Source organism: Hippichthys cyanospilos, unplaced genomic scaffold (assembly GCF_059441005.1).
Source record: "Hippichthys cyanospilos isolate Australia breed blue-spotted pipefish unplaced genomic scaffold, RoL_Hcya_1.0 HiC_scaffold_65, whole genome shotgun sequence".
Classification (NCBI taxonomy): Eukaryota; Metazoa; Chordata; class Actinopteri; order Syngnathiformes; family Syngnathidae; genus Hippichthys; species Hippichthys cyanospilos.
Window position 1 is genome coordinate 11593 of NW_028283421.1, and position 69707 is coordinate 81299.

Sequence of the window (69707 nt, forward strand, 5' to 3'; positions counted from 1 at the left end):
CGGCAGGTGGACGAGAGCGGCACAAAAGCGGGGTAGGATTCCACCCGGATTCCAAATCTGCGGTCGGCGAGCCGCTGCCCCGGCCGCAAGTGGGTGTTTCGGGGGTCATGGCGTATCTCCTCGCAGCAAGGAGCGAGAGGGACGGGGGTGGCACCGTCGCGTCCGGGAGGCCGAGCCGGTTCCGATGAACCCGATTTTACGGGTGTGCGATGCTGCGTTCGGGAGATACGGGCGGGGGGACTATTTGCCTTAAAAAAAAAAAAAAGGCTGACAGTTGCGCACGCGCAGGCCCGCGGAGCACTCGCAAGGGGAGAGAAAGTTCGGCAGGGTGTGCTAGTGTGTGTGTGTGTGTGTGTGTGGGGGGGGGGGGGAAACTCGGGACCTTTTGCGTTAAAAAAAAAAAGCCACAATTGCACACACATACATTGAATGAATGTTGCAATCATAATAAAATGCACAACCAAACATCCATGCCTTTAATGAGAACGAGCAGAAGCCAAATAGGGTAAAAGAGGGCGCAAAAACGAGCCTTGCGAGCCCTGGGAGAAGGCTGCTGGATCAGCAGGAAATAGGGAAGTTTTTGAAGATGTCTCGGACGCGACATCTAAGAAGGAAGGTGGCAGGTGGACGAGAGCGGCACAAAAGCGGGGTAGAATTCCACCCGGATTCCAAATCTGCGGTCGGCGAGCCGCTGCGCCGGCCGCAAGTGGGTGTTTCGGGGGTCGTGGCGTATCTCCTCGCAGCAAGGAGCGAGAGGGACGGGGGTGGCAGCGTCGCGTCCGGGAGGCCGAGCCGGTTCCGATGATCCCGGGTTTTACGGGTGTGCGATGCTGCGTTCGGGAGATACGGGCGGGGGGACTTGTTGCCTTGAAAAAAAAAAAAGGCTCCCAGTTGCGCATGCGCAGGAGATGGACACGTCCCAAGGAAGGGCGGCAGGTGGACAAGAGTGGCATAAAAGCGGGGTAGAATTCCACCCGGATTCCAAATCCGCGATCGGCGAGCCGCTGCGCCCGCCGCAAGTGGGCGTTCCGGGTGTCATGGCGTATCTCCTCGCAGGAAGGAGCGAGAGGGACGGGGGTGGCACCGTCGCGTCCGGGACGCCGAGCCGGTTCCGATGATCCCGGGTTTCACGGGTCGGCGATGCTGCGTTCGGGAGATACGGGCGGGGGGACTTGTTGCCTTGAAAAAAAAAAAGGCTGACAGTTGCGCATGCGCAGGAGCGCAGGAGCACTCGCAAGGGAAGAGAAAGTTCGGCAGGGTGTGTGTGTGTGTTGGGGGGGGGAATCGGTTCATGACTGGGTGGGTGGGGGTTACGGTTAGCCTTGGGGGGGGGGGGGAACTCGGCACCTGTTGCGTAAAAAAAAAAGCCACAATTGCTCACACATACATTAAATGAATGTTGCAATCATAATAAAATGCTCAACAAAACATCCATGCCTTTATGAATTGAAATATGAAAATTAAATAAAAGAAGGACAGATAGAATGGAGCGCTCAGACGCACGCTCGCACTGGCCAGGTGCCCCGAAAGGCCGTTTCCAATCATTTCGACGGGGCACTGCCGGGAGGCCGCTGCCATTCAAGGCGTGTCCGCAAGAGGGCGCAAAAACGAGCCTTGCGAGCCCTGGGAGAAGGCTGCTGGATCAGCAGGAAATAGGGAAGTTTTTGAAGATGTCTCGGACGCGACATCTAAGAAGGAAGGTGGCAGGTGGACGAGAGCGGCACAAAAGCGGGGTAGAATTCCACCCGGATTCCAAATCTGCGGTCGGCGAGCCGCTGCGCCGGCCGCAAGTGGGTGTTTCGGGGGTCGTGGCGTATCTCCTCGCAGCAAGGAGCGAGAGGGACGGGGGTGGCACCGTCGCGTCCGGGAGGCCGAGCCGGTTCCGATGAACCCGGGTTTTACGGGTGTGCGATGCTGCGCTCGGGAGATACGGGCGGGGGGACTATTTGCCTTAAAAAAAAAAAAAAGGCTGACAGTTGCGCACGCGCAGGCCCGCGGAGCACTCGCAAGGGGAGAGAAAGTTCGGCAGGGTGTGCTAGTGTGTGTGTGTGTGTGTGTGTGTGTGGGGGGGGGGGGGGGGGGGGAACTCGGGACCTTTTGCGTTAAAAAAAAAAGCCACAATTGCACACACATACATTGAATGAATGTTGCAATCATAATAAAATGCACAACCAAACATCCATGCCTTTAATGAGAACGAGCAGAAGCCAAATAGGGTAAAAGAGGGCGCAAAAACGAGCCTTGCGAGCCCTGGGAGAAGGCTGCTGGATCAGCAGGAAATAGGGAAGTTTTTGAAGATGTCTCGGACGCGACATCTAAGAAGGAAGGTGGCAGGTGGACGAGAGCGGCACAAAAGCGGGGTAGAATTCCACCCGGATTCCAAATCTGCGGTCGGCGAGCCGCTGCGCCGGCCGCAAGTGGGTGTTTCGGGGGTCGTGGCGTATCTCCTCGCAGCAAGGAGCGAGAGGGACGGGGGTGGCAGCGTCGCGTCCGGGAGGCCGAGCCGGTTCCGATGATCCCGGGTTTTACGGGTGTGCGATGCTGCGTTCGGGAGATACGGGCGGGGGGACTTGTTGCCTTGAAAAAAAAAAAAGGCTCCCAGTTGCGCATGCGCAGGAGATGGACACGTCCCAAGGAAGGGCGGCAGGTGGACAAGAGTGGCATAAAAGCGGGGTAGAATTCCACCCGGATTCCAAATCCGCGATCGGCGAGCCGCTGCGCCCGCCGCAAGTGGGCGTTCCGGGTGTCATGGCGTATCTCCTCGCAGGAAGGAGCGAGAGGGACGGGGGTTGCACCGTCGCGTCCGGGACGCCGAGCCGGTTCCGATGATCCCGGGTTTCACGGGTCGGCGATGCTGCGTTCGGGAGATACGGGCGGGGGGACTTGTTGCCTTGAAAAAAAAAAAGGCTGACAGTTGCGCACGCGCAGGAGCGCAGGAGCACTCGCAAGGGAAGAGAAAGTTCGGCAGGGTGTGTGTGTGTGTTGGGGGGGGGAATCGGTTCATGACTGGGTGGGTGGGGGTTACGGTTAGCCTTGGGGGGGGGGGGGAACTCGGCACCTGTTGCGTAAAAAAAAAAGCCACAATTGCTCACACATACATTAAATGAATGTTGCAATCATAATAAAATGCTCAACAAAACATCCATGCCTTTATGAATTGAAATATGAAAATTAAATAAAAGAAGGACAGATAGAATGGAGCGCTCAGACGCACGCTCGCACTGGCCAGGTGCCCCGAAAGGCCGTTTCCAATCATTTCGACGGGGCACTGCCGGGAGGCCGCTGCCATTCAAGGCGTGTCCGCAAGAGGGCGCAAAAACGAGCCTTGCGAGCCCTGGGAGAAGGCTGCTGGATCAGCAGGGAAATAGGGAAGTTTTTGAAGATGTCTCGGACGCGACATCTAAGAAGGAAGGTGGCAGGTGGACGAGAGCGGCACAAAAGCGGGGTAGAATTCCACCCGGATTCCAAATCTGCGGTCGGCGAGCCGCTGCGCCGGCCGCAAGTGGGTGTTTCGGGGGTCGTGGCGTATCTCCTCGCAGCAAGGAGCGAGAGGGACGGGGGTGGCAGCGTCGCGTCCGGGAGGCCGAGCCGGTTCCGATGATCCCGGGTTTTACGGGTGTGCGATGCTGCGTTCGGGAGATACGGGCGGGGGGACTTGTTGCCTTGAAAAAAAAAAAAGGCTCCCAGTTGCGCATGCGCAGGAGATGGACACGTCCCAAGGAAGGGCGGCAGGTGGACAAGAGTGGCATAAAAGCGGGGTAGAATTCCACCCGGATTCCAAATCCGCGATCGGCAAGCCGCTGCGCCCGCCGCAAGTGGGCGTTCCGGGTGTCATGGCGTATCTCCTCGCAGGAAGGAGCGAGAGGGACGGGGGTGGCACCGTCGCGTCCGGGACGCTGAGCCGGTTCCGATGATCCCGGGTTTCACGGGTCGGCGATGCTGCGTTCGGGAGATACGGGCGGGAGATGTTGGCAAATTGGCGTGAGAACTGCCAGTTATTGGCGTGAGAACTGTCAGTTATTGATGTGGGAAAGCCTTTGAAGTTGTCGTGGAAGAGACAGGTCTCAAGGAAGGGCGGCAGGTGGACGAGAGCGGCACAAAAGCGGGGTAGGATTCCACCCGGATTCCAAATCCGCGGTCGGCGAGCCGCTGCGCCCGCCGCAAGTGGGTGTTTCGGGTGTCATGGCGTAACTCCTCGCAGCAAGGAGCGAGAGGGACGGGGGTGGCACCGTCGCGTCCGGGACGCCGAGCCGGTTCCGATGATCCCGGGTTTCACGGGTCGGCGATGCTGCGTTCGGGAGATACGGGCGGGGGGACTTGTTGCCTTGAAAAAAAAAAAGGCTGACAGTTGCGCACGCGCAGGAGCGCAGGAGCACTCGCAAGGGAAGAGAAAGTTCGGCAGGGTGTGTGTGTGTGTTGGGGGGGGGAATCGGTTCATGACTGGGTGGGTGGGGGTTACGGTTAGCCTTGGGGGGGGGGGGGAACTCGGCACCTGTTGCGTAAAAAAAAAAGCCACAATTGCTCACACATACATTAAATGAATGTTGCAATCATAATAAAATGCTCAACAAAACATCCATGCCTTTATGAATTGAAATATGAAAATTAAATAAAAGAAGGACAGATAGAATGGAGCGCTCAGACGCACGCTCGCACTGGCCAGGTGCCCCGAAAGGCCGTTTCCAATCATTTCGACGGGGCACTGCCGGGAGGCCGCTGCCATTCAAGGCGTGTCCGCAAGAGGGCGCAAAAACGAGCCTTGCGAGCCCTGGGAGAAGGCTGCTGGATCAGCAGGAAATAGGGAAGTTTTTGAAGATGTCTCGGACGCGACATCTAAGAAGGAAGGTGGCAGGTGGACGAGAGCGGCACAAAAGCGGGGTAGAATTCCACCCGGATTCCAAATCTGCGGTCGGCGAGCCGCTGCGCCGGCCGCAAGTGGGTGTTTCGGGGGTCGTGGCGTATCTCCTCGCAGCAAGGAGCGAGAGGGACGGGGGTGGCACCGTCGCGTCCGGGAGGCCGAGCCGGTTCCGATGAACCCGGGTTTTACGGGTGTGCGATGCTGCGCTCGGGAGATACGGGCGGGGGGACTATTTGCCTTAAAAAAAAAAAAAAGGCTGACAGTTGCGCACGCGCAGGCCCGCGGAGCACTCGCAAGGGGAGAGAAAGTTCGGCAGGGTGTGCTAGTGTGTGTGTGTGTGTGTGTGTGTGGGGGGGGGGGGGGGGGGGGGGGGGGAACTCGGGACCTTTTGCGTTAAAAAAAAAAGCCACAATTGCACACACATACATTGAATGAATGTTGCAATCATAATAAAATGCACAACCAAACATCCATGCCTTTAATGAGAACGAGCAGAAGCCAAATAGGGTAAAAGAGGGCGCAAAAACGAGCCTTGCGAGCCCTGGGAGAAGGCTGCTGGATCAGCAGGAAATAGGGAAGTTTTTGAAGATGTCTCGGACGCGACATCTAAGAAGGAAGGTGGCAGGTGGACGAGAGCGGCACAAAAGCGGGGTAGAATTCCACCCGGATTCCAAATCTGCGGTCGGCGAGCCGCTGCGCCGGCCGCAAGTGGGTGTTTCGGGGGTCGTGGCGTATCTCCTCGCAGCAAGGAGCGAGGGGGACGGGGGTGGCACCGTCGCGTCCGGGAGGCCGAGCCGGTTCCGATGAACCCGGGTTTTACGGGTGTGCGATGCTGCGCTCGGGAGATACGGGCGGGGGGACTATTTGCCTTAAAAAAAAAAAAAGGCTGACAGTTGCGCATGCGCAGGAGATGGACACGTCCCAAGGAAGGGCGGCAGGTGGACGAGAGCCGCATAAAAGCGGGGTAGGATTCCACCCGGATTCCAAATCTGCGGTCGGCGAGCCGCTGCGCCGGCCGCAAGTGGGTGTTTCGGGGGTCATGGCGTATCTCCTCGCAGCAAGGAGCGAGAGGGACGGGGGTGGCACCGTCGCGTCCGGGAGGCCGAGCCGGTTCCGATGAACCCGATTTTACGGGTGTGCGATGCTGCGTTCGGGAGATACGGGCGGGGGGACTATTTGCCTTAAAAAAAAAAAAAGGCTGACAGTTGCGCACGCGCAGTAGCGGGGCGCAGTAGCGGGACACGTCCCGAGGAAGGGCGGCAGGTGGACGAGAGCGGCACAAAAGCGGGGTAGGATTCCACCCGGATTCCAAATCCGCGGTCGGCGAGCCGCTGCGCCCGCCGCAAGTGGGCGTTCCGGGTGTCATGGGCCCTACACCACATGTGTTTTATTGCACCTCACCATCGGGCTCAAGGCCACTCGCAGCAAAGAAGGTTGAGGTTTGGCACTGGCAAATTTGGTGCCCGGGAGAGCCCGTCTGTCGGACTTTGACCGAATTTGGACACTTATTGGCGAAAAAAAAGAGGAGATTTCGGAGATCGAGGCACAAGTGACGGTCCCTCAGCACTGTGTTGTATACGCGCAGTGTCCGCCAGACGGCGCCAAAGCGAACCTCGCGGCAGGAGGGCCGACGTCTCAGGCGGATATCGTCCGTGACCTCCTCGCAGGAAGGAGCGAGAGGGACGGGGGTGGCACCGGCGCGTCCGGGAGGCCGAGCCGGTTCCGATGAACCCGGGTTTTACGGGTCGGCGATGCTGCGTTCGGGAGATACGGGCGGGGGCACTTGTTGCCTTAAAAAAAAAAAAGAAAAAGGCTCACAGTTGCGCACGCGCAGGAGCGGGAGACGTCCCGAGGAAGGGCGGCAGGTGGTCGAGAGCGGCACAAAAGCGGAGCAGGATCCCACCCGGATTCCAAATCTGCGGTCGGCGCGCCGCTGCGCCGGCCGCAAGTGGGCGTTCCGGGTGTCATGGCGTATCTCCTCGCAGGAAGGAGCGAGAGGGACGGGGCTGGCACCGTCGCGTCCGGGAGGCCGAGCCGGTTCCGATGAACCCGGGTTTTACGGGTCGGCGATGCTGCGTTCGGGAGATACGGGCGGGGGCACTTGTTGCCTTAAAAAAAAAAAAGAAAAAGGCTCACAGTTGCGCACGCGCAGGAGCGGGAGACGTCCCGAGGAAGGGCGGCAGGTGGTCGAGAGCGGCACAAAAGCGGAGCAGGATCCCACCCGGATTCCAAATCTGCGGTCGGCGAGCCGCTGCGCCGGCCGCAAGTGGGCGTTCCGGGTGTCATGGCGTATCTCCTCGCAGGAAGGAGCGAGAGGGACGGGGGTGGCACCGTCGCGTCCGGGAGGCCGAGCCGGTTCCGATGAACCCGGGTTTTACGGGTCGGCGATGCTGCGTTCGGGAGATACGGGCGGGGGGACTTGTTGCCTTAAATAAAAAAGAAAAAGGCTCACAGTTGCGCACGCGCAGGAGCGGGAGACGTCCCGAGGAAGTGCGGCAGGTGGACGAGAGCGGCACAAAAGCGGAGCAGGATCCCACCCGGATTCCAAATCTGCGGCCGGCGAGCCGCTGCGCCCGCCGCAAGTGGGCGTTCCGGGTGTCATGGCGTATCTCCTCGCAGGAAGGAGCGAGAGGGACGGGGGTGGCAGCGTCGCGTCCGGGAGGCCGAGCCGGTTCCGATGAACCCGGGTTTTACGGGTGTGCGATGCTGCGTTCGGGAGATACGGGCGGGGGGACTATTTGCCTTAAAAAAAAAAAAAAAAAAAAAAAAGGCTGACAGTTGCGCACGCGCAGTAGCGGGACACGGGTGTGCGATGCTGCGTTCGGGAGATACGGGCGGGGGGGACTTGTTGGCTTAAAAAAAAAGGCTCACAGTTGCGCACGCGCAGGCCCGCGGAGCACTCGCAAGGGGAGAGAAAGTTCGGCAGGGTGTGCTAGTGTGTGTGTGTGTGTGTGTGGGGGGGGGGGGGGGGGGGGAACTCGGGACCTTTTGCGTTAAAAAAAAAAGCCACAATTGCACACACATACATTGAATGAATGTTGCAATCATAATAAAATGCACAACCAAACATCCATGCCTTTAATGAGAACGAGCAAAAGCCAAATAGGGTAAAAGAGGGCGCAAAAACGAGCCTTGCGAGCCCTGGGAGAAGGCTGCTGGATCAGCAGGAAATAGGGAAGTTTTTGAAGATGTCTCGGACGCGACATCTAAGAAGGAAGGGCGGCAGGTGGACGAGAGCCGCATAAAAGCGGGGTAGGATTCCACCCGGATTCCAAATCTGCGGTCGGCGAGCCGCTGCGCCGGCCGCAAGTGGGTGTTTCGGGGGTCATGGCGTATCTCCTCGCAGCAAGGAGCGAGAGGGACGGGGGTGGCACCGTCGCGTCCGGGAGGCCGAGCCGGTTCCGATGAACCCGATTTTACGGGTGTGCGATGCTGCGTTCGGGAGATACGGGCGGGGGGACTATTTGCCTTAAAAAAAAAAAAAGGCTGACAGTTGCGCACGCGCAGTAGCGGGGCGCAGTAGCGGGACACGTCCCGAGGAAGGGCGGCAGGTGGACGAGAGCGGCACAAAAGCGGGGTAGGATTCCACCCGGATTCCAAATCTGCGGTCGGCGAGCCGCTGCCCCGGCCGCAAGTGGGTGTTTCGGGGGTCGTGGCGTATCTCCTCGCAGCAAGGAGCGAGAGGGACGGGGGTGGCAGCGTCGCGTCCGGGAGGCCGAGCCGGTTCCGATGATCCCGGGTTTTACGGGTGTGCGATGCTGCGTTCGGGAGATACGGGCGGGGGGACTTGTTGCCTTGAAAAAAAAAAAAGGCTCCCAGTTGCGCATGCGCAGGAGATGGACACGTCCCAAGGAAGGGCGGCAGGTGGACAAGAGTGGCATAAAAGCGGGGTAGAATTCCACCCGGATTCCAAATCCGCGATCGGCGAGCCGCTGCGCCCGCCGCAAGTGGGCGTTCCGGGTGTCATGGCGTATCTCCTCGCAGGAAGGAGCGAGAGGGACGGGGGTGGCACCGTCGCGTCCGGGACGCCGAGCCGGTTCCGATGATCCCGGGTTTCACGGGTCGGCGATGCTGCGTTCGGGAGATACGGGCGGGGGGACTATTTGCCTTAAAAAAAAAAAAAGGCTGACAGTTGCGCATGCGCAGGAGATGGACACGTCCCAAGGAAGGGCGGCAGGTGGACGAGAGCGGCATAAAAGCGGGGTAGGATTCCACCCGGATTCCAAATCTGCGGTCGGCGAGCCGCTGCCCCGGCCGCAAGTGGGTGTTTCGGGGGTCATGGCGTATCTCCTCGCAGCAAGGAGCGAGAGGGACGGGGGTGGCACCGTCGCGTCCGGGAGGCCGAGCCGGTTCCGATGAACCCGATTTTACGGGTGTGCGATGCTGCGTTCGGGAGATACGGGCGGGGGGACTATTTGCCTTAAAAAAAAAAAAAAGGCTGACAGTTGCGCACGCGCAGGCCCGCGGAGCACTCGCAAGGGGAGAGAAAGTTCGGCAGGGTGTGCTAGTGTGTGTGTGTGTGTGTGTGGGGGGGGGGGGGGGGGGAAACTCGGGACCTTTTGCGTTAAAAAAAAAAAGCCACAATTGCACACACATACATTGAATGAATGTTGCAATCATAATAAAATGCACAACCAAACATCCATGCCTTTAATGAGAACGAGCAGAAGCCAAATAGGGTAAAAGAGGGCGCAAAAACGAGCCTTGCGAGCCCTGGGAGAAGGCTGCTGGATCAGCAGGAAATAGGGAAGTTTTTGAAGATGTCTCGGACGCGACATCTAAGAAGGAAGGTGGCAGGTGGACGAGAGCGGCACAAAAGCGGGGTAGAATTCCACCCGGATTCCAAATCTGCGGTCGGCGAGCCGCTGCGCCGGCCGCAAGTGGGTGTTTCGGGGGTCGTGGCGTATCTCCTCGCAGCAAGGAGCGAGAGGGACGGGGGTGGCAGCGTCGCGTCCGGGAGGCCGAGCCGGTTCCGATGATCCCGGGTTTTACGGGTGTGCGATGCTGCGTTCGGGAGATACGGGCGGGGGGACTTGTTGCCTTGAAAAAAAAAAAAGGCTCCCAGTTGCGCATGCGCAGGAGATGGACACGTCCCAAGGAAGGGCGGCAGGTGGACAAGAGTGGCATAAAAGCGGGGTAGAATTCCACCCGGATTCCAAATCCGCGATCGGCGAGCCGCTGCGCCCGCCGCAAGTGGGCGTTCCGGGTGTCATGGCGTATCTCCTCGCAGGAAGGAGCGAGAGGGACGGGGGTGGCACCGTCGCGTCCGGGACGCCGAGCCGGTTCCGATGATCCCGGGTTTCACGGGTCGGCGATGCTGCGTTCGGGAGATACGGGCGGGGGGACTTGTTGCCTTGAAAAAAAAAAAGGCTGACAGTTGCGCACGCGCAGGAGCGCAGGAGCACTCGCAAGGGAAGAGAAAGTTCGGCAGGGTGTGTGTGTGTGTTGGGGGGGGGAATCGGTTCATGACTGGGTGGGTGGGGGTTACGGTTAGCCTTGGGGGGGGGGGGGGGAACTCGGCACCTGTTGCGTAAAAAAAAAAGCCACAATTGCTCACACATACATTAAATGAATGTTGCAATCATAATAAAATGCTCAACAAAACATCCATGCCTTTATGAATTGAAATATGAAAATTAAATAAAAGAAGGACAGATAGAATGGAGCGCTCAGACGCACGCTCGCACTGGCCAGGTGCCCCGAAAGGCCGTTTCCAATCATTTCGACGGGGCACTGCCGGGAGGCCGCTGCCATTCAAGGCGTGTCCGCAAGAGGGCGCAAAAACGAGCCTTGCGAGCCCTGGGAGAAGGCTGCTGGATCAGCAGGAAATAGGGAAGTTTTTGAAGATGTCTCGGACGCGACATCTAAGAAGGAAGGTGGCAGGTGGACGAGAGCGGCACAAAAGCGGGGTAGAATTCCACCCGGATTCCAAATCTGCGGTCGGCGAGCCGCTGCGCCGGCCGCAAGTGGGTGTTTCGGGGGTCGTGGCGTATCTCCTCGCAGCAAGGAGCGAGAGGGACGGGGGTGGCAGCGTCGCGTCCGGGAGGCCGAGCCGGTTCCGATGATCCCGGGTTTTACGGGTGTGCGATGCTGCGTTCGGGAGATACGGGCGGGGGGACTTGTTGCCTTGAAAAAAAAAAAAGGCTCCCAGTTGCGCATGCGCAGGAGATGGACACGTCCCAAGGAAGGGCGGCAGGTGGACAAGAGTGGCATAAAAGCGGGGTAGAATTCCACCCGGATTCCAAATCCGCGATCGGCGAGCCGCTGCGCCCGCCGCAAGTGGGCGTTCCGGGTGTCATGGCGTATCTCCTCGCAGGAAGGAGCGAGAGGGACGGGGGTGGCACCGTCGCGTCCGGGACGCCGAGCCGGTTCCGATGATCCCGGGTTTCACGGGTCGGCGATGCTGCGTTCGGGAGATACGGGCGGGGGGACTTGTTGCCTTGAAAAAAAAAAAGGCTGACAGTTGCGCACGCGCAGGAGCGCAGGAGCACTCGCAAGGGAAGAGAAAGTTCGGCAGGGTGTGTGTGTGTGTTGGGGGGGGGAATCGGTTCATGACTGGGTGGGTGGGGGTTACGGTTAGCCTTGGGGGGGGGGGGGGGGGAACTCGGCACCTGTTGCGTAAAAAAAAAAGCCACAATTGCTCACACATACATTAAATGAATGTTGCAATCATAATAAAATGCTCAACAAAACATCCATGCCTTTATGAATTGAAATATGAAAATTAAATAAAAGAAGGACAGATAGAATGGAGCGCTCAGACGCACGCTCGCACTGGCCAGGTGCCCCGAAAGGCCGTTTCCAATCATTTCGACGGGGCACTGCCGGGAGGCCGCTGCCATTCAAGGCGTGTCCGCAAGAGGGCGCAAAAACGAGCCTTGCGAGCCCTGGGAGAAGGCTGCTGGATCAGCAGGAAATAGGGAAGTTTTTGAAGATGTCTCGGACGCGACATCTAAGAAGGAAGGTGGCAGGTGGACGAGAGCGGCACAAAAGCGGGGTAGAATTCCACCCGGATTCCAAATCTGCGGTCGGCGAGCCGCTGCGCCGGCCGCAAGTGGGTGTTTCGGGGGTCGTGGCGTATCTCCTCGCAGCAAGGAGCGAGAGGGACGGGGGTGGCAGCGTCGCGTCCGGGAGGCCGAGCCGGTTCCGATGATCCCGGGTTTTACGGGTGTGCGATGCTGCGTTCGGGAGATACGGGCGGGGGGACTTGTTGCCTTGAAAAAAAAAAAAGGCTCCCAGTTGCGCATGCGCAGGAGATGGACACGTCCCAAGGAAGGGCGGCAGGTGGACAAGAGTGGCATAAAAGCGGGGTAGAATTCCACCCGGATTCCAAATCCGCGATCGGCGAGCCGCTGCGCCCGCCGCAAGTGGGCGTTCCGGGTGTCATGGCGTATCTCCTCGCAGGAAGGAGCGAGAGGGACGGGGGTGGCACCGTCGCGTCCGGGACGCCGAGCCGGTTCCGATGATCCCGGGTTTCACGGGTCGGCGATGCTGCGTTCGGGAGATACGGGCGGGGGGACTATTTGCCTTAAAAAAAAAAAAAGGCTGACAGTTGCGCATGCGCAGGAGATGGACACGTCCCAAGGAAGGGCGGCAGGTGGACGAGAGCGGCATAAAAGCGGGGTAGGATTCCACCCGGATTCCAAATCTGCGGTCGGCGAGCCGCTGCCCCGGCCGCAAGTGGGTGTTTCGGGGGTCATGGCGTATCTCCTCGCAGCAAGGAGCGAGAGGGACGGGGGTGGCACCGTCGCGTCCGGGAGGCCGAGCCGGTTCCGATGAACCCGATTTTACGGGTGTGCGATGCTGCGTTCGGGAGATACGGGCGGGGGGACTATTTGCCTTAAAAAAAAAAAAAAGGCTGACAGTTGCGCACGCGCAGTAGCGGGGCGCAGTAGCGGGACACGTCCCGAGGAAGGGCGGCAGGTGGACGAGAGCGGCACAAAAGCGGGGTAGGATTCCACCCGGATTCCAAATCCGCGGTCGGCGAGCCGCTGCGCCCGCCGCAAGTGGGCGTTCCGGGTGTCATGGGCCCTACACCACATGTGTTTTATTGCACCTCACCATCGGGCTCAAGGCCACTCGCAGCAAAGAAGGTTGAGGTTTGGCACTGGCAAATTTGGTGCCCGGGAGAGCCCGTCTGTCGGACTTTGACCGAATTTGGACACTTATTGGCGAAAAAAAAGAGGAGATTTCGGAGATCGAGGCACAAGTGACGGTCCCTCAGCACTGTGTTGTATACGCGCAGTGTCCGCCAGACGGCGCCAAAGCGAACCTCGCGGCAGGAGGGCCGACGTCTCAGGCGGATATCGTCCGTGACCTCCTCGCAGGAAGGAGCGAGAGGGACGGGGGTGGCACCGGCGCGTCCGGGAGGCCGAGCCGGTTCCGATGAACCCGGGTTTTACGGGTCGGCGATGCTGCGTTCGGGAGATACGGGCGGGGGCACTTGTTGCCTTAAAAAAAAAAAAGAAAAAGGCTCACAGTTGCGCACGCGCAGGAGCGGGAGACGTCCCGAGGAAGGGCGGCAGGTGGTCGAGAGCGGCACAAAAGCGGAGCAGGATCCCACCCGGATTCCAAATCTGCGGTCGGCGAGCCGCTGCGCCGGCCGCAAGTGGGCGTTCCGGGTGTCATGGCGTATCTCCTCGCAGGAAGGAGCGAGAGGGACGGGGGTGGCACCGTCGCGTCCGGGAGGCCGAGCCGGTTCCGATGAACCCGGGTTTTACGGGTCGGCGATGCTGCGTTCGGGAGATACGGGCGGGGGGACTTGTTGCCTTAAATAAAAAAGAAAAAGGCTCACAGTTGCGCACGCGCAGGAGCGGGAGACGTCCCGAGGAAGTGCGGCAGGTGGACGAGAGCGGCACAAAAGCGGAGCAGGATCCCACCCGGATTCCAAATCTGCGGCCGGCGAGCCGCTGCGCCCGCCGCAAGTGGGCGTTCCGGGTGTCATGGCGTATCTCCTCGCAGGAAGGAGCGAGAGGGACGGGGGTGGCAGCGTCGCGTCCGGGAGGCCGAGCCGGTTCCGATGAACCCGGGTTTTACGGGTGTGCGATGCTGCGTTCGGGAGATACGGGCGGGGGGACTATTTGCCTTAAAAAAAAAAAAAAAAAAAAAAAAAAAGGCTGACAGTTGCGCACGCGCAGTAGCGGGGCGCAGTAGCCGGACACGCTAGGCTAAGAGTCTGGGGCTCGAAGCTGTCATTGCAGAGGTGCTATCCAAGTCGCGGCGACATTGCTCGGTGGAGTAGTGCTCCACCCCCCGGCCGAGAGGGCCCGGGTTCGATCCCCCGACTAGTCAAATTGAATCCCTGTGAGTGCCGAAGGAAGAACGGCGCTGTACAAGTGAACGGCCATAATTGTCGTGTCGTCACAATAATTTGGCCTCTAAATTCTGTCGTTACATTTTGCAGGGAATAAAAAAATCCCAATTTCATACATTTACATGTCCTCTCGCTATACGTACAGTTTCGCACATTTTCCATAATAGCTACATGTTCTAGACACTGTAATAAACACAAAAAAATATTTTTAAAGCATTTTACTTTCTTCAATGGGATAAATCCTGTCAAGGCAATTGTAGGGATGATGCTCGATCCCACGGTGAACCTGGAATCAGGTATCAGCTCTTTTTTTTGTCACACGTGTATGCGGACACTTTATATGCTTATATTTACATAAATAAATGTATGTATATATATATATATATATATATATATATATATATATATATATATATATATATATATATATATATATATATATATATATATATATATATATATATATATATATATATATATATATATATATCAATATATGAGTGTGTGCGTGTATATATAACTGTCGTAGCTGTTGTGACGTAGTGTTGGGAACGGCCATGTTTGTCGTGACGTCACAATAATTTGGCCTCTGACATCTTTCGTTAAATATTGTAGGGGGAAATAAAAATCCCAATTTCATACATTTACACGTTCTCTCGCTTTACGTACAGCTTTTTTTTTGCGTCACACGTGTACGTCGGGCACTTTATACGCATAACTGTAGCAGTTCTTGTGACACTGATCCTCAATACAAAAGTACAATAGTACAATACAAAACTTTGCCGGGGCCGCCCCGGCATTACCGAGCTTGTCCGCAAGAGGGCAACAAAGCGAGCCTTTCATTTTTATGTGTATGTATATGTATATATGTATGTATCCATTGACAAATGTGGGCGTGTAGGTACATGTTTTTATTTGGATACAAACGCACACGCATCCCAAAATGACCCACCATCCACCGCTGAAGCATCCGCATCGCAATCCAAACTGGCGGTGTTGCTGTTTGCTTCTCCTGCTCCTCCGTTTGGCTGCGCTTCGCTCACGGCTCACGGCTCACGGCACACGCTGCGCGAATGAACGCCGACGGACCGACAGACGGACAGACAGCACTTGTAATTTGGCAACCTTTGTTTGTGTTCTTTATTGACATGTTACGTGTTGCGCGCGTGCTGCTGTCGTCCCCAACGTCCTCTCTTTTTGCGGGCCTCGTCCGCCCCGCTTGCGAGCCGTGCGGCCGGCCGGAATAGGCGGTGGACGCGGCCCGTCGGCGGCGTTCCAAGACGGCAGGCTGTCCTTCAGGCGGGGGCATCCCTTTTGCCGGACGGCCGATCCTGGTCCCCCGCTCCGCAGCATCAGCATCACTGCGGCGGGCGCGTGGGGCACACGTGGGAGCAAAGGTCAGCGTGCGCCCATGGGGTGGAAAGCGTTGTGCTGTTTGGCGGGCGACGCGGCACTTACCCCTCTGGACGCGAGGAGGCCCTCGCCCGGCCGGCCGACTCGTCAGCGCCGGCGGTCCAGGAAGCCCTCCCAGTGCTCCAGCATGCGGCGGGCCGTCTCCGTCGTCCAGTGCACCCGGTCCGCCCCCGTGCGGAAGTCCCGGGCGGGCAACTGCCGAATGTAGGTGCAATTGCTGCGGATGTAAGTGTTCAGTTCGGTCAGCGTGTGCCGTTCCCTCTCGGGGAGGGCTTGGCAGAAGTTGATGAGCGGCACCGCTATTCTGGCCCGGGGGAAAGAGGCGCGGGCCGCCCTTCGCGCTTGCTGCAGTTGTTCGACCGCCGTGGGGTAGGCGGCCTGGCTCCGGTGGTTGATGCCCGCCGCCAGGATGACCGCTTCCACCCGTTCGGAGGGCGCGCACTTGTGCAGGATGGCCGACAGGTGCCGGAAGGTTGCGCCGGGGAAGCTGTCGATCTGGAGGGCGGCATTTCTGAAGCCCGGGATCCGCGCCAGGTTGGAGTCGCCCACGATGAGCCACTCCCCGAGCGGCTCTACCGTCCAGGCCAGCAGCTTATCGCGGCAGCGGGGGTGGCGGGTCACCGCCCGGAGCCTGTCACCCCCGCCGCCCGGTGCCTCCTCCGGCCTGCCGGCGATCCCCGCGGCGCTCCAAATTCCCTGCGCGTTGAGAGCCCACATTATGGCGTTGCTTTTCAAAAGCGAGGCGGTTTGGCGCGAGGGATTTGCCGGCTGGAGGTGGGGGTTCCTCTCCCCCATTCTCGCACCCCCCGCTGGTGCTGCCAAGGGCCGCGGGTGGAGAGGCTCCGGGCCGCGTCAATTTGGGCGCGCGGCGAGTCGCAACTTACTCGTCTTTGTTGACCGTCCTCCCTCCGGCGGAGCCACGGTGTCGCCGGTGGGCTCATGCGCCGGGACGGCAGCTCATCCCGGGGGGCGTCGCGCGGTCTACCCCAGGTCGGCTCAGCGAATGAGCGCCGGCGTCGATGTCCCCTCGCACCGCGCTCCATTTCGGCGGCGTCGTTCGAAAAAACAAAAATGGAGAGAGAGAGGGAAAAAAAATGGCTTGCTCTCTACGGATGGCCAAGAGCGCTCTGACGCTTAATCGCCGGAGGCTTTTCGGGAGAGCCTTCTTAAACAGCGCCCCTCCTTAAACACCCCCCCGCCCCCCCCCCCCGCTCCCCCATCCCACCCACACATAACGTCGCGTGCCTGGAACGCCCACCACCGCCGCTTAAGTGTTCTCATTTTAGTTTTCTCTCTTTCGTTGACTTGGTTTGTTTGACGTGGAATATATTCCAACCGTCCCGTTGTTATCGCGAAGGTGTTATTGCAGAGGTGCTACACAAGTTCCCGGCGGCATGGCTAGGTGGAACAGTGCTCCCCCCCCCCAGCCAAGAGGGCGTGGGTTCGATCCCCGGACTAGTTAGTGTGAACCCCTGTGAGTGCCGAAGGAAGAACGGCGCTGTACAAGAGAACGGCCATGTTTGTCGTGTCGTCACAATAATTTGGCCTCTGAAATCTGTCGTTACATTTTGCAGGGAATAAAAAATCCCAATTTCATACATTTACATGTCCTCTCGCTATACGTACAGCTTTTTTTTGGTCACACGTGTACGTCGGGCACTTTATATGCATATATTTAGATAAATATATGTAGCCTATATATAAATATATGTGTGTGTATATATATATATATATATATATATATATATATATATATATATATATATATATATATATATATATATATATATATATATATATATATATATATATATATATATATATATATATATATATATATATATATATGAGTGTGTGCGTGCGTCACACGTGTACGTCGGGCACTTTATACGCATAACTGTAGTAGTTCTTGTGACACTGATCCTCAATACAAAAGTACAATAGTACAATACAAAACTTTGCCGGGGCCGCCCCGGCATTACTGAGATTGTCCGCAAGAGGGCAACAAAGCGAGCCTTGCATATTTATGTGTAAGTATATGTATTTATGTATGTATACGTTGACATATGTAGACGTGTAGGTACATGTTTTTTTTTTTGTTTGGCTACAAAGGCACACGCATCACACATACATATATATATATATATATATATATATATATATATATATATATATATATATATATATATATATATATATATATATATATATATATATATATATATATATATATATATATATATGTATTTAACCTTGGAAAAGCCAAATTTAGAAAAACACACTCAAAAAAATTTTCAACCATTCAGATGTTGTAGGAGGCCAATTGGAGAAGAAAATGAAGTGTTTTCAATGTTTTTTTGTTTTTGTAAGTTTTTACAGAAGGGTTGTAGTGGTGCAACTCTGAAAGAGAGGGGGAGCAGAATTTCCTGTAGTGTGAACTCATTCACTGGTCACACAATGGCCAATTTGTGACCTGATTTCAATTTGAACAGGAATTGCCGGATTGCATGTAGCCTCCAACGACGCCTTGCATTGCTGATCGTTAGCGGCTGTTCCAAATTCACAGACAGACAACCCTACTTATCCTATGAAGTGCTTACACATTGCCCTGAGGTAACCTAGTGACTCATTCCACCGGTCACACAATGGCCAATTTGTGACCTGATTATAATTTGAACAGGAATTGCCGGATTGCATGTAGCCTCCAACGACGCCTTGCATTGCTGATCGTTAGCGGCTGTTCCAAATTCACAGACTGAATTGGTGAATTGTGACCATTGCTAGGAAGATTTCCTTATCAACAGCCAAGACAAGGGACATGCACAAACAGAATTTCTTTTTTAGAAAGTCCTTCTTTCTGTGACGATGGGAAAACACAGAAGAAAAAAAAAACAGGAGTGTTGAAGGTAGTTAAGAAACCACACGTTGCTGAGCTAGTGGAGATCTCTACTCTTCGACATGCCATCACAAAACTCATACAACAAAGTCCAAAACAGCAAAGACAAAGCCAACAGGTTCAAAGCATCACAGGATCATAGCAACATATGCCTACTGGGTGAGAGACATGGTCCGAGTGGCCGCCATATTAAAAATCATCCAAAGTAAATGAAAAAGATCAGATATGGCACTATATTTTTGCAAATTAGATTCCCGTTCATAATATATGTAATGCAATGTCACGCTAAGGGATAAATGTAGTTGTGTGTTTAAAGTTATATTGGGAAAATTTTAGTTGAAGTTCCCCTCAAAACAGGGGTGTTTTGGCTACCACATTCACGCAATGTTTTAATGTTGCAACACTCACAAAACAAGCTCTAAATAAACTGCAAGGCACATTTTCCATAATAGCTACATGTTCTAGACACTGTAATAAACACAAAAAAATATTTTTAAAGCATTTTACTTTCTTCAATGGGATAAATCCTGTCAAGGCAATTGTAGGGATGATGCTCGATCCCACGGTGAACCTGGAATCAGGTATCAGCTCTTTTTTTTGTCACACGTGTATGCGGGCACTTTATATGCATATATTTATATAAATAAATGTATATATAAATATGTGTGTGCATATATATATATATATATATATATATATATATATATATATATATATATATATATATATATATATATATATACATTGTAGGGGGGAACAAAAAACCCAACTTCATGCATTTACACGTTCTCTCGCTATACGTACAGCTTTTTTTTGCGTCACACGTGTACGTCGGGCACTTTATACGCATAACTGTCGTAGTTCATGTGACACTGATCCTCTACGGTACAATGCAAAACTTTGCCGGGGCCGCCGCGGCCCTACCGAATTTGTCGGCAAGAGGGCAACAAAGCGAGCCTTGCATATTTATGTATTTATGTATGTATACGTTGACATATGTAGACGTGTAGGTACATGTTTTTTTTTTTTCTTTGGCTACAAACGCACACGCATCACACACACACACATATATATATATATATATATATATATATATATATATATATATATATATATATATATATTATCTTAATACTGTACGTAATACTGCACTCGAGGAAAAAATTAAATATTTCCGCATACATACATACATACATACATACATACATACATGTATATGCAGAAATATTTATTTTTTTCTTCGACTGCAGTATTTCGTCCATTGACGCTCCTGGCACGACAAATCCTCCCTGGTTGAATAGGTACCACTCAGTCGTCTCCCATCATGTAAGAAGAGAATAACTACCACACTGATCACTTTCAAGATTGCTGGAATTGAAAGAAAGACGGTGACGGACTGCTGGGAAAGAACGTGCCGGTTTTTATTGGCAAAAGGCACTAGGTATAGAACGTACACCAAAATGTTCATGCCTTTATTAAAAAAATAAATAAATAAAATAAAAACAAAACCGACGAAAGAAAGAAGGTGATGGTTTGCTGGGAAAGAAAGTATAGTCTTTTATTGGCAAGAGGCAATTATAGAATGTACACCAAAATACGCATGCCTTTATTAAGAAAAAAAAAAAAGACATGTGCTTGTACAGTGGGAAAAAAAGTGTAGATATATATATATATATATATATATATATACATACATTTTTACATATATACACACACAGACTATTTACCATTAGCTATCGAGCCACTCCAGGTCAAGTCCTTCCCCCTTAAAAGATTTCCTTTGAACCCCATAGTCAAAGAGCAGTTCTTCATCCACTGTAATGTCCCTCATTGCCTTGAACAGGATACAGTAGCGTTCCTCGCCGTCAACCGTGAGCAGACATTGGCACGGCTTAAGGTTGGCGCGCTTCCTGGAATGGTTGATGAGGCGCCCGTACGTTTGTTGTCCTGGGTGACATGGGCAAGGGAACGTCTGAGCATCGATGCAGATTGGCTTGCCGCCTCCTTTGAAGAAAAACAAGTATCCAGGTTGGATGTCGGGGTCCTCCATCATCCGCAGTCCTTCCTCATTTGAAATGATTGGGCCGTGGTAGTCGCAAACCACATCGCCTTTAAAAAAGGGCTTCGATGCGACCACACCTGTAGACAAGAGGGGAACTCCACAATGAGATCTAGCCAAATAATGCTGCTCCCGAGGAGAGAGGCGGGGGGGGGGGGGGGGGGGGGGGGGGGGGGGCGCCATCTTACCCAGGTGTTTGTCCCCAAGGAAGTCCTTGATGACGAGACCCTTCCAGCGCTGACCCGAAACCAACGCCGCAATCCGCGAGTCGGTCTCTACCATCAGCCTGGAGGGCGGCTTCCATCCGTTGTGAACGGATTCTGCGTCCGGATGGTTAGACGTCCAGCCCGCCCTCCTGATCTGCCTCGCCACCTGCTCCAGGGTCGGCCTCTTCTGACAAAATTGGGCTGAAAAGAAACGTGAACTTTAAGCTGTTTGCCCCGACAACACGGAAAGATAACAGCATTGCTTCCACGTCCAATGCCATACTTACACAGGATGTAGTCCCGGCGTTGGCATCTTTGACAAGCCCGCCACTTGTCGTAGAACACCTTGTCTTTGGAGAAGCCAGCCCTGACCATGTCCCACTTTCCTGGCGCCTTCCCATCAATGGTCACGGGGAAGCAGCGGATGAAGCGGGCTAATTCAGCTTCCTGTGCAGACGTCCCCGCTTCCTGCGCAGATGTCCCCGCTTCCACGGAGGGTGGCCTGCTTGGCGGCAAGTCACTGTAAAGCAAAGAGGCGATGTGCTTTAAAACGTTGCTCGTGCAGTGCTCTCGCCATGGCGCTGGTCTGGAAAACTCACCCGGCCAGCCGGTCTAGCAAAATGGCCGCCTGGACCACAGAGGCGGGACCCTGCATCCTCTGCTGTCCACCGACTGCAGTGGGGTAGGCCAAATATTGCCTGACCTCCTGCAGCTGCCTCTCGGAAAAGGCAACGGCCGCCTCGTTCTCGACAGCCCGGCGCACCTCCTGGCTAGTGGAAACCTTGACTTTGTGGCTGGGGAAGAAAAGGCGACGGCAATGTCAACGGCGATGCGGGCTTGTTTGCGGCAACGCTCGGATCCACAAGTTCATGTACTCACTATTCGTGCAGCCGGGCGAGGTCAGTTGCCACGCAGCTGACGGGTTTCCCGCAGGCCGTGACGAAGAAGCGGCCATTTTCCTCCGAGGTGCTGGCGGACACACATTGGGGCCTGATCCACTGGTAGTACCGCTGCAGCCACTGTGTAAACACAATGTTCATTACCTGACTGTCAAACAATTAACGGCGGCAGTTGCTGTACCCGTGTCCGTTTGCCTGGACCCCGCTTGCAAATGAGGCTGAAAGAACAAAAGACTTACATCGTCTTCCTCAGGAGTGAGCGCGAAGGTGGCCGTTTGCAAGGTTGGAGTCTTGTGCTCGCTGACCCCAACAAGGACCCTTCCACCCGCGGGTTGGCGATTGACCCACTCGTTTGCCTGAGACAAATAGAAAAACGGAGTCAAACATGCCCACCAAAGCAATGGTATTTAAAAAAAAAAAAAAAAAATCACGTCAGCTCACTCACCATCATTCCTTCCACTGCGCGCGGGCACTGGAAATGCCTCAGCACCAGCACGGCTTCGCAGTAGTACCGGTACATGGTTCTGTCCTTCTCGCTCAGGGCCACATCTTTTCCTAACTGTCTGTGCGTGGCAAGGAACGCCTCCTTGGCCACGCGCAGGATCGCCTGGCACTCCCGCACTGTCTTGGAGCCCCGCGTCACGCTGTTGTATGTGAGGAACAAGCCAGGGATTAATGATTGTCGAATTCATGATAATTAATGCCCCCCCCCACACACACACACACACACACACACGCAGACGCAGACGCGCGCTCGCGCGCACACTGTTTAATGCCACACACCTCTTGTGAATGCAATCAGGGAAACTTACTCGATGCTGCGGTGTCTTTTGCTGGTGGCCTCACGAATCGTCCTGGACAAAGTGGCCAGACAATTCCGGTACGCAGACACATGGCTCCTCTGTTCGTCGGCCTGCGGCGTGTTCTCGGGCGCGTCCTCCCTGTAAAGGAACTCCACAAAGCGCATCATACTCCTGATGTAGTTGGCAACGCTTGGCGCCGCCATGCCTGTGCGCCTCAGACCCGTGAAGTATTCCGCGGTCTCTTTGCTCTTGGTCAAAAAGCTGGTGTCTGGCACAGTCTTGTCCGGTTGCAGGTACTTCAGGAAGCGTGCTACGTTGTCCACCTAGAGGTGATGGGAGAAAACGCAACCAGTGAAACATTCGATGGCGATTCGACTGGAGAAGGCACACATTACTCTGCGGAAGAAGTTTTACCTCCTGCTGGCAATTTTCCAAACGCACGCTGTGTTTCAGGTACTCCTTGAAATTGCAGATGAGAGGACAGTCTTCACCGAATTTCTCATACAGCCCAGCTTCCTGCATGTTCGTCCTCACGCTCGCCCGGCTGCCGCGGCGTCTCCTGTAAAGCGACGGAGCGAGAGCAAGGGGGAAGGAGGAAAAAAATGAAAAGAACACAAATAAATAAATAAATACGACTTGTAACAACGTTTCATACTTTGACTTTTCATTGCTTTCAATGTACTCACTTGCTCCAGGAAGGATCATTGGCCCTGTCGTCATGCTCCTGGCTGGAGGAAGAGGTGGTGGAAAGCTCATCGTCGCCTCTCTTCCTTTTGGACGCCGGGTCACCGGGGGGGGCCGGAGCGGAGACGCCCCCAGTGGCAGCATCCTCACCCTCCGGAAGCATGCCGGAGTCTTCCGGCTCGTTCAAGATGTAGAAGTCCCGGTCCTTTAGCGCCTGCAGCATCCGCATGCGGCTGGGTGAACGGAGAGCTTATCTTGGGGCTTGCGACAGCGCCGGCAGTAGACGTAGGCCCGGTTGGGTAGACGTCCTCGCCTTGGCCTCGCGGGTCTCCACCTCAATTTCCTCCCGCGTGCTGCCTTTCATGCACACACGAGCCAGGTGAACGGAGAGCTTATCTTGGGGCTTGCGACAGCGCCGGCAGTAGACGTAGGCCCGGTTGGGTAGACGTCCTCTAAATTAAATGAACGCAAGTGGGGTTAGACACGGAGGAAGGGAGCAAAGCGAAGCTTAAAAGTGAATCATATCTCGTTTAGGCAGTTGTACAAGTTCAAGCCTCTCTTCTTTTGTTCTAATAAAATGACCCATATCAAGAGGGATGAAAACCCACATCAGTCACTGACTGATGGAAAACATCAGTTTTTCCTCACGTGCACGTTTACCATTTTGCAATAGCTGTTGCTGCCAGTGTGTGCAAAGTTTGAAAGCCCCCCCCCCCCAACGCCAAACAATGCAACCCGTTTAACTAACAGGTATTTTTTTCCCCTTGACTTTAAAAGAAATAGGTGACGCTTACTGCAAGCTTCTCGATGAAGGTGAAGCCATTGTCGGTCCAGGTGAAGATGCGCTTAAAGCTGGAGGTCCTCTGGTCGCAGAGCATGGAACAAAGTGAAGAGTTTACTCTCAGTCGCAAAGTTTAAATACATGGTAGAGCCAAGCCCACTTCATTGGTGTGTGGGGGGTGGGGGGGCGGGGGGGGGGGGGGCGGGGCGGTCGCGTTTGAATTAGCGGGGCGGGACCTGTTGAATGGAAAAACACGGGTAGGTGACCTGTTGCAACGAAGACTACTCTCATATCAATAAGCGCACCAAAACAGACATTCCTTTATTAAATAAGAGCAACAGAATAGCGGATAGTAGATCACACATTACGATACGCTGTTGGCATGTCAACGCTGCCCAGTGCAATTGAAATATTGGCTTATTGATAAAAAAAAAAAAAAAAATAGAATTAGGTATGTAGGTATTGTATCAAAATTGTGAACTGTGGAAGACAGATTCGTCCGGTTGACCGACGATTCGGCAACATGTTGTATTGCAGTGAATTGAGGAGTGTAGTTAGGGGACCCGGTGGTTAGAGGAAGACAAAAATAACTGATTGTTGGAGTGTTTAGTGCAACTGCTCACACGTCTCGTTGAGGAACGGAGTTCATTGTAATAAGAGAAATCTCTATTGAGTGTAGTATATGTGATGCCCACTGAAGCGTCGTCACATTAGTGTGACTGTTTTATTCGGTTTCAGTAGTTTCAAAGTGTGCCCATCATATTCATTCTTCTATGAAGGCCCCAGTCTCAGTGATTTGCTTTTGTATTCGTTCCAAGAGCAATACGTGTTTTGTACACCAGGTGACAGTAATGCTGTTTACCTCTCTCCAAACTTGGCTTTGAGTCATCCTGACGTCGTGCGAGAGGCCCTACACGCATGCGCAGACGATATCCCCTCATATCGCCCCCCGCTACCTGGAGAAAGAAGTCGTGCTCGTTTCCCTGCCTGCATTCGTCTAACATTTCGAAGCTGTTTACTGGTGGGTACTCCTTCACACATCACAAATCACTCTATTCTTACGTCACGTTTGTGTGTATCTTGCTGTCGAATTCGTACGCTAAATAGGCTCGTAGAAAAGGAAAAGTAGGTGTGGCCCCGGTAACATTGGGGCCTTCTACGGCGTTGCATTTGTTCCACGATTGCGAGCGCGGAAGAAAAAGACGAAAAGCAAAAAAGAGACTTAAAAAGAGAACCTATTGAGTGCCCAACGACAAGAGTTTGCGCGAGCGCCGGCGGATATTGAAAACAGAAAAAGAAGTTGCTCGCCCGACATTGTTTTTTGCTCGCTTGCGACACGCCCCCGGCCCCCCGCTGTGCTTCTTGTGACTTCGGCAACATGGCGTCTTCTACGCGAGGAAAAAAAAAAAATCCAAACCAAAACAAAAGAAACCTTTGAAAAATAAAGGCGAAAAAACTGATGCTGCGGGCAGGAATGAAAAAGAGAACCTATTGAGTGCCCAACGACAAGAGTTTGCGCGAGCGCCGGCGGATATTGAAAACAGAAAAAGAAGTTGCTCGCCCGACATTGTTTTTTGCTCGCTTGCGACACTCCCCCGGCCCCCCGCTGTGCTTCTTGTGACTTCGGCAACATGGCGTCTTCTACGCGAGGAAAAAAAAAAAATCCAAACCAAAACAAAAGAAACCTTTGAAAAATAAAGGCGAAAAAACTGATGCTGCGGGCAGGAATGAAAAAGAAAACCTATTGAGTGCCCAACGACAAGAGATTGAGCGAGCGCCGGTGGATTTTGAACACCGTTGAATGAAGTTGCTCGCTCAACATTCCTTTTTGCTCGCTCGCGATACCCCCCCCCCCCCCCCCCCCCCCCCCCGCTCGCGATACCCCCCATCCCTCCCACCCCCGCTCAACCTCGCGTTGGCTCAACACGGAGAGCCCTCGGAGAGCCAGCTCTCATCCAATGCGCTTTTACAAGCTCCCATCGACCGGAATTTTGAGCGAGAAAGTCCTTTTCGATACTGTTTTCGTCTACGCTCAAAATCTGTTTTCACTCTCGCTCAGTTTGATCTTCTCCGCTCCATTCTTTTTTTGTTTGTTTCTTTGTTTTTCCCTCGCGCTCGAAATTGTGGCACAAATATAACGCCATTGTCTGACACAAATATAACGCCATTGTCCTCCACACGATGGCGTTGTTCCGTCATTTAACGCATTTAATGCACCGGTGTAAATATGTTGTATATACTGGTATACTGGTACTGTGCTGTACGAGTCCTTGTGACGCTATTGGCATCTTTATATGAAAAAACAAAAAACAAAACAACAACAACAACAAAATAGCACTTTTGATGCAAGCTGGGGGGGGGGGGGTAGTGTTGCAGACAAGTGATACACCTTACAGAACGTGATATTTTGAAGTCATATGGAATGAGAGCGATGAGGACAGAACGGTTATTGTATTTGAAACGATATTGAATAATTGTGAAGTTTTCATGACCAACGTGAACGTACAACACTCCTAGAACAGGGGTCGGCAACCAAAAATGTTGAAAGAGCCATATCGGGCCCAAAAAACAAATATGTCTGGAGCCGCAAAACAATGAAAAGCCTTATAGCGAAGGCAACACATGCCGCATGTATCCATAATAGCTATATAAGCCCGCTATCAAAATGATTGAGTTAACTACGAATACATAATGAGGCGTCATGATGAAACGTTCCTTTTCCCTACAGTTCATCCAGTCGAAAATGACGCATGACCGATGGCCAGTCAGTTGCGCGATGCCGCCCCAAGTTTATCTTCCTTAAAATATTTAGGAATTACGTTCGGTCGCTTTGATGTAAGTAATAAAGCGGATTTTTGAAGTTTTTATCCACGGGGATTCCAAAAGACGGTGTATGTGTTTGCTGATCTCGATAGATGGGGGAAAAAAAGACAGTGTTGTTGATGCTGGGTAAATACTAACTAAAGGACAATGCAAACAGTATTTACTGATGGGATTTATCCTGAATGTAATTTGTGAACAAAAATAGCCAGCGATTTGGTGAAAGCAGGCATGCACATTTGACTCTCTCCATCTGACTAACATTTCTAACCTGTTTACAGGAATATATACACATCTCTCTCTCTCGCTCTCTCTCTCTCTCTCTCTCTATATATATATATATATATATATATATATAGACATATATTTATATATATATATATATATATATATATATATACGTATATATATATATATATATATACATATATACGTATATATATATATATATACATATATACGTATATATATATACATATATATATATATATATATATATATATATATATACGTATAATATATATATATATATATATATACGTATACTTATATATACTTATATATACATATATACACATATATATATACATATAGCTGCTGTTCCGGTGACTTCCTGGTAAGTGCAAGGTATACAGTTCATCTTGTAGTGTCTGTCACTTTATTTGTTTATTTATTTATTCATTTATTTATTTGCATGTGAGTTGTTGTTGTTTTTTTTTAATTTTGAGTTCTGAAGTTCCATTTCCAAACTGTTCTAAAACTGTTCTTAAAACAATACTTTGAGTGAGTTATTGAGCTCATTCTTGCTGCGACTTGGAAGAGAACTCTTCTCGTTAGAAGCCCGTTCTCTTGTCTTCGTTTCACCGCGTGCAGTAGTAGTCCACATGGCGCTCTCGGAAGCGGCCTCCGCTAACTGCCAGGCCCTGCTGGACTTGGTTGAGCCGTACAAAGGCGACTGGGAGGCCTTTCTCCAGGCCGAGGACCTGGTCCTGGCCATCCACCCCTCCGAAGCGGATGAGCTCGACCAGCTCAAGTTAAGCCACGACGTGGATGGCGTGGTGCTGGAGTTGGCAAACCTCCAGTCCATCATGGCACGCATCCACTACCTTTTGCTGCCCGAGGCGTCGGGGAAGGGGCCGCTTAGGACCTGGCCCATCCTCAAAAAACACGTCAGGCAATTCGATCACTACCAGCAATGGTCCGCCGTTCACGGGATCCTCCTGGCCTACGCGGACGGGGGCTGGTGCCTCCACATGAGCGAGGTGCCTGCGGGAGGGCCCGACTCCCCTCCTTGGCGGTGCGACCCTGCCGCAAGTCTGCTGATGGCCCAGACTCAGCGGAGCTTGTCCGCAGCCTTCTCCGAGGCGCTGCGCGGCATCTGGACCAAAAAATTAGTTTGTCACTGATTTGTGTGTTGAGTTGTGTGTAATGCCAGAGAAAAGATGACTTTATAATAAAATTATTTTTAGGAATAAAGAAGCTTGCATTATCAATTGAAAGCTAAAATGAGAACTAAAGCCCTAAACTCTATTTATGCTTATGTACCTTAACTGTGTTTGTATTCAGTGGGAGGTCGTCCAGCGGACCCTGAACGGCTCTCAGTTTTACACCTATTCCGTTTGCAACGTCGGCGAACGGGAACAATGAATTAATATATTAAACTGCCAGCCCAGTCAAAATGGATCTTAGACGTCTACAGCCGTCAGTGGCAATGAATAAGTTGGGAAAACGTGTAAAGTATTTAATTTACCGAAATACCATTTCCAAAGCCCTTACTGGTCTATTCCTGTGTGACCTCTCCACTACCTTTTGTGTTCTTCTCACAGGTCAGTATCAGGATCCCTGGCAGTATGTGGATGACATCTGGTTGATGTTCAACAATGCCTGGCTGTACAATCGCAAAACATCTCGAGTCTACAAGTGCCGCTCCAAACTGGCAGAGGTCTTTGAACAGGAGATTGACCCAGTCATGCAGAGACTTGGCTACTGTTGTGGAAGAAAAGTAAGACCTGCAAGGAAACCAACATGACATGCACTTTTTCCCATGACATGCAGTTTTACGAGCGATTAGTTTTTAAGTTAACCATACATTAAAAAAGTAGATTTAATCATTTCAGCATTCCATCCGCCTGTAAAGTAGACGGCAATTGAGAAGATCTCGCAATTTTTTTTTTTTTTACATTTGTATGACGTCGATACAAAAACACTATATGCACATGCAGATATAAAAATGGACAGACAAGACCATCCCGTAGTCTATTTAAATGTTCAAAATGCAATGTAATGTTTCAAGTGTTTTGAATGCTTTACGCAAGCCCTTCTCTCATTCTTGAAAATGGAAGCCGTCGGTTTGGAGTTAAAATTGGCCTAGGGCAGGCCGCTGCCTTATCATATTTCTCAATAGACATGTCTATGTTTGGTTTTGCTGACAAATAAACCAGCTGAATGATGCTTGTTTGCAACAAGGGTGAACTTCTGACAATTCATTTGTTCTTATCAATCATTCCTAGCTCAATCTATTACCCCTGGGGGAGTTAATGTCCGTCACTTTGGCACGGAACTGCATCATATTCGAAATGAGTCAAATTGATTTTTGATGCCAGGCATAATCAGTAACAGAAATAACATTGTCCTTTTTTTTTTCTGCCCATCAGCTGGAGTTCTCCCCTCAGACACTGTGCTGCTACGGAAAGCAGCTCTGCACTATTCCCCGAGACGCTGCTTATTTCAGCTACCAAAACAGGTACATCAGTAGATTCTTTTAACTACAGTGCTCCCCTTCCTGTTAGCTGTGTTGGTGAATGTTTTACGCTCATCCTATTTCATGTCCAAATTGCTAATCTGTGCTTCTCCTTGGTTCTCCGTTCTTGTGTTGTCATCTGTGTATATCTAGTCAATTTCCTGGTCCGTGTTACTAGTGTCTCACTTCCTTTGGCTTGTTTTTGTTTTTTTGCCCCGTTTACAATGAACCTATACGTCTATTTCTTCTATCACTGATCTTTTCCCTCCCATCTACCAAAAATACGTGCAGCTTTCGTGCTGATGTCCTCCCGCTGACCTGTGCATTCGCTTTTCTACTTGCTGCCTTGACCATGTTCCGCTCGGGGACTGCCCGCTCATGCGCTGTCCATCATTGGATGTGCTGTGGGGGAAAAAAAACGATGTACTTCACCAAACTTTGGTCTTATTGCGGACAGGTACCACTTCTGTGAAAAGTGTTTCAACGAGATCCAGGGAGAGACTGTGTCCCTGGGTGATGACCCCACTCAGCCACAGATGTAAGTGTTGTTGCGTTCATTAACAAATGCTAACAAAAAATGCGTTTCATGGAAAACTTATTACCACATCATCTATTCTATTAGGTGGATATTGCACATTTTCATATCTGTTTGAATTTAGTCTTGCTACTTGTGTTTACCTACTTATTTTTTTTTTCAGATCCATTAACAAGGAGCAGTTTGAGAAAAAGAAGAATGACACACTGGACCCTGAACTGTACGTTAAGCAGTTTATGGCCGTTTATGGCCATCAATTTTTTTTTTTTCTTCTTACACCCGAGTCTGACCAAACAGTGTATAATGTGTGTCTTACTCTTGATTTCAGGCTCGTTGAATGTTTGGACTGTGGATGCAAAATGCACCAGATTTGTGTCCTGCACAATGACACGATATGGCCATCGGGGTAACGGACTTTTAACATTTTAACTATTTATTTATTGCAGGAAAAATTAAGAAGCCTAGATAACTTCCATTTTCTTTTTGCTTCGGCTCAGTTTCGTATGTGATGGCAGCCACAAGAAGTCTAATAAGACAAGGAGGGAGAACAAGTATTCTGCTAAAAGTAAGTTAACTTAAGGTACTCTTTGAAAAAAAATAAATAAATGTGATGAATATTTTTATGGACCTAATGATGCTCTTCCCTTTCAGGTTTACCTCAGACAAAGTTAGGTTGTTTTCTGGAGACGAGGGTGAACGACTTTTTGAAACGTCAGAGCCACCCGGAGGCTGGGGAGGTCTTCATCTGCATGGTGCATGTCTCGGACAAAGTTGTGGAAGTAAAACCAGGCATGAAGTCTAGGAATGTCAATAGCGGGCCAGAATCATGTTCAAATTTTTACCTGTAAAGGTCATTTGAGTTTACTTTGCGGCTGTGGTTTTATATAGTAGTGTTTCCATGATTGTCTTTTCAGGTTTGTGGATAGTCAAGAGATGTCAGAGTCTTTCCCATACAGGACAAAAGCCCTTTTTGCATTTGAAGACATTGATGGAGCAGATGTTTGCGGGTTAGGGTTAGGGTTAGTGAGGGTATTTGTTGTGACCCAGCCTGATAATTTTCTTGAGAACCCAGCCTGTGGCATTGAACATAGCCTATGAGCGACGTGTATACAGTACTTCCATGAAGACCGTAGGGTGTAGTGTGGCTATAGAAATTGAGGCAAAAACTAAAACTAGTGCTACTATTGTTCTTTCGGTGAGGCGTGAACTGAACCCCCGACAGAACTAGCCTGTTACCGGGTCTTTTACCTTCTGTTTTCTCGACCATGGGAGAGGCTGACGTGACACAAAACCAGGCTGACAAAAAACTCCCGGACGCAGCCCTGATACCCGGTGAGGAGTCGGTGGTTTGGAGCCATGAGGTGGAGGTGTGCCTCTTCCACGCCATGATTGGACACAAGCCTGTTGGAGTGAACCGTCATTTCTATCTTGTATCTTGTGTATTTTATTTCTCATATTTTATATCTCGACTTGAGGATACTGCTGGAAATGTGAATTTCCCTACGGGGATGAATAAAGTATCTATCTATCTATCTATCTATCTATCTATCTATCTATCTATCTATCTATCTATCTATCTATCTATCTATCTTTCCACATGATCTGCATTCCAGACAAGTTTAGTCAAAACATCGGGCGCCAGATCTCCTATGGCAAGCCTTTTGAGCACTTATTCGATATCAAGGAGACCAGCCATTTGCATTTTTCACTAGTTTGGTCTTTGCCGGCACTAGTTGGACGTACATCCAAACTAGTTATTAGCTTTGTCTTACTAGTTGTACAAAAACGCCGACTAGTGGCTAATTTTCAACAAGCAGTGGCACTTTTGTCCAACAAGTGTTGATTGGTTGCCCAACTAGTGAAATCAAGAAACACACTTGTAGTGCCAATTGCCCAGCTAGTTCGCTTTTTGATGCACATGTGGCACACTAGATTGAACTAGTCATTTTCAAAGTACTAGTTAACTAGTAAGACATAAAAGCGTCAACATGTTAACTAGTCAAACACAGTTTGTTCCTACATGTTAACTAATGACCTCTGATTTCCTCCACTAGTTTACTAGTGACAGCCGGAACACCCACTAGTGACACTAGTGACAGACAAATTACTGACAAGTTAACTAGTGTGCTCTCCTACATCCCTTGATATCAAACTAGTGAGTGTCAAATGTTTTACTAGTTAACTACTGACGTGCCAAATATCCACTTGTTATACAAGTGGGACAGTTTGACCTCACTAGTTATACTAGTGAGACCCAAAATGCTCACTAGTACAACCAGTGGATGCCAATACACTCGTTTGTCCACTAGTCAAAGGGTATTTGTAGTTCAACTAGCTAACGAGTGATGCCCAAATGTTCACTAGTAGAACAACTGGACACATTTTGCTCACTAGTTGCACTAGTTACACCAAATGCTAATCAGGGGGCGGGAAAGACAAAAATGATGACAACTCCTATTGGCTCTTAGATAAGTGCTCCACCCAGCAAAGAGTTAACCCTGTAAAGCCTGAAGCTGCGATTCCACAGTTGTTTACTGTCCTGGGCTAAATATCAATAGAATATATTAGATCATGTGTCACTTTACTGGTTTATTTTTTTGTTGTTGATTTTAAATTCTGAAACTCAAGACTATCCAACTTCATTTGTTAAGCACTTTAAGACAACCACAGCTGAACAAAGTGCTATACAGAAAGATAAAAACATCGTAAAAACAGACACAACAGCTCAAAGACATAAAAGTTAAAACTGATAAGACAAAATGTGCGCAGAAGCTCAGAGAGGTAGGGAGGGGCAAGACCGTTCAGGGATTTTAAAGTAAATAAAAGGATTTTAAAATGAATCCTAAAATGTACAGGAGGAAATGCTCATGTTTGCATGTGCCTGTTAAAAGACGTGCTTCGGCGTTCTGGACCATCTGCAGACGGGAGATGGCCGAGGCACTGACCCCCACATAACAGGTATTACAGTAGTATGAACAATAACTACGCAGATCTCTGCCGGAGCAAATACTTTTATGAGTTTCAGAGACTTATTATTTACTGTTCTACTGTATATAAGCCATCCATTAGTGGAAGACCAACATTTTAGTCACACAGGGTTCTTCTTGAGACCCACTCACCTGAATGTCTTTTCTCTTCTGTCTCACAAAACTAAAATAAATGGGCTATTATCAGGCTTCTGCTGTAAACTGTGTTGTAAATGCAGGTCTGGGAGAACTGGAGAATGTTTCGCAGAGCAATGGTGTCAGCGGTGTACTTGTTGACATCCGCACCTTGTCTTTCATTATTTTTACCATGAAAACCAACAAAATAAATACAGTAAAATACAAAAACAGAGCCCTGGCTCCTTACTTTTGAACAGAACCAATTAACGTGCCTACAGGTCTCTACGGTCTTTATTGAAATCTGATTTTTTTTTGACAGCATGTGTGATCTCTGTTAGGTGTTGGAAGAAATTTTAATTGTTGTTTCACCAATTCTTTTCAGACTTTTCATGTCTATACCAATTTAAAATACTTATGTAAAAATATTTAAATACACAAGAACTATATACAACAAATTTAACTACGATTAAACAGTGTATATTAAAAATATTGGAGACAAATCCCTCAAATCATATCGGATATGATGATGACAAATGCTGTGCTTCTCCTCCTGATGTTCTTAAGTAACAGCATTATGTTGCTGAAGATGCCATCTTAAGGTCCAAAGTGAAGCAATTCCTGTGCAGCGGCGTCTTCCAGCAGTTGTCTCCACACTAAAAACGGCGCAACTGTTATTTCTAACGCACTGTCACAGTCACAACAAAGTTGTACTCCATGGATAAGAACTAGGAAATACAATAATTCTAACATACAAAAGCAACAAACAGTAATAAGAATATTATGTTCCAAAAATTGCACTTTTATATTGCCTTTTAACGGCTACGGACGTCAGAGCCAGCGGCAGATTTCATAAAGTTCTGCCAACATGAGGCTTCTCTTGGCGCCTACTGACGACGTCAAAACTGGACACGCAAAACTCTGCAATCTTAAGAGAAAGTTTATTGCCAGAAAAAACAAAACGAGCATTACCTCTGAAAAATAATCGTGAAACTACATGTTTTACGACAATATTCCTTACGAATAAAAACAAAATGAACAACATTCCTGAAAAATAATCGTAAAACGACATTTTGTCCGACAAGATTACTTAGAAATAAAAAACTAAACAAACTAGATATCTGAAAAATAATCGTAAAACCAAATTTTGTACGACAATATTACTTACCAATAAAACAAAACGAGCTTTACTTCTAAAAGGGATTGATATCAAGCTAGTGGGCGTTCTTAAGCTTGATATCAAACTAGTGGGCGTTCTTAGCCTTGATATCAAGCTAGTGAGCGCTTGTAGGCTTGATATCAAGCTAGTGAGCGCTTGTAAGCGCTTAATATCAAGCTAGTGGGTGTTCTTACACTTGATATCAAGCTAGTGAGCGCTTGTAAGAGCTTGATATCTAGCTAGTGGGCGTTCTTAGGCTTGATATCAAACTCGTGGGCGTTCTTAGCCTTGATATCAAGCTAGTGAGCGCTTGTAGGCTCGATATCAAGCTAGTGAGCGCTTGTAAGAGCTTGATATCAAGCTAGTGGGCGTTCTTAGGCTTGATATCAAACTGGTGGGCGTTCTATGCCTTGATATCAAGCTAGTGGGCGTTCTTAGGCTTGATATCAAGCTAGTGGGCGTTCTTAGGCTTGATATCATACTAGTGGGCGTTCTTAGCCTTGATATCAAGCTAGTGAGCACTTGTAGGCTTGATATCAAGCTAGTGGGCATTCTTAGGCTTGATATCAAGCTAGTGGGCATTCTTAGGCTTGATATCAAGCTAGTGAGCGCTTGTAGGCTTGATATCAAGCTAGTGAGCGCTTGTAAGCGCATGATATCAAGTTAGGAACGTGTGCAATGGTTTCTTATTGGCTGTCCATTTCAAAACAGATTACAGTCATCCTACCAATCAAAGCCAAGCCCACAAGTTTGAAATCTTCTCACCCCCCCCTTCTTTCTGAATAAACATGGCGGACAGCGTACTGACTCGTGTCAGGCGAAGGTGCAGAGCAATAGAGAGAGCTTATCATCAAGGTCCTGCTGGTGGAAGTGAAGTACGCGCTCTAAACATTTCCATTGCTAATTTAAGAAGAGTTTGTGACCACATTAGCAGAGAGGCTAATCAAAATTTGATTCAGGCCTCGACAGAGCTCAGGTCTTTCATTAGTGCACACTCGACCAGGAGGGATGCACATGTTGGTTTTCATGTGGCACAACCTTTGCTTCAAGGTAAATTTGCTATAATTCTTATTTCCATTCGTATTTTCTTTTTATTGTAGCTAAATACTTTATGTGTTTGACTAATCAATTGTTGTGCAATTGCATCCAGTCAATTAACTTCAAACATCATTCTTTTCAATATTGTAGTAGTTTTCTTTTAAAAGGATAACGTGTAAGACTTTGTCCGTTTTTAATTAAAAGGATTAAATTATTGTATAAAAATGTTTAAAAACTTGCAAATGTATGTGTTCTTTATGACCACCAGCAGGTTTTAAATACAATCATAGGTCAAGTTATCATTAAAAGATTGACCCTATCCCTTTAAATTAGCTCTAAATACAGTATTTGGACTGTTAGGTAACACAATGGTTCAACACTTTCAAATATACACACACAGAATATTTACAATTAGCCATGCAGGTGACCCCGGACGTCAGAATGTTTCAGCGAGGAATCGCCCAGACGTCCCACATCGTGGCATTCCTCCACCAGCCTACTATACGTCAGGTAATGCAGCAAGCTGGTACCACGTCAGCCAGCCAGCACCCCGACAAGGGTCCTCTCACCTGTCGCCCAGTCCCTTGGCGCACCAGGGATCGAGCCAGCCAACAACGGGCTGGTGCAGGCACTGGTGAGAACGGCTGTGCAGTCCAATTTCGGAGTCCCTGGCCGTCGACCGGGATCTTCCAGCCGGGCGGCCTCATCTACTACCGATGTCCGTCCGGCCTCAGCAGTAGGCCTCCAGCCACCATCATTCAGCCGCCCCTCCGATTCACCATGCCCGCAGGTATGGTCCGAGCATACATCGGAGCGGGTCAGCGGGTGTTGGTGCCGCAGCAGGTTCAGGCCCAGGCACAGACTGCGACGCAGCCACGACCGGCCGTCCCTCGGAAGCGCACTGTGCCTGCCAGCATGCGGATCAGCACTGCCACTCCGGCTCCTGCGGAACTTCAGAACATCCCTATGCCAACGCTACCTCATGGTTTTCACGCTGAGCGTCTCACCCTTGCTCCTGTCTTACCTGGGCCCCTGGTGTCACATACACCGCCCAGGACCGGACTGAGACTCGGTGCCAGACCGGTGAATACCTTGTGGGGTTTTCCGTTATGCCTTTCTGGGTGTTTGGGGGGGAGCTGGGTGGCGGACACTAGGACCATGTCTCTCACCCAGTAGGCATGTTGCTATGATCCTTTGATGCTTTGAACCTGTTGGCTTTGAATTTGCTGTTTTGGACTTTGTGTATCAGTTTTGTGATGGCACGCGAAGAGTAAAGATCACCACCAACAACATCATCAACAAAAAGCTATTTTACACCTATATAACTGTGTTGCCTTTACGGCTAAGTTAACTAAATGTTTGTTTATTGTTCTTGTTTTGTTGGGGAGTAAAGTTAATCCCGACAAATACTTCCGGTTTATGATGACGCACTTCCGGGTTGCGATGCTACTTCCGTTTCCGGTGTGGGTCGCGGGTGAAAGGGAAGATGACCGTGCCCATCGTGCGGCATTGAGTTTATCCGACGCCATCCGGGGTGAATTTATCAGGCAGAAACGCCGTAAGTCTTATTTTTTTATAGTTTACTTATGTAAGAGTCAATGTTTAGATATATTTTGTTGAGTTGTTTTTTGTAAAACGATCGATGCACCTTTTGTTTGTTATTTCAGTTTTCACCACAAATGCAAGGATTCAAAAACTCACAATAAACGAGGCAACGTGAAAGAAGGATTCATTTTGTGGTTTAACTTGGTGTCATCAACAATCAACATTGAAAACACTACAATAACACCTCTTCCTTCCTTTGTTAGCATCAGTTCATCCACTGCCTACATGATTATTTATTTTGTTTTGTTTTAGTCCACCCCGGAACTAGGATTTTAATACCCCGGTTTTTTGGAGACGGGGAACTATTTCATTCTATGTTTATTCATTTTATTCTTTTCGTCGCTTGTAGCCCCGTTGACTGTCAGTCGGGGCTGCGGTTTACTGTCCGCCCTCCGGTGGCTGCGACACTGGTGTTGGTTTGTTGGTTTGGTTGACGTAACATTTGCTGGGATTCTGCTGCGCAGGGTGAGTTGCGTTGTGTTATGAGCTTTCGGTGTTCTTTTGGGTGAATTTCGAAGCCGTTTCCTTGTTGTTGATACTTAGAGCGCTAACGCTTGGTGGCTGGTGACTTTCATGGTGTTCACGACCTGACGTGTGCGTGCTCGCCATAAAGTCGTGCTTTGTTTTTGCCTGTCTGTGAAGTTTCCTCGGCCCTTTGTGTGCCTAGTTACCCGCTTGCAACTGCGTCAGTTAACCGTCTTTACCCTTTTTCAGCCTGTGCCGTGTCGCTTGCGCTTCGCACGCGAAGGTGGTGGCTATTGCCCGGCTCCCGCTGTACTGGCTGCATTACGCACCCGTTGCAGTTTTTACGCCGTGTTCCTCTCGCCGATCGCCGGCGTCTCGCCTACGCTCTCGGCCCAGTGTCTCCGGCTCGCAGCGGTTGCGTTCCGCACCAGCTCTTGCCTTGACAACCTTTGTTGTAAATTTCTCGGTCTTATGGAGGGCCATGTGCTGTGCTCCAGTTGTGGCTGTCGCATATTTTCTGTGTTGTCCAAAGATGTGCTATCCGGTTGTTCCTCATGCGGTTGTTCCTCATAGTCCAACATAGTGCAACATCAAGCTTTTCTTAAGTTAGACTGCTACATAAATGCTGAGGGAAAGACTGAGCCGCAGTGTAACGGTCAGTCCACACGGTCAGCTCAGTGTCCGAAAAGGCACCACAAAAACACCACAGTCAGTTTCCCACGAAGGACGGAGGTCCTGCGCGCCATCTTGCTTCCGAGCACAAAGTCGCACCACCTCGGCCCACTTAAGCCCCTCATCCGCGACTGTCGCAGCTTTTTGGCAGGTGGTGGTTCAGCAGAAACGAGGCCAGGACATTCGTCCGTTCGCCTCCCCAAAGGCATTTGATCCAGCTTCTGGAAGTTTTTACACGTGGAATCTGTCAGTTTCGTAGGCGCGGCCACGCCATTCGGGCGCGGATTACTTTTCACAGCTTAAACGACAAGGAGGGTGCTCGGGCCATCCCTCCCCGACCCCAACCCCCATACGGGTCCTCCACTCTTTTGTAGGGTGGACGAGTCCGCCCATACCGGACTACAGTCCACTCCCCATCCATATCTTTTTGTTATTTATTTTATTATTATTATTATTTTTTAATTATTTTTTTAATTAGACGTCGCCTTGGTTATATAATTAATCACTATTTAGTTAATAATTGTAAATACTAGTAATTAAATTATAATTACTTATTACTTGCTATTTATTTTCTGGTCAATTTCGCCTTTGTTATTTAACTAATCAGTAATCTAAATTAGTCCCCCTTTAAATGAACAATTAATAAAATAAAATTTAAACCCAACTGAATTAGAGATAATATAAAGCAAAAACCCCCCACCCAAGTCTAATTATTTTAATACAATTCTACCCCGTGTGCCGCACTGACTACGTTTCGGCGCTGCCTCGCCTTCCTCAGGTCTGTTCCACGGCACACAACTTTCTACGAGGTCCTTCCACCTCCACAGCCAAACCCCAACTGGCTCCTCCTGGTGGGTGGTGTCCCAATGATTGGTGTTGTCGATTTGTGGTTTTCATTGTGGTCACTTGGCTGTTTGGTGTTGGTGCTGCTGTATGGTGCTTAGAACCTCCCCTGTCATGGGGGGAAGTAACCACATCTCCTCCTCCCCATCCTCCCCGTTGAGGTTCATCAGGGTTACTCGAAGAAGACCCTTCGTCAGAGCTGCTCGCACCTCTGATTCGTCCATCTCCCCAACCACCTCCGGGTTTAGACTCACTCTTGCCCCAGTCTCCCCAACCACCAACCTTCCCTTTTTCAGTTCCCTTAGGAAATAGGGAAGTTTTTGAAGAATCAGATGACATTTTGACGTCGGGGTGGCGCAGGATTCGCAGCAACACTTTGTCGGATATCTGAGCTGGGCTGAACAGGGCCACCTCTGAATACACATAGGAAGTGGAGTGAGCTGCTGTTAGGGTTAGGGTTAGGGGGTGGGGTTTGGTCGCAACTCACACGTCTTTGTTGACCATCCCTTGGCCACGGTGTCGTCGGTTGGCTCATGCGCTGGGACGGCAGCTCATCCCGGGGGGCGTCGCGCGGTCTGCCCCAGGTCGGCTCAGCGAATGGACGCCGGCGCCGGCCTGTCTCGGCTGGAGACCTCGGGTCCGATAGGAGCTCAAACACCCGGCGCGCGTCTTGGCCGTTGGCTCCCCAGGCCGTCCTTCGCCCTCGCCGGGTTTCCCGATGTCCCCTCGCACCGCACCAGCATTATAATTTCTTCTCTTGCTGTTTGTTTTTTATTTTCTTATCTGAAAAGAGTTCACCCTTTAGTGATTTGTGTGTGCTGCTCTTCGCTAAAAGGTTCATTTTCCGGATCAGAGTTAGTGGTGTCAGAGTATCTGTAATGGTCTGGCTCATTGTCGTTGACGTCTGGTGTGACGGATGTGGGTTAGGGTTAGGTTAGGGGGGCACAAAAAAGTCCCCCCGGGGTGGTTCCGCTCCGTTGTGCACTCTCCACACCGGGGGTCACCCACCGCCCGGAAGCCGATCTATCCATTCCCAAAAGTCTTATCTTTTTCGTTATCCCACCTACTCTTTTCCGCATCCTTAACTCCCTTTTCGGTACTCACCAATTTTAGGGTTAGGGTTTTTTTAAAGATCAGAGCGAGATCCGGGTCACCCCGAATCTCGATATGCACTCTCCGCTCCCGGGGGACCGCAGGAATTTCACGCCAATCACCATTACGATCCCCCCGAAGTCAGGGGGTCGCCCTGTGTCCGGCCTTCGGTGTCTTCGTCAGACAGTGGGGTTCCTCCCGATCTTCGTATTAAATAGGAGTGCCGAGAGTTTGTTCGGCTCGGTCTTCTTTTAGTTTTCACCATTTTGTCCGAGATCCAGTCCTGGGACCTTCAGATAGTGTTAGGTTTCTCCGACGGTTGTTTCTTCTTCTCCACCAGTTGTCTTGCGTGTGCGTCGTCATCCTTCTTCTGTTGATGATTGCCGTTTTCTTACCCTCCATTTCTTTTCATCTCCGCATGTTGTCTTTCTCTGACTTCGGGTGTCCAGTTAAGGAATTTTGCCTTTGTGGTCGTTTCTCATCATTTCATCTCCCTTGATATTCCTAAAATTCGGGTTGGGTTTATGGCAACAGTCCGAAGGTTGGGGTCAGGACGGAGGGTGGAAAGTGAGGTCAAGGTAAAGCGAGCCAGCGAAAGGAAAAAAGGAAAGAGAAGAGGAAAAAAAGAAAGGAAAAGAGAGAGGGGGGGGTTGTTGTGTTTTGGGGGTGGAATTGTTTGTAGAGGGGAAAAAAAATTTTAGGGTTAAGTTTAGGGGTAGACTTTGGAATTGGAAAATCAATTTTATATATTTATTTTTGTTTTATTAATTATTTATTTTACAAATTTTATTATTTATATATGTATTTGTTTATTCATTTGTTTACTTATTTATTTATTAATTTAATATTAGATGGAATATTAAAAACAAATCTCTATTGTCAAGGTTGGGATTTAGGTTTGAGTCCAATGGTTGAGTTTAGACAATGGTGGGGGCCGGGATTACTTTCAGATCCTCCCCTATAAGAAGACATGGTTGGGCTTAGGAGAAGGAATGAAACCGGGGTTGGGGATTAATAAAAGCGTCCCACAAAATTATCTTATATTACAAGAAGAAATTGTGAGGTTTAAAAAAACTTGATAAAATCCACTATTCTTTATTTTTTTTTTGTGAGACTGGCACGGGCACAAGCCATTTAAATTCTGTCTCTCCTAAAAACATAGCCCCATAGAGTAAGAAAGAGAGGAGGGGAAAAAAAAAAATTACATTTTTCTAAAGAATTACCATAAAATGGTTAGGCTACCTCCCCTCAGGGATCATTAAAGATCCTCAAGGGGAGGGAGAGAAGAAATAAAAAAAACTTTGAGATAAATCTTAAATGTGTATTTTTCTAAAATTGTCTTTTTTAAAAAATATATTAATTCTTCCAATGTAAAAACATGTTTCTTTTAAGGCAATGAGTGTTTACAAAAAGCACTGTTTTAAAAAAATTCTTTAATATTTCATGTAAAATTCATGATTAAATGTAAAGACCTCCAATATACACAGCACAATTATTTTAAGAAATATATATCCAACTATATGAATTTGACGCTCCCGTATTAAGTCTACGTGATGATAAGTATGTACTCTTTAAGAAAATAGGATTGTGAAATTTTAACACCTGTCTAATAATTTATTCATAAATATTTGTGGAATACATTTTATTAAACAGTGTATCGATTTTATATTGGGATGGTAAAAAATACTCTTAAGAACAGCTAGAAAAAGGGATTAAAGAAAAAAAACACATATACCTCTATATATATACAGTGGGCCCCCGGGTTACGAACTTAATCCGTTCAGCGGCTACGCTCGTATCTCGAATTGCTCGTATAGCGGGCAATCCAAACCCATGTTAATTCGTGAGTGCGTGCAACGCGCGCAGAAGCCTTAGGTAAAATCATCACGCTGTATACATAAATTAATATTAAGTGACATGATCTACTGTACAGTTGCATTAAATAACAAATACAAAGGATAAATGACTTTTACCTTTGGAAAGACGTGACTTGTGCTGAGATAAGCAGAGATGAGCAGAGATGAATGCTCTAAGTCAATACGGTAAATCAGATATGCTATTGGTCTTACAGTGTCAAAGTAACTTTTTCAGTCAGGGTTTTCTCTACTTCCTTCCATCCCAACCAGCTGTGCCATCAAGCTAGATAAAGGCGTTCGGCCAATAGCATATCGGCACTTCTGTGATTGACGTGTGACGCCGGCCAATAGCATCTCCGTGAGTGAGACCGGGTGACCTTAATCGACCAATAGCATATTGGCGTCTCCTTGACTGACTGATAATTATTTGCACTTTATTTTTAAACGGTTGGAATGTATTGACATCTTATTGATTAAAACACATTTAAATCTGTGACGATTTTTTGTCCTGCAATCGGCACACTTAATTTCATGTCAACTGTTTTTCCCGACGTGAATTGAGCACGGTGGAAGAGGAGAGGTGGTTGTGTGTGTTGCATTTACTAGGCAGCACACTTATGGCTTGTTCGAGCGTCAGTTCACCTTTGGTTACAACTCACAAAATTGCAACAATGACGCTGTCCCAATGCATATCGGGAGATCGCCGACTAACCTGACATGCAATCTTGTCTAGCAACCATTATATGGCGCTGTATCATCACCCGTAATAGGGTGCAGAGATTAACCTCTTGAGTTAATACGGCAACGCATATAGGCTATTGGTCTTACAGTGTTACAGTAACTCTTTCAGTCATGGTGCAAATCACGGGGATACTAAAACATCATCCTCTTATTTCTTCCTTTACCGCTGCTAGTAATTTTAGAAGCTATGTCTAACAGATAAAGTTTGCAAAGTCTTCAAAACATTCCGTTTTTCACTCATTTTGTCTACTTCCTTCCATCCTGTCCCATCAAGCTAGATAAAGGCGTTCGGCCAATAGCATATCGGCATTCCTGTGATTGACGTGTGACGCCGGCCAATAGCATCTCCGTGAGTGAGACCGGGTGACCTTAATCGAGCGTCTCCTTGACTGACTGATAATTATTCGCACTTTTTTTTAAACGGTTGGAATGTATTGACAATTAATTAAAAAAAAAACACACATTTAAACCAATGACAATTCTTTGTCCTGCAATCGGCACATTTAATTTCATGTCAGCTGTTTTTCCCTTTAGCTGTACAAACACTACACTTAAATGGTAATATATTTAGACACCGTGAGTGAGACAGTCAGTGTGAGATTGTAAGACCAATAGCGTTCACGTTACCGCCATAAGTATCTATTAATGATTGTAGATGACGCAACTGCTGAATATATTGACGCAGTTAGGCGAGAAAAATTCTACATACTCAATGGCTGGTTTGACGGAATGCTCGCAAGACGAGAGGTTTGCTCGTAAGCGGAGGACAAAATTCTCCCTGATCCACGCTCGTAAGGCGGAATGTTCGCAAATCAGGATGCTCGTAAGCAGGGGGCTGACTATATATATATATATATATATATATACATATATATATATATGTATATATATATGTATACCTATATACCCACCCACATATATTCCATTATAAAAAATTATTAATTATGGTTATTCTCAGTCCCCGCAGATTAAGTCTAGTGTAGTCTAAAATTGTCATATATAAGTGCGGAATAAAAATAAGTGCTGGTAAATACATCATATAAAAAAGTGCTGATAAATACATCATATAAATAAGTGCTAGTGATCACATCAAATATGTATACATGCTATACAAACTCATGCTAATAAAAGTGCCACACATGTTGATGCACAAATTAAAATCCAATCCATAAATACATATAAATACCTGGAAATGCATATAAATACCTAAACATGCATGATGATGACAATTAAGAACAGATAAAACACACCATCTTTGTCGGGGACGTGACACGCGGGGCAACCCGCCAGTAAAAACTCCTCTCGTAGAAGGAGGAAAGTGGGTGGAGGTAAGAGAGGAAAAAAAAAAAAAAAACTTTAATATTTTGTATTTAATCCCATTGGTTCCACTGTTCCCAAACGTTTAATCCATATTCTCTCTGCTTTTAGTCTTTGTATTTGTGACCAGTTTATATTATTCTGTAATCCCATTATTCTCACATTGCTGATATCATGTTCTGTAAAGTGTAAATATAATGTCGTATTTTTATTGCCCCGTTTAATGTAGTAGAGATGTTGCTTTAATCTTGTCATAAGGGTTTGGTAGGTTTCCTCTACATATAATTTAACACATTTATCACAGGAAATTGTGTAGATTAAATTTTTAGAGTCAGATGTTATTATGTCCCAAATTGGTGCTCTTAAACCAGACCATCTATTAATAACATATTTTTTTATACATATATGTATTGATCCCAACGATTTATTTTGACTGATTTTTGGGTGTGTCATTTTGGTATGTACTAAATAATCCTTGAGGTTTTTATTTCTCTTATATGCCTGAATAATTCTAAATTTTCTTAGAGCCTCATTTTCCTCATGGGCCTGATGAAAGCTTCTCCTCAATGCCGTATTCAGGGGCGCTATCTGGTGGGAATCGCCCGTTGTTCTGCTCCGTGGCGTAGATCACCCACAAGCCGTTCTCGTCCACCGCCAGGTCGAAGTCGGATTTTCCGCCCCAGCGGTACGGAGAGGTGTTGTGATAGTTGGCGTTGGCGATGATGGCCTCGCCGCTCTTAATGCGAGTCCGCAGGTTAGAACTTGACGATGTTGCGCGTGCGTTCTTTGTTGAAGGTTTAGGTTTTTGGGAAAGGATCCGAGTTGAGGCCGAAGCCCTACCTCGTAGGGTTAGGGTTAGGGTTTAGGGTTAGGGTTTAGGGTTAGGGTTAGGGTTAGGGTTAGGGTTAGGGTTAGGGTTAGGGTTAGGGTTAGAGTTAGGGTTAGGGTTAGGGTTAGGGTTAGGGTTAGGGTTAGGGAAATAGGGAAGTTTTTGAAGATGTCTCGGACGCGACATCTAAGAAGGAAGGTGGCAGGTGGACGAGAGCGGCACAAAAGCGGGGTAGAATTCCACCCGGATTCCAAATCTGCGGTCGGCGAGCCGCTGCGCCGGCCGCAAGTGGGTGTTTCGGGGGTCGTGGCGTATCTCCTCGCAGCAAGGAGCGAGAGGGACGGGGGTGGCACCGTCGCGTCCGGGAGGCCGAGCCGGTTCCGATGAACCCGGGTTTTACGGGTGTGCGATGCTGCGCTCGGGAGATACGGGCGGGGGGACTATTTGCCTTAAAAAAAAAAAAAAGGCTGACAGTTGCGCATGCGCAGGAGATGGACACGTCCCAAGGAAGGGCGGCAGGTGGACGAGAGCCGCATAAAAGCGGGGTAGAATTCCACCCGGATTCCAAATCCGCGATCGGCGAGCCGCTGCGCCCGCCGCAAGTGGGCGTTCCGGGTGTCATGGCGTATCTCCTCGCAGGAAGGAGCGAGAGGGACGGGGGTGGCACCGTCGCGTCCGGGACGCCGAGCCGGTTCCGATGATCCCGGGTTTCACGGGTCGGCGATGCTGCGTTCGGGAGATACGGGCGGGGGGACTTGTTGCCTTGAAAAAAAAAAAGGCTGACAGTTGCGCACGCGCAGGAGCGCAGGAGCACTCGCAAGGGAAGAGAAAGTTCGGCAGGGTGTGTGTGTGTGTTGGGGGGGGGAATCGGTTCATGACTGGGTGGGTGGGGGTTACGGTTAGCCTTGGGGGGGGGGGGGGGAACTCGGCACCTGTTGCGTAAAAAAAAAAGCCACAATTGCTCACACATACATTAAATGAATGTTGCAATCATAATAAAATGCTCAACAAAACATCCATGCCTTTATGAATTGAAATATGAAAATTAAATAAAAGAAGGACAGATAGAATGGAGCGCTCAGACGCACGCTCGCACTGGCCAGGTGCCCCGAAAGGCCGTTTCCAATCATTTCGACGGGGCACTGCCGGGAGGCCGCTGCCATTCAAGGCGTGTCCGCAAGAGGGCGCAAAAACGAGCCTTGCGAGCCCTGGGAGAAGGCTGCTGGATCAGCAGGAAATAGGGAAGTTTTTGAAGATGTCTCGGACGCGACATCTAAGAAGGAAGGTGGCAGGTGGACGAGAGCGGCACAAAAGCGGGGTAGAATTCCACCCGGATTCCAAATCTGCGGTCGGCGAGCCGCTGCGCCGGCCGCAAGTGGGTGTTTCGGGGGTCGTGGCGTATCTCCTCGCAGCAAGGAGCGAGAGGGACGGGGGTGGCACCGTCGCGTCCGGGAGGCCGAGCCGGTTCCGATGAACCCGGGTTTTACGGGTGTGCGATGCTGCGCTCGGGAGATACGGGCGGGGGGACTATTTGCCTTAAAAAAAAAAAGGCTCCCAGTTGCGCATGCGCAGGAGATGGACACGTCCCAAGGAAGGGCGGCAGGTGGACGAGAGCCGCATAAAAGCGGGGTAGGATTCCACCCGGATTCCAAATCTGCGGTCGGCGAGCCGCTGCGCCGGCCGCAAGTGGGTGTTTCGGGGGTCGTGGCGTATCTCCTCGCAGCAAGGAGCGAGAGGGACGGGGGTGGCACCGTCGCGTCCGGGAGGCCGAGCCGGTTCCGATGAACCCGATTTTACGGGTGTGCGATGCTGCGTTCGGGAGATACGGGCGGGGGGACTATTTGCCTTAAAAAAAAAAAAGGCTGACAGTTGCGCACGCGCAGTAGCGGGGCGCAGTAGCGGGACACGTCCCGAGGAAGGGCGGCAGGTGGACGAGAGCGGCACAAAAGCGGGGTAGGATTCCACCCGGATTCCAAATCCGCGGTCGGCGAGCCGCTGCGCCCGCCGCAAGTGGGCGTTCCGGGTGTCATGGGCCCTACACCACATGTGTTTTATTGCACCTCACCATCGGGCTCAAGGCCACTCGCAGCAAAGAAGGTTGAGGTTTGGCACTGGCAAATTTGGTGCCCGGGAGAGCCCGTCTGTCGGACTTTGACCGAATTTGGACACTTATTGGCGAAAAAAAAGAGGAGATTTCGGAGATCGAGGCACAAGTGACGGTCCCTCAGCACTGTGTTGTATACGCGCAGTGTCCGCCAGACGGCGCCAAAGCGAACCTCGCGGCAGGAGGGCCGACGTCTCAGGCGGATATCGTCCGTGACCTCCTCGCAGGAAGGAGCGAGAGGGACGGGGGTGGCACCGGCGCGTCCGGGAGGCCGAGCCGGTTCCGATGATCCCGGGTTTTACGGGTGTGCGATGCTGCGTTCGGGAGATACGGGCGGGGGGACTTGTTGCCTTGAAAAAAAAAAAAGGCTCCCAGTTGCGCATGCGCAGGAGATGGACACGTCCCAAGGAAGGGCGGCAGGTGGACAAGAGTGGCATAAAAGCGGGGTAGAATTCCACCCGGATTCCAAATCCGCGATCGGCGAGCCGCTGCGCCCGCCGCAAGTGGGCGTTCCGGGTGTCATGGCGTATCTCCTCGCAGGAAGGAGCGAGAGGGACGGGGGTGGCACCGTCGCGTCCGGGACGCCGAGCCGGTTCCGATGATCCCGGGTTTCACGGGTCGGCGATGCTGCGTTCGGGAGATACGGGCGGGAGATGTTGGCAAATTGGCGTGAGAACTGCCAGTTATTGGCGTGAGAACTGTCAGTTATTGATGTGGGAAAGCCTTTGAAGTTGTCGTGGAAGAGACAGGTCTCAAGGAAGGGCGGCAGGTGGACGAGAGCGGCACAAAAGCGGGGTAGGATTCCACCCGGATTCCAAATCCGCGGTCGGCGAGCCGCTGCGCCCGCCGCAAGTGGGTGTTTCGGGTGTCATGGCGTAACTCCTCGCAGCAAGGAGCGAGAGGGACGGGGGTGGCACCGTCGCGTCCGGGACGCCGAGCCGGTTCCGATGATCCCGGGTTTCACGGGTCGGCGATGCTGCGTTCGGGAGATACGGGCGGGGGGACTTGTTGCCTTGAAAAAAAAAAAGGCTGACAGTTGCGCACGCGCAGGAGCGCAGGAGCACTCGCAAGGGAAGAGAAAGTTCGGCAGGGTGTGTGTGTGTGTTGGGGGGGGGAATCGGTTCATGACTGGGTGGGTGGGGGTTACGGTTAGCCTTGGGGGGGGGGGGGGAACTCGGCACCTGTTGCGTAAAAAAAAAAGCCACAATTGCTCACACATACATTAAATGAATGTTGCAATCATAATAAAATGCTCAACAAAACATCCATGCCTTTATGAATTGAAATATGAAAATTAAATAAAAGAAGGACAGATAGAATGGAGCGCTCAGACGCACGCTCGCACTGGCCAGGTGCCCCGAAAGGCCGTTTCCAATCATTTCGACGGGGCACTGCCGGGAGGCCGCTGCCATTCAAGGCGTGTCCGCAAGAGGGCGCAAAAACGAGCCTTGCGAGCCCTGGGAGAAGGCTGCTGGATCAGCAGGAAATAGGGAAGTTTTTGAAGATGTCTCGGACGCGACATCTAAGAAGGAAGGTGGCAGGTGGACGAGAGCGGCACAAAAGCGGGGTAGAATTCCACCCGGATTCCAAATCTGCGGTCGGCGAGCCGCTGCGCCGGCCGCAAGTGGGTGTTTCGGGGGTCGTGGCGTATCTCCTCGCAGCAAGGAGCGAGAGGGACGGGGGTGGCACCGTCGCGTCCGGGAGGCCGAGCCGGTTCCGATGAACCCGGGTTTTACGGGTGTGCGATGCTGCGCTCGGGAGATACGGGCGGGGGGACTATTTGCCTTAAAAAAAAAAAAGGCTGACAGTTGCGCATGCGCAGGAGATGGACACGTCCCAAGGAAGGGCGGCAGGTGGACGAGAGCCGCATAAAAGCGGGGTAGGATTCCACCCGGATTCCAAATCTGCGGTCGGCGAGCCGCTGCGCCGGCCGCAAGTGGGTGTTTCGGGGGTCGTGGCGTATCTCCTCGCAGCAAGGAGCGAGAGGGACGGGGGTGGCAGCGTCGCGTCCGGGAGGCCGAGCCGGTTCCGATGATCCTGGGTTTACGGGTGTGCGATGCTGCGTTCGGGAGATACGGGCGGGGGGACTATTTGCCTTAAAAAAAAAAAAGGCTGACAGTTGCGCATGCGCAGGAGATGGACACGTCCCAAGGAAGGGCGGCAGGTGGACGAGAGCCGCATAAAAGCGGGGTAGGATTCCACCCGGATTCCAAATCTGCGGTCGGCGAGCCGCTGCGCCGGCCGCAAGTGGGTGTTTCGGGGGTCATGGCGTATCTCCTCGCAGCAAGGAGCGAGAGGGACGGGGGTGGCACCGTCGCGTCCGGGAGGCCGAGCCGGTTCCGATGAACCCGATTTTACGGCTGTGCGATGCTGCGTTCGGGAGATACGGGCGGGGGGACTATTTGCCTTAAAAAAAAAAAAAGGCTGACAGTTGCGCACGCGCAGTAGCGGGGCGCAGTAGCGGGACACGTCCCGAGGAAGGGCGGCAGGTGGACGAGAGCGGCACAAAAGCGGGGTAGGATTCCACCCGGATTCCAAATCCGCGGTCGGCGAGCCGCTGCGCCCGCCGCAAGTGGGCGTTCCGGGTGTCATGGGCCCTACACCACATGTGTTTTATTGCACCTCACCATCGGGCTCAAGGCCACTCGCAGCAAAGAAGGTTGAGGTTTGGCACTGGCAAATTTGGTGCCCGGGAGAGCCCGTCTGTCGGACTTTGACCGAATTTGGACACTTATTGGCGAAAAAAAAGAGGAGATTTCGGAGATCGAGGCACAAGTGACGGTCCCTCAGCACTGTGTTGTATACGCGCAGTGTCCGCCAGACGGCGTCAAAGCGAACCTCGCGGCAGGAGGGCCGACGTCTCAGGCGGATATCGTCCGTGACCTCCTCGCAGGAAGGAGCGAGAGGGACGGGGGTGGCACCGGCGCGTCCGGGAGGCCGAGCCGGTTCCGATGAACCCGGGTTTTACGGGTCGGCGATGCTGCGTTCGGGAGATACGGGCGGGGGCACTTGTTGCCTTAAAAAAAAAAAAGAAAAAGGCTCACAGTTGCGCACGCGCAGGAGCGGGAGACGTCCCGAGGAAGGGCGGCAGGTGGTCGAGAGCGGCACAAAAGCGGAGCAGGATCCCACCCGGATTCCAAATCTGCGGTCGGCGCGCCGCTGCGCCGGCCGCAAGTGGGCGTTCCGGGTGTCATGGCGTATCTCCTCGCAGGAAGGAGCGAGAGGGACGGGGCTGGCACCGTCGCGTCCGGGAGGCCGAGCCGGTTCCGATGAACCCGGGTTTTACGGGTCGGCGATGCTGCGTTCGGGAGATACGGGCGGGGGCACTTGTTGCCTTAAAAAAAAAAAAGAAAAAGGCTCACAGTTGCGCACGCGCAGGAGCGGGAGACGTCCCGAGGAAGGGCGGCAGGTGGTCGAGAGCGGCACAAAAGCGGAGCAGGATCCCACCCGGATTCCAAATCTGCGGTCGGCGAGCCGCTGCGCCGGCCGCAAGTGGGCGTTCCGGGTGTCATGGCGTATCTCCTCGCAGGAAGGAGCGAGAGGGACGGGGGTGGCACCGTCGCGTCCGGGAGGCCGAGCCGGTTCCGATGAACCCGGGTTTTACGGGTCGGCGATGCTGCGTTCGGGAGATACGGGCGGGGGGACTTGTTGCCTTAAATAAAAAAGAAAAAGGCTCACAGTTGCGCACGCGCAGGAGCGGGAGACGTCCCGAGGAAGTGCGGCAGGTGGACGAGAGCGGCACAAAAGCGGAGCAGGATCCCACCCGGATTCCAAATCTGCGGCCGGCGAGCCGCTGCGCCCGCCGCAAGTGGGCGTTCCGGGTGTCATGGCGTATCTCCTCGCAGGAAGGAGCGAGAGGGACGGGGGTGGCAGCGTCGCGTCCGGGAGGCCGAGCCGGTTCCGATGAACCCGGGTTTTACGGGTGTGCGATGCTGCGTTCGGGAGATACGGGCGGGGGGACTATTTGCCTTAAAAAAAAAAAAAAAAAAAAAAAAAGGCTGACAGTTGCGCACGCGCAGTAGCGGGACACGGGTGTGCGATGCTGCGTTCGGGAGATACGGGCGGGGGGGACTTGTTGGCTTAAAAAAAAAGGCTCACAGTTGCGCACGCGCAGGCCCGCGGAGCACTCGCAAGGGGAGAGAAAGTTCGGCAGGGTGTGCTAGTGTGTGTGTGTGTGTGTGTGGGGGGGGGGGGGGGGGGGAACTCGGGACCTTTTGCGTTAAAAAAAAAAGCCACAATTGCACACACATACATTGAATGAATGTTGCAATCATAATAAAATGCACAACCAAACATCCATGCCTTTAATGAGAACGAGCAAAAGCCAAATAGGGTAAAAGAGGGCGCAAAAACGAGCCTTGCGAGCCCTGGGAGAAGGCTGCTGGATCAGCAGGAAATAGGGAAGTTTTTGAAGATGTCTCGGACGCGACATCTAAGAAGGAAGGGCGGCAGGTGGACGAGAGCCGCATAAAAGCGGGGTAGGATTCCACCCGGATTCCAAATCTGCGGTCGGCGAGCCGCTGCGCCGGCCGCAAGTGGGTGTTTCGGGGGTCATGGCGTATCTCCTCGCAGCAAGGAGCGAGAGGGACGGGGGTGGCACCGTCGCGTCCGGGAGGCCGAGCCGGTTCCGATGAACCCGATTTTACGGGTGTGCGATGCTGCGTTCGGGAGATACGGGCGGGGGGACTATTTGCCTTAAAAAAAAAAAAAGGCTGACAGTTGCGCACGCGCAGTAGCGGGGCGCAGTAGCGGGACACGTCCCGAGGAAGGGCGGCAGGTGGACGAGAGCGGCACAAAAGCGGGGTAGGATTCCACCCGGATTCCAAATCTGCGGTCGGCGAGCCGCTGCCCCGGCCGCAAGTGGGTGTTTCGGGGGTCGTGGCGTATCTCCTCGCAGCAAGGAGCGAGAGGGACGGGGGTGGCAGCGTCGCGTCCGGGAGGCCGAGCCGGTTCCGATGATCCCGGGTTTTACGGGTGTGCGATGCTGCGTTCGGGAGATACGGGCGGGGGGACTTGTTGCCTTGAAAAAAAAAAAAGGCTCCCAGTTGCGCATGCGCAGGAGATGGACACGTCCCAAGGAAGGGCGGCAGGTGGACAAGAGTGGCATAAAAGCGGGGTAGAATTCCACCCGGATTCCAAATCCGCGATCGGCGAGCCGCTGCGCCCGCCGCAAGTGGGCGTTCCGGGTGTCATGGCGTATCTCCTCGCAGGAAGGAGCGAGAGGGACGGGGGTGGCACCGTCGCGTCCGGGACGCCGAGCCGGTTCCGATGATCCCGGGTTTCACGGGTCGGCGATGCTGCGTTCGGGAGATACGGGCGGGGGGACTTGTTGCCTTGAAAAAAAAAAAGGCTGACAGTTGCGCATGCGCAGGAGCGCAGGAGCACTCGCAAGGGAAGAGAAAGTTCGGCAGGGTGTGTGTGTGTGTTGGGGGGGGGAATCGGTTCATGACTGGGTGGGTGGGGGTTACGGTTAGCCTTGAGGGGGGGGGGGAACTCGGCACCTGTTGCGTAAAAAAAAAAGCCACAATTGCTCACACATACATTAAATGAATGTTGCAATCATAATAAAATGCTCAACAAAACATCCATGCCTTTATGAATTGAAATATGAAAATTAAATAAAAGAAGGACAGATAGAATGGAGCGCTCAGACGCACGCTCGCACTGGCCAGGTGCCCCGAAAGGCCGTTTCCAATCATTTCGACGGGGCACTGCCGGGAGGCCGCTGCCATTCAAGGCGTGTCCGCAAGAGGGCGCAAAAACGAGCCTTGCGAGCCCTGGGAGAAGGCTGCTGGATCAGCAGGAAATAGGGAAGTTTTTGAAGATGTCTCGGACGCGACATCTAAGAAGGAAGGTGGCAGGTGGACGAGAGCGGCACAAAAGCGGGGTAGAATTCCACCCGGATTCCAAATCTGCGGTCGGCGAGCCGCTGCGCCGGCCGCAAGTGGGTGTTTCGGGGGTCGTGGCGTATCTCCTCGCAGCAAGGAGCGAGAGGGACGGGGGTGGCAGCGTCGCGTCCGGGAGGCCGAGCCGGTTCCGATGATCCCGGGTTTTACGGGTGTGCGATGCTGCGTTCGGGAGATACGGGCGGGGGGACTTGTTGCCTTGAAAAAAAAAAAAGGCTCCCAGTTGCGCATGCGCAGGAGATGGACACGTCCCAAGGAAGGGCGGCAGGTGGACAAGAGTGGCATAAAAGCGGGGTAGAATTCCACCCGGATTCCAAATCCGCGATCGGCGAGCCGCTGCGCCCGCCGCAAGTGGGCGTTCCGGGTGTCATGGCGTATCTCCTCGCAGGAAGGAGCGAGAGGGACGGGGGTGGCACCGTCGCGTCCGGGACGCCGAGCCGGTTCCGATGATCCCGGGTTTCACGGGTCGGCGATGCTGCGTTCGGGAGATACGGGCGGGGGGACTATTTGCCTTAAAAAAAAAAAAAGGCTGACAGTTGCGCATGCGCAGGAGATGGACACGTCCCAAGGAAGGGCGGCAGGTGGACGAGAGCGGCATAAAAGCGGGGTAGGATTCCACCCGGATTCCAAATCTGCGGTCGGCGAGCCGCTGCCCCGGCCGCAAGTGGGTGTTTCGGGGGTCATGGCGTATCTCCTCGCAGCAAGGAGCGAGAGGGACGGGGGTGGCACCGTCGCGTCCGGGAGGCCGAGCCGGTTCCGATGAACCCGATTTTACGGGTGTGCGATGCTGCGTTCGGGAGATACGGGCGGGGGGACTATTTGCCTTAAAAAAAAAAAAAAGGCTGACAGTTGCGCACGCGCAGGCCCGCGGAGCACTCGCAAGGGGAGAGAAAGTTCGGCAGGGTGTGCTAGTGTGTGTGTGTGTGTGTGTGGGGGGGGGGGGGGGGGGGAAACTCGGGACCTTTTGCGTTAAAAAAAAAAAGCCACAATTGCACACACATACATTGAATGAATGTTGCAATCATAATAAAATGCACAACCAAACATCCATGCCTTTAATGAGAACGAGCAGAAGCCAAATAGGGTAAAAGAGGGCGCAAAAACGAGCCTTGCGAGCCCTGGGAGAAGGCTGCTGGATCAGCAGGAAATAGGGAAGTTTTTGAAGATGTCTCGGACGCGACATCTAAGAAGGAAGGTGGCAGGTGGACGAGAGCGGCACAAAAGCGGGGTAGAATTCCACCCGGATTCCAAATCTGCGGTCGGCGAGCCGCTGCGCCGGCCGCAAGTGGGTGTTTCGGGGGTCGTGGCGTATCTCCTCGCAGCAAGGAGCGAGAGGGACGGGGGTGGCAGCGTCGCGTCCGGGAGGCCGAGCCGGTTCCGATGATCCCGGGTTTTACGGGTGTGCGATGCTGCGTTCGGGAGATACGGGCGGGGGGACTTGTTGCCTTGAAAAAAAAAAAAGGCTCCCAGTTGCGCATGCGCAGGAGATGGACACGTCCCAAGGAAGGGCGGCAGGTGGACAAGAGTGGCATAAAAGCGGGGTAGAATTCCACCCGGATTCCAAATCCGCGATCGGCGAGCCGCTGCGCCCGCCGCAAGTGGGCGTTCCGGGTGTCATGGCGTATCTCCTCGCAGGAAGGAGCGAGAGGGACGGGGGTGGCACCGTCGCGTCCGGGACGCCGAGCCGGTTCCGATGATCCCGGGTTTCACGGGTCGGCGATGCTGCGTTCGGGAGATACGGGCGGGGGGACTTGTTGCCTTGAAAAAAAAAAAGGCTGACAGTTGCGCACGCGCAGGAGCGCAGGAGCACTCGCAAGGGAAGAGAAAGTTCGGCAGGGTGTGTGTGTGTGTTGGGGGGGGGAATCGGTTCATGACTGGGTGGGTGGGGGTTACGGTTAGCCTTGGGGGGGGGGGGGGGGAACTCGGCACCTGTTGCGTAAAAAAAAAAGCCACAATTGCTCACACATACATTAAATGAATGTTGCAATCATAATAAAATGCTCAACAAAACATCCATGCCTTTATGAATTGAAATATGAAAATTAAATAAAAGAAGGACAGATAGAATGGAGCGCTCAGACGCACGCTCGCACTGGCCAGGTGCCCCGAAAGGCCGTTTCCAATCATTTCGACGGGGCACTGCCGGGAGGCCGCTGCCATTCAAGGCGTGTCCGCAAGAGGGCGCAAAAACGAGCCTTGCGAGCCCTGGGAGAAGGCTGCTGGATCAGCAGGAAATAGGGAAGTTTTTGAAGATGTCTCGGACGCGACATCTAAGAAGGAAGGTGGCAGGTGGACGAGAGCGGCACAAAAGCGGGGTAGAATTCCACCCGGATTCCAAATCTGCGGTCGGCGAGCCGCTGCGCCGGCCGCAAGTGGGTGTTTCGGGGGTCGTGGCGTATCTCCTCGCAGCAAGGAGCGAGAGGGACGGGGGTGGCAGCGTCGCGTCCGGGAGGCCGAGCCGGTTCCGATGATCCCGGGTTTTACGGGTGTGCGATGCTGCGTTCGGGAGATACGGGCGGGGGGACTTGTTGCCTTGAAAAAAAAAAAAGGCTCCCAGTTGCGCATGCGCAGGAGATGGACACGTCCCAAGGAAGGGCGGCAGGTGGACAAGAGTGGCATAAAAGCGGGGTAGAATTCCACCCGGATTCCAAATCCGCGATCGGCGAGCCGCTGCGCCCGCCGCAAGTGGGCGTTCCGGGTGTCATGGCGTAACTCCTCGCAGCAAGGAGCGAGAGGGACGGGGGTGGCACCGTCGCGTCCGGGACGCCGAGCCGGTTCCGATGATCCCGGGTTTCACGGGTCGGCGATGCTGCGTTCGGGAGATACGGGCGGGGGGACTTGTTGCCTTGAAAAAAAAAAAGGCTGACAGTTGCGCACGCGCAGGAGCGCAGGAGCACTCGCAAGGGAAGAGAAAGTTCGGCAGGGTGTGTGTGTGTGTTGGGGGGGGGAATCGGTTCATGACTGGGTGGGTGGGGGTTACGGTTAGCCTTGGGGGGGGGGGGGGAACTCGGCACCTGTTGCGTAAAAAAAAAAGCCACAATTGCTCACACATACATTAAATGAATGTTGCAATCATAATAAAATGCTCAACAAAACATCCATGCCTTTATGAATTGAAATATGAAAATTAAATAAAAGAAGGACAGATAGAATGGAGCGCTCAGACGCACGCTCGCACTGGCCAGGTGCCCCGAAAGGCCGTTTCCAATCATTTCGACGGGGCACTGCCGGGAGGCCGCTGCCATTCAAGGCGTGTCCGCAAGAGGGCGCAAAAACGAGCCTTGCGAGCCCTGGGAGAAGGCTGCTGGATCAGCAGGAAATAGGGAAGTTTTTGAAGATGTCTCGGACGCGACATCTAAGAAGGAAGGTGGCAGGTGGACGAGAGCGGCACAAAAGCGGGGTAGAATTCCACCCGGATTCCAAATCTGCGGTCGGCGAGCCGCTGCGCCGGCCGCAAGTGGGTGTTTCGGGGGTCGTGGCGTATCTCCTCGCAGCAAGGAGCGAGAGGGACGGGGGTGGCAGCGTCGCGTCCGGGAGGCCGAGCCGGTTCCGATGATCCCGGGTTTTACGGGTGTGCGATGCTGCGTTCGGGAGATACGGGCGGGGGGACTTGTTGCCTTGAAAAAAAAAAAAGGCTCCCAGTTGCGCATGCGCAGGAGATGGACACGTCCCAAGGAAGGGCGGCAGGTGGACAAGAGTGGCATAAAAGCGGGGTAGAATTCCACCCGGATTCCAAATCCGCGATCGGCGAGCCGCTGCGCCCGCCGCAAGTGGGCGTTCCGGGTGTCATGGCGTATCTCCTCGCAGGAAGGAGCGAGAGGGACGGGGGTGGCACCGTCGCGTCCGGGACGCCGAGCCGGTTCCGATGATCCCGGGTTTCACGGGTCGGCGATGCTGCGTTCGGGAGATACGGGCGGGGGGACTATTTGCCTTAAAAAAAAAAAAAGGCTGACAGTTGCGCATGCGCAGGAGATGGACACGTCCCAAGGAAGGGCGGCAGGTGGACGAGAGCGGCACAAAAGCGGGGTAGAATTCCACCCGGATTCCAAATCTGCGGTCGGCGAGCCGCTGCGCCGGCCGCAAGTGGGTGTTTCGGGGGTCGTGGCGTATCTCCTCGCAGCAAGGAGCGAGAGGGACGGGGGTGGCACCGTCGCGTCCGGGAGGCCGAGCCGGTTCCGATGAACCCGGGTTTTACGGGTGTGCGATGCTGCGCTCGGGAGATACGGGCGGGGGGACTATTTGCCTTAAAAAAAAAAAGGCTCCCAGTTGCGCATGCGCAGGAGATGGACACGTCCCAAGGAAGGGCGGCAGGTGGACGAGAGCCGCATAAAAGCGGGGTAGGATTCCACCCGGATTCCAAATCTGCGGTCGGCGAGCCGCTGCGCCGGCCGCAAGTGGGTGTTTCGGGGGTCGTGGCGTATCTCCTCGCAGCAAGGAGCGAGAGGGACGGGGGTGGCACCGTCGCGTCCGGGAGGCCGAGCCGGTTCCGATGAACCCGATTTTACGGGTGTGCGATGCTGCGTTCGGGAGATACGGGCGGGGGGACTATTTGCCTTAAAAAAAAAAAAGGCTGACAGTTGCGCACGCGCAGTAGCGGGGCGCAGTAGCGGGACACGTCCCGAGGAAGGGCGGCAGGTGGACGAGAGCGGCACAAAAGCGGGGTAGGATTCCACCCGGATTCCAAATCCGCGGTCGGCGAGCCGCTGCGCCCGCCGCAAGTGGGCGTTCCGGGTGTCATGGGCCCTACACCACATGTGTTTTATTGCACCTCACCATCGGGCTCAAGGCCACTCGCAGCAAAGAAGGTTGAGGTTTGGCACTGGCAAATTTGGTGCCCGGGAGAGCCCGTCTGTCGGACTTTGACCGAATTTGGACACTTATTGGCGAAAAAAAAGAGGAGATTTCGGAGATCGAGGCACAAGTGACGGTCCCTCAGCACTGTGTTGTATACGCGCAGTGTCCGCCAGACGGCGCCAAAGCGAACCTCGCGGCAGGAGGGCCGACGTCTCAGGCGGATATCGTCCGTGACCTCCTCGCAGGAAGGAGCGAGAGGGACGGGGGTGGCACCGGCGCGTCCGGGAGGCCGAGCCGGTTCCGATGATCCCGGGTTTTACGGGTGTGCGATGCTGCGTTCGGGAGATACGGGCGGGGGGACTTGTTGCCTTGAAAAAAAAAAAAGGCTCCCAGTTGCGCATGCGCAGGAGATGGACACGTCCCAAGGAAGGGCGGCAGGTGGACAAGAGTGGCATAAAAGCGGGGTAGAATTCCACCCGGATTCCAAATCCGCGATCGGCGAGCCGCTGCGCCCGCCGCAAGTGGGCGTTCCGGGTGTCATGGCGTATCTCCTCGCAGGAAGGAGCGAGAGGGACGGGGGTGGCACCGTCGCGTCCGGGACGCCGAGCCGGTTCCGATGATCCCGGGTTTCACGGGTCGGCGATGCTGCGTTCGGGAGATACGGGCGGGAGATGTTGGCAAATTGGCGTGAGAACTGCCAGTTATTGGCGTGAGAACTGTCAGTTATTGATGTGGGAAAGCCTTTGAAGTTGTCGTGGAAGAGACAGGTCTCAAGGAAGGGCGGCAGGTGGACGAGAGCGGCACAAAAGCGGGGTAGGATTCCACCCGGATTCCAAATCCGCGGTCGGCGAGCCGCTGCGCCCGCCGCAAGTGGGTGTTTCGGGTGTCATGGCGTAACTCCTCGCAGCAAGGAGCGAGAGGGACGGGGGTGGCACCGTCGCGTCCGGGACGCCGAGCCGGTTCCGATGATCCCGGGTTTCACGGGTCGGCGATGCTGCGTTCGGGAGATACGGGCGGGGGGACTTGTTGCCTTGAAAAAAAAAAAGGCTGACAGTTGCGCACGCGCAGGAGCGCAGGAGCACTCGCAAGGGAAGAGAAAGTTCGGCAGGGTGTGTGTGTGTGTTGGGGGGGGGAATCGGTTCATGACTGGGTGGGTGGGGGTTACGGTTAGCCTTGGGGGGGGGGGGGGGAACTCGGCACCTGTTGCGTAAAAAAAAAAGCCACAATTGCTCACACATACATTAAATGAATGTTGCAATCATAATAAAATGCTCAACAAAACATCCATGCCTTTATGAATTGAAATATGAAAATTAAATAAAAGAAGGACAGATAGAATGGAGCGCTCAGACGCACGCTCGCACTGGCCAGGTGCCCCGAAAGGCCGTTTCCAATCATTTCGACGGGGCACTGCCGGGAGGCCGCTGCCATTCAAGGCGTGTCCGCAAGAGGGCGCAAAAACGAGCCTTGCGAGCCCTGGGAGAAGGCTGCTGGATCAGCAGGAAATAGGGAAGTTTTTGAAGATGTCTCGGACGCGACATCTAAGAAGGAAGGTGGCAGGTGGACGAGAGCGGCACAAAAGCGGGGTAGAATTCCACCCGGATTCCAAATCTGCGGTCGGCGAGCCGCTGCGCCGGCCGCAAGTGGGTGTTTCGGGGGTCGTGGCGTATCTCCTCGCAGCAAGGAGCGAGAGGGACGGGGGTGGCACCGTCGCGTCCGGGAGGCCGAGCCGGTTCCGATGAACCCGGGTTTTACGGGTGTGCGATGCTGCGCTCGGGAGATACGGGCGGGGGGACTATTTGCCTTAAAAAAAAAAAAGGCTGACAGTTGCGCATGCGCAGGAGATGGACACGTCCCAAGGAAGGGCGGCAGGTGGACGAGAGCCGCATAAAAGCGGGGTAGGATTCCACCCGGATTCCAAATCTGCGGTCGGCGAGCCGCTGCGCCGGCCGCAAGTGGGTGTTTCGGGGGTCGTGGCGTATCTCCTCGCAGCAAGGAGCGAGAGGGACGGGGGTGGCAGCGTCGCGTCCGGGAGGCCGAGCCGGTTCCGATGATCCTGGGTTTACGGGTGTGCGATGCTGCGTTCGGGAGATACGGGCGGGGGGACTATTTGCCTTAAAAAAAAAAAAGGCTGACAGTTGCGCATGCGCAGGAGATGGACACGTCCCAAGGAAGGGCGGCAGGTGGACGAGAGCCGCATAAAAGCGGGGTAGGATTCCACCCGGATTCCAAATCTGCGGTCGGCGAGCCGCTGCGCCGGCCGCAAGTGGGTGTTTCGGGGGTCATGGCGTATCTCCTCGCAGCAAGGAGCGAGAGGGACGGGGGTGGCACCGTCGCGTCCGGGAGGCCGAGCCGGTTCCGATGAACCCGATTTTACGGCTGTGCGATGCTGCGTTCGGGAGATACGGGCGGGGGGACTATTTGCCTTAAAAAAAAAAAAAGGCTGACAGTTGCGCACGCGCAGTAGCGGGGCGCAGTAGCGGGACACGTCCCGAGGAAGGGCGGCAGGTGGACGAGAGCGGCACAAAAGCGGGGTAGGATTCCACCCGGATTCCAAATCCGCGGTCGGCGAGCCGCTGCGCCCGCCGCAAGTGGGCGTTCCGGGTGTCATGGGCCCTACACCACATGTGTTTTATTGCACCTCACCATCGGGCTCAAGGCCACTCGCAGCAAAGAAGGTTGAGGTTTGGCACTGGCAAATTTGGTGCCCGGGAGAGCCCGTCTGTCGGACTTTGACCGAATTTGGACACTTATTGGCGAAAAAAAAGAGGAGATTTCGGAGATCGAGGCACAAGTGACGGTCCCTCAGCACTGTGTTGTATACGCGCAGTGTCCGCCAGACGGCGTCAAAGCGAACCTCGCGGCAGGAGGGCCGACGTCTCAGGCGGATATCGTCCGTGACCTCCTCGCAGGAAGGAGCGAGAGGGACGGGGGTGGCACCGGCGCGTCCGGGAGGCCGAGCCGGTTCCGATGAACCCGGGTTTTACGGGTCGGCGATGCTGCGTTCGGGAGATACGGGCGGGGGCACTTGTTGCCTTAAAAAAAAAAAAGAAAAAGGCTCACAGTTGCGCACGCGCAGGAGCGGGAGACGTCCCGAGGAAGGGCGGCAGGTGGTCGAGAGCGGCACAAAAGCGGAGCAGGATCCCACCCGGATTCCAAATCTGCGGTCGGCGCGCCGCTGCGCCGGCCGCAAGTGGGCGTTCCGGGTGTCATGGCGTATCTCCTCGCAGGAAGGAGCGAGAGGGACGGGGCTGGCACCGTCGCGTCCGGGAGGCCGAGCCGGTTCCGATGAACCCGGGTTTTACGGGTCGGCGATGCTGCGTTCGGGAGATACGGGCGGGGGCACTTGTTGCCTTAAAAAAAAAAAAGAAAAAGGCTCACAGTTGCGCACGCGCAGGAGCGGGAGACGTCCCGAGGAAGGGCGGCAGGTGGTCGAGAGCGGCACAAAAGCGGAGCAGGATCCCACCCGGATTCCAAATCTGCGGTCGGCGAGCCGCTGCGCCGGCCGCAAGTGGGCGTTCCGGGTGTCATGGCGTATCTCCTCGCAGGAAGGAGCGAGAGGGACGGGGGTGGCACCGTCGCGTCCGGGAGGCCGAGCCGGTTCCGATGAACCCGGGTTTTACGGGTCGGCGATGCTGCGTTCGGGAGATACGGGCGGGGGGACTTGTTGCCTTAAATAAAAAAGAAAAAGGCTCACAGTTGCGCACGCGCAGGAGCGGGAGACGTCCCGAGGAAGTGCGGCAGGTGGACGAGAGCGGCACAAAAGCGGAGCAGGATCCCACCCGGATTCCAAATCTGCGGCCGGCGAGCCGCTGCGCCCGCCGCAAGTGGGCGTTCCGGGTGTCATGGCGTATCTCCTCGCAGGAAGGAGCGAGAGGGACGGGGGTGGCAGCGTCGCGTCCGGGAGGCCGAGCCGGTTCCGATGAACCCGGGTTTTACGGGTGTGCGATGCTGCGTTCGGGAGATACGGGCGGGGGGACTATTTGCCTTAAAAAAAAAAAAAAAAAAAAAAAAAGGCTGACAGTTGCGCACGCGCAGTAGCGGGACACGGGTGTGCGATGCTGCGTTCGGGAGATACGGGCGGGGGGGACTTGTTGGCTTAAAAAAAAAGGCTCACAGTTGCGCACGCGCAGGCCCGCGGAGCACTCGCAAGGGGAGAGAAAGTTCGGCAGGGTGTGCTAGTGTGTGTGTGTGTGTGTGTGGGGGGGGGGGGGGGGGGGAACTCGGGACCTTTTGCGTTAAAAAAAAAAGCCACAATTGCACACACATACATTGAATGAATGTTGCAATCATAATAAAATGCACAACCAAACATCCATGCCTTTAATGAGAACGAGCAAAAGCCAAATAGGGTAAAAGAGGGCGCAAAAACGAGCCTTGCGAGCCCTGGGAGAAGGCTGCTGGATCAGCAGGAAATAGGGAAGTTTTTGAAGATGTCTCGGACGCGACATCTAAGAAGGAAGGGCGGCAGGTGGACGAGAGCCGCATAAAAGCGGGGTAGGATTCCACCCGGATTCCAAATCTGCGGTCGGCGAGCCGCTGCGCCGGCCGCAAGTGGGTGTTTCGGGGGTCATGGCGTATCTCCTCGCAGCAAGGAGCGAGAGGGACGGGGGTGGCACCGTCGCGTCCGGGAGGCCGAGCCGGTTCCGATGAACCCGATTTTACGGGTGTGCGATGCTGCGTTCGGGAGATACGGGCGGGGGGACTATTTGCCTTAAAAAAAAAAAAAGGCTGACAGTTGCGCACGCGCAGTAGCGGGGCGCAGTAGCGGGACACGTCCCGAGGAAGGGCGGCAGGTGGACGAGAGCGGCACAAAAGCGGGGTAGGATTCCACCCGGATTCCAAATCTGCGGTCGGCGAGCCGCTGCCCCGGCCGCAAGTGGGTGTTTCGGGGGTCGTGGCGTATCTCCTCGCAGCAAGGAGCGAGAGGGACGGGGGTGGCAGCGTCGCGTCCGGGAGGCCGAGCCGGTTCCGATGATCCCGGGTTTTACGGGTGTGCGATGCTGCGTTCGGGAGATACGGGCGGGGGGACTTGTTGCCTTGAAAAAAAAAAAAGGCTCCCAGTTGCGCATGCGCAGGAGATGGACACGTCCCAAGGAAGGGCGGCAGGTGGACAAGAGTGGCATAAAAGCGGGGTAGAATTCCACCCGGATTCCAAATCCGCGATCGGCGAGCCGCTGCGCCCGCCGCAAGTGGGCGTTCCGGGTGTCATGGCGTATCTCCTCGCAGGAAGGAGCGAGAGGGACGGGGGTGGCACCGTCGCGTCCGGGACGCCGAGCCGGTTCCGATGATCCCGGGTTTCACGGGTCGGCGATGCTGCGTTCGGGAGATACGGGCGGGGGGACTTGTTGCCTTGAAAAAAAAAAAGGCTGACAGTTGCGCATGCGCAGGAGCGCAGGAGCACTCGCAAGGGAAGAGAAAGTTCGGCAGGGTGTGTGTGTGTGTTGGGGGGGGGAATCGGTTCATGACTGGGTGGGTGGGGGTTACGGTTAGCCTTGAGGGGGGGGGGGAACTCGGCACCTGTTGCGTAAAAAAAAAAGCCACAATTGCTCACACATACATTAAATGAATGTTGCAATCATAATAAAATGCTCAACAAAACATCCATGCCTTTATGAATTGAAATATGAAAATTAAATAAAAGAAGGACAGATAGAATGGAGCGCTCAGACGCACGCTCGCACTGGCCAGGTGCCCCGAAAGGCCGTTTCCAATCATTTCGACGGGGCACTGCCGGGAGGCCGCTGCCATTCAAGGCGTGTCCGCAAGAGGGCGCAAAAACGAGCCTTGCGAGCCCTGGGAGAAGGCTGCTGGATCAGCAGGAAATAGGGAAGTTTTTGAAGATGTCTCGGACGCGACATCTAAGAAGGAAGGTGGCAGGTGGACGAGAGCGGCACAAAAGCGGGGTAGAATTCCACCCGGATTCCAAATCTGCGGTCGGCGAGCCGCTGCGCCGGCCGCAAGTGGGTGTTTCGGGGGTCGTGGCGTATCTCCTCGCAGCAAGGAGCGAGAGGGACGGGGGTGGCAGCGTCGCGTCCGGGAGGCCGAGCCGGTTCCGATGATCCCGGGTTTTACGGGTGTGCGATGCTGCGTTCGGGAGATACGGGCGGGGGGACTTGTTGCCTTGAAAAAAAAAAAAGGCTCCCAGTTGCGCATGCGCAGGAGATGGACACGTCCCAAGGAAGGGCGGCAGGTGGACAAGAGTGGCATAAAAGCGGGGTAGAATTCCACCCGGATTCCAAATCCGCGATCGGCGAGCCGCTGCGCCCGCCGCAAGTGGGCGTTCCGGGTGTCATGGCGTATCTCCTCGCAGGAAGGAGCGAGAGGGACGGGGGTGGCACCGTCGCGTCCGGGACGCCGAGCCGGTTCCGATGATCCCGGGTTTCAGAGGGTTAGGGTTAGGGTTAGGGTTAGGGTTAGGGTTAGGGTTAGGGTTAGGGTTAGGGTTAGGGTTAGGGTTAGGGTTAGGGTTAGGGTTAGGGTTAGGGTTAGGGTTAGGGTTAGGGTTAGGGTTAGGGTTAGGGTTAGAGGGTTAGGGTTAGGGTTAGGGTTAGGGTTAGGGTTAGGGTTAGGGTTAGGGTTAGGGTTAGGGTTAGGGTTAGGGTTAGGGTTAGGGTTAGGGTTAGGGTTAGGGTTAGGGTTAGGGTTAGGGTTAGGAAATAGGGAAGTTTTTGAAGATGTCTCGGACGCGACATCTAAGAAGGAAGGTGGCAGGTGGACGAGAGCGGCACAAAAGCGGGGTAGAATTCCACCCGGATTCCAAATCTGCGGTCGGCGAGCCGCTGCGCCGGCCGCAAGTGGGTGTTTCGGGGGTCGTGGCGTATCTCCTCGCAGCAAGGAGCGAGAGGGACGGGGGTGGCACCGTCGCGTCCGGGAGGCCGAGCCGGTTCCGATGAACCCGGGTTTTACGGGTGTGCGATGCTGCGCTCGGGAGATACGGGCGGGGGGACTATTTGCCTTAAAAAAAAAAAAGGCTGACAGTTGCGCATGCGCAGGAGATGGACACGTCCCAAGGAAGGGCGGCAGGTGGACGAGAGCCGCATAAAAGCGGGGTAGGATTCCACCCGGATTCCAAATCTGCGGTCGGCGAGCCGCTGCGCCGGCCGCAAGTGGGTGTTTCGGGGGTCGTGGCGTATCTCCTCGCAGCAAGGAGCGAGAGGGACGGGGGTGGCAGCGTCGCGTCCGGGAGGCCGAGCCGGTTCCGATGATCCTGGGTTTACGGGTGTGCGATGCTGCGTTCGGGAGATACGGGCGGGGGGACTATTTGCCTTAAAAAAAAAAAAGGCTGACAGTTGCGCATGCGCAGGAGATGGACACGTCCCAAGGAAGGGCGGCAGGTGGACGAGAGCCGCATAAAAGCGGGGTAGGATTCCACCCGGATTCCAAATCTGCGGTCGGCGAGCCGCTGCGCCGGCCGCAAGTGGGTGTTTCGGGGGTCATGGCGTATCTCCTCGCAGCAAGGAGCGAGAGGGACGGGGGTGGCACCGTCGCGTCCGGGAGGCCGAGCCGGTTCCGATGAACCCGATTTTACGGCTGTGCGATGCTGCGTTCGGGAGATACGGGCGGGGGGACTATTTGCCTTAAAAAAAAAAAAAGGCTGACAGTTGCGCACGCGCAGTAGCGGGGCGCAGTAGCGGGACACGTCCCGAGGAAGGGCGGCAGGTGGACGAGAGCGGCACAAAAGCGGGGTAGGATTCCACCCGGATTCCAAATCCGCGGTCGGCGAGCCGCTGCGCCCGCCGCAAGTGGGCGTTCCGGGTGTCATGGGCCCTACACCACATGTGTTTTATTGCACCTCACCATCGGGCTCAAGGCCACTCGCAGCAAAGAAGGTTGAGGTTTGGCACTGGCAAATTTGGTGCCCGGGAGAGCCCGTCTGTCGGACTTTGACCGAATTTGGACACTTATTGGCGAAAAAAAAGAGGAGATTTCGGAGATCGAGGCACAAGTGACGGTCCCTCAGCACTGTGTTGTATACGCGCAGTGTCCGCCAGACGGCGCCAAAGCGAACCTCGCGGCAGGAGGGCCGACGTCTCAGGCGGATATCGTCCGTGACCTCCTCGCAGGAAGGAGCGAGAGGGACGGGGGTGGCACCGGCGCGTCCGGGAGGCCGAGCCGGTTCCGATGAACCCGGGTTTTACGGGTCGGCGATGCTGCGTTCGGGAGATACGGGCGGGGGCACTTGTTGCCTTAAAAAAAAAAAAGAAAAAGGCTCACAGTTGCGCACGCGCAGGAGCGGGAGACGTCCCGAGGAAGGGCGGCAGGTGGTCGAGAGCGGCACAAAAGCGGAGCAGGATCCCACCCGGATTCCAAATCTGCGGTCGGCGCGCCGCTGCGCCGGCCGCAAGTGGGCGTTCCGGGTGTCATGGCGTATCTCCTCGCAGGAAGGAGCGAGAGGGACGGGGCTGGCACCGTCGCGTCCGGGAGGCCGAGCCGGTTCCGATGAACCCGGGTTTTACGGGTCGGCGATGCTGCGTTCGGGAGATACGGGCGGGGGGACTATTTGCCTTAAAAAAAAAAAAAAAAAAAAAAAAAGGCTGACAGTTGCGCACGCGCAGTAGCGGGACACGGGTGTGCGATGCTGCGTTCGGGAGATACGGGCGGGGGGGACTTGTTGGCTTAAAAAAAAAGGCTCACAGTTGCGCACGCGCAGGCCCGCGGAGCACTCGCAAGGGGAGAGAAAGTTCGGCAGGGTGTGCTAGTGTGTGTGTGTGTGTGTGTGGGGGGGGGGGGGGGGGGGGACTCGGGACCTTTTGCGTTAAAAAAAAAAGCCACAATTGCACACACATACATTGAATGAATGTTGCAATCATAATAAAATGCACAACCAAACATCCATGCCTTTAATGAGAACGAGCAAAAGCCAAATAGGGTAAAAGAGGGCGCAAAAACGAGCCTTGCGAGCCCTGGGAGAAGGCTGCTGGATCAGCAGGAAATAGGGAAGTTTTTGAAGATGTCTCGGACGCGACATCTAAGAAGGAAGGGCGGCAGGTGGACGAGAGCCGCATAAAAGCGGGGTAGGATTCCACCCGGATTCCAAATCTGCGGTCGGCGAGCCGCTGCGCCGGCCGCAAGTGGGTTTTTCGGGGGTCATGGCGTATCTCCTCGCAGCAAGGAGCGAGAGGGACGGGGGTGGCACCGTCGCGTCCGGGAGGCCGAGCCGGTTCCGATGAACCCGATTTTACGGGTGTGCGATGCTGCGTTCGGGAGATACGGGCGGGGGGACTATTTGCCTTAAAAAAAAAAAAAGGCTGACAGTTGCGCACGCGCAGTAGCGGGGCGCAGTAGCGGGACACGTCCCGAGGAAGGGCGGCAGGTGGACGAGAGCGGCACAAAAGCGGGGTAGAATTCCACCCGGATTCCAAATCTGCGGTCGGCGAGCCGCTGCGCCGGCCGCAAGTGGGTGTTTCGGGGGTCGTGGCGTATCTCCTCGCAGCAAGGAGCGAGAGGGACGGGGGTGGCAGCGTCGCGTCCGGGAGGCCGAGCCGGTTCCGATGATCCCGGGTTTTACGGGTGTGCGATGCTGCGTTCGGGAGATACGGGCGGGGGGACTTGTTGCCTTGAAAAAAAAAAAAGGCTCCCAGTTGCGCATGCGCAGGAGATGGACACGTCCCAAGGAAGGGCGGCAGGTGGACAAGAGTGGCATAAAAGCGGGGTAGAATTCCACCCGGATTCCAAATCCGCGATCGGCGAGCCGCTGCGCCCGCCGCAAGTGGGCGTTCCGGGTGTCATGGCGTATCTCCTCGCAGGAAGGAGCGAGAGGGACGGGGGTGGCACCGTCGCGTCCGGGACGCCGAGCCGGTTCCGATGATCCCGGGTTTCACGGGTCGGCGATGCTGCGTTCGGGAGATACGGGCGGGGGGACTTGTTGCCTTGAAAAAAAAAAAGGCTGACAGTTGCGCACGCGCAGGAGCGCAGGAGCACTCGCAAGGGAAGAGAAAGTTCGGCAGGGTGTGTGTGTGTGTTGGGGGGGGGAATCGGTTCATGACTGGGTGGGTGGGGGTTACGGTTAGCCTTGGGGGGGGGGGGGGGAACTCGGCACCTGTTGCGTAAAAAAAAAAGCCACAATTGCTCACACATACATTAAATGAATGTTGCAATCATAATAAAATGCTCAACAAAACATCCATGCCTTTATGAATTGAAATATGAAAATTAAATAAAAGAAGGACAGATAGAATGGAGCGCTCAGACGCACGCTCGCACTGGCCAGGTGCCCCGAAAGGCCGTTTCCAATCATTTCGACGGGGCACTGCCGGGAGGCCGCTGCCATTCAAGGCGTGTCCGCAAGAGGGCGCAAAAACGAGCCTTGCGAGCCCTGGGAGAAGGCTGCTGGATCAGCAGGAAATAGGGAAGTTTTTGAAGATGTCTCGGACGCGACATCTAAGAAGGAAGGTGGCAGGTGGACGAGAGCGGCACAAAAGCGGGGTAGAATTCCACCCGGATTCCAAATCTGCGGTCGGCGAGCCGCTGCGCCGGCCGCAAGTGGGTGTTTCGGGGGTCGTGGCGTATCTCCTCGCAGCAAGGAGCGAGAGGGACGGGGGTGGCACCGTCGCGTCCGGGAGGCCGAGCCGGTTCCGATGAACCCGGGTTTTACGGGTGTGCGATGCTGCGCTCGGGAGATACGGGCGGGGGGACTATTTGCCTTAAAAAAAAAAAGGCTCCCAGTTGCGCATGCGCAGGAGATGGACACGTCCCAAGGAAGGGCGGCAGGTGGACGAGAGCCGCATAAAAGCGGGGTAGGATTCCACCCGGATTCCAAATCTGCGGTCGGCGAGCCGCTGCGCCGGCCGCAAGTGGGTGTTTCGGGGGTCGTGGCGTATCTCCTCGCAGCAAGGAGCGAGAGGGACGGGGGTGGCACCGTCGCGTCCGGGAGGCCGAGCCGGTTCCGATGAACCCGATTTTACGGGTGTGCGATGCTGCGTTCGGGAGATACGGGCGGGGGGACTATTTGCCTTAAAAAAAAAAAAGGCTGACAGTTGCGCACGCGCAGTAGCGGGGCGCAGTAGCGGGACACGTCCCGAGGAAGGGCGGCAGGTGGACGAGAGCGGCACAAAAGCGGGGTAGGATTCCACCCGGATTCCAAATCCGCGGTCGGCGAGCCGCTGCGCCCGCCGCAAGTGGGCGTTCCGGGTGTCATGGGCCCTACACCACATGTGTTTTATTGCACCTCACCATCGGGCTCAAGGCCACTCGCAGCAAAGAAGGTTGAGGTTTGGCACTGGCAAATTTGGTGCCCGGGAGAGCCCGTCTGTCGGACTTTGACCGAATTTGGACACTTATTGGCGAAAAAAAAGAGGAGATTTCGGAGATCGAGGCACAAGTGACGGTCCCTCAGCACTGTGTTGTATACGCGCAGTGTCCGCCAGACGGCGCCAAAGCGAACCTCGCGGCAGGAGGGCCGACGTCTCAGGCGGATATCGTCCGTGACCTCCTCGCAGGAAGGAGCGAGAGGGACGGGGGTGGCACCGGCGCGTCCGGGAGGCCGAGCCGGTTCCGATGATCCCGGGTTTTACGGGTGTGCGATGCTGCGTTCGGGAGATACGGGCGGGGGGACTTGTTGCCTTGAAAAAAAAAAAAGGCTCCCAGTTGCGCATGCGCAGGAGATGGACACGTCCCAAGGAAGGGCGGCAGGTGGACAAGAGTGGCATAAAAGCGGGGTAGAATTCCACCCGGATTCCAAATCCGCGATCGGCGAGCCGCTGCGCCCGCCGCAAGTGGGCGTTCCGGGTGTCATGGCGTATCTCCTCGCAGGAAGGAGCGAGAGGGACGGGGGTGGCACCGTCGCGTCCGGGACGCCGAGCCGGTTCCGATGATCCCGGGTTTCACGGGTCGGCGATGCTGCGTTCGGGAGATACGGGCGGGAGATGTTGGCAAATTGGCGTGAGAACTGCCAGTTATTGGCGTGAGAACTGTCAGTTATTGATGTGGGAAAGCCTTTGAAGTTGTCGTGGAAGAGACAGGTCTCAAGGAAGGGCGGCAGGTGGACGAGAGCGGCACAAAAGCGGGGTAGGATTCCACCCGGATTCCAAATCCGCGGTCGGCGAGCCGCTGCGCCCGCCGCAAGTGGGTGTTTCGGGTGTCATGGCGTAACTCCTCGCAGCAAGGAGCGAGAGGGACGGGGGTGGCACCGTCGCGTCCGGGACGCCGAGCCGGTTCCGATGATCCCGGGTTTCAC

General features: G+C 53.2%; 3 protein-coding genes and 1 pseudogene across 3 annotated transcripts; 2 read left to right on the forward strand and 2 right to left on the reverse strand.

Moving 5' to 3' along the window:
• Positions 1-15671: 15671 nt before the first annotated feature.
• Positions 15672-16661, reverse strand: LOC148405116 (uncharacterized). Its single transcript, XM_088407284.1, has 2 exons — positions 16469-16661; positions 15672-16280 (listed from the first exon to the last, which is right to left on the reverse strand). The coding sequence occupies exons 1-2, from the start codon at positions 16625-16627 to the stop codon at positions 15672-15674; spliced, it is 768 nt and encodes a 255-aa protein (XP_088263410.1). The 5' UTR covers positions 16628-16661.
• A 3548-nt stretch (positions 16662-20209) lies between these two features.
• Positions 20210-23360, reverse strand: LOC148405117 (uncharacterized). Its single transcript, XM_088407282.1, has 10 exons — positions 23134-23360; positions 22862-23006; positions 22457-22770; positions 22090-22288; positions 21884-22000; positions 21625-21764; positions 21345-21539; positions 21033-21265; positions 20728-20946; positions 20210-20619 (listed from the first exon to the last, which is right to left on the reverse strand). Exons 1-10 carry the CDS (start codon positions 23358-23360, stop codon positions 20210-20212), a joined length of 2199 nt encoding a protein of 732 aa, XP_088263408.1.
• A 1470-nt stretch (positions 23361-24830) lies between these two features.
• On the forward strand, positions 24831-31260 carry LOC148405118 (histone acetyltransferase p300-like). The gene is made up of 8 exons (XM_088407283.1): positions 24831-24933; positions 28559-28734; positions 29387-29475; positions 29930-30010; positions 30171-30227; positions 30336-30413; positions 30505-30572; positions 30659-31260. The coding sequence occupies exons 1-8, from the start codon at positions 24831-24833 to the stop codon at positions 30853-30855; spliced, it is 849 nt and encodes a 282-aa protein (XP_088263409.1). The 3' UTR covers positions 30856-31260.
• Positions 31261-31272: 12 nt separating this feature from the next.
• On the forward strand, positions 31273-38306 carry LOC148405119 (MRG/MORF4L-binding protein pseudogene; annotated as a pseudogene).
• Positions 38307-69707: the final 31401 nt, after the last annotated feature.

Coding starts and splice junctions, on each gene's coding strand:
- LOC148405117 (XM_088407282.1), bottom strand. CDS start 23,360: ATGCGGATGCTGCAGGCGCTAAAGGACCGGGACTTCTACATCTTGAAC. Junction 21,266..21,344: donor TTGCTAGACCGGCTGGCCGG/GTGAGTTTTCCA, acceptor TTTGCTTTACAG/TGACTTGCCGCCAAGCAGGC. Junction 20,947..21,032: donor ACGCCGGGACTACATCCTGT/GTAAGTATGGCA, acceptor GTTTCTTTTCAG/CCCAATTTTGTCAGAAGAGG.
- LOC148405118 (XM_088407283.1), top strand. CDS start 24,831: ATGCGCAGACGATATCCCCTCATATCGCCCCCCGCTACCTGGAGAAAG. Junction 24,934..28,558: donor CATTTCGAAGCTGTTTACTG/GTGGGTACTCCT, acceptor TTCTTCTCACAG/GTCAGTATCAGGATCCCTGG. Junction 30,414..30,504: donor GACACGATATGGCCATCGGG/GTAACGGACTTT, acceptor GCTTCGGCTCAG/TTTCGTATGTGATGGCAGCC.
- LOC148405116 (XM_088407284.1), bottom strand. CDS start 16,627: ATGGAGCGCGGTGCGAGGGGACATCGACGCCGGCGCTCATTCGCTGAG. Junction 16,281..16,468: donor AGGACGGTCAACAAAGACGA/GTAAGTTGCGAC, acceptor CTCAACGCGCAG/GGAATTTGGAGCGCCGCGGG.